Genomic DNA, 72,089 nt, shown 5'->3' on the forward strand with positions numbered 1-72,089 from the left:
AAAGCAAACTCCTTCGTACCTTGTTAACTGCATTGTGGCAAGACATGTTTTTATTATGGATTGAGTTAAAGGGACACCAGGCAACGCTTTCGTGTTAATTACTCATCTTCGTAAGTCGGTATATGGTTAAATGACTCATTACAGGGCGAATAAAGACTCTCTCACCCGCCCCTACTACCTGGAAGAAGGAAGAATATCCCGCTTGCAAGTTCAGTGTATCCTACCCGCCGACCGAAGCAGGATCAGTTTACATCCTGCATCCACAACACAGAGGCAGGCTAACGATTGTTGCAAACGTGTATAATGGCAGAACCGGCGAAGAAGCAGCGAAAACCTTTGACGGAAGATGCAAAGAAAAGGAAAAGAGCTTCAGACCGAGCGAGGGGGAGTTTCGTAGAGAAAAAGCATCAGGCTTGCCTGGTGTCCCTTTAACACACACACTCTACCTACTCAATTAGGATAGCCCAACACACACTCTACCTCCTTATAGGACAGCCCCACACTCTACCTCCTTATAGGACAGCCCAACACACACTCTACCTCCTTATAGGACAGCCCCACACTCTACCTCCTTATAGGATAGCCCAACACACACTCTACCTCCTTATAGGACAGCCCAACACACACGCTACGACAGCCCCACACTCTACCTCCTTATAGGACAGCCCAACACACACTCTACCTCCTTATAGGGGTCCATGACCATGGCACCCTTGACAGGGACAACAAGGAAGCGGTCATCCTCAGCTAACCATTTGTAATCGGATACTTATCTCACATAAATCATAATGATATTAGCGGCTAGGTGCTGTGATAAACGGTTTGCGGCTAAATTAACGTTGGACCAATGAAATGTCATCATATTTCCATTCTGCATAATGCGCTTCCTCCATCTCCACCCATTACTCTCGATGGTATAGGCTATCTCACCTCACTCAATACAGGGCAAACCATATATAAGAATAATCAGCAGACATTCCCGGACACGACGATGAAGCATTCTTTTGTATATGCCGTTTCCATGTTTTGAAATTGCAATTGCAAATTCTACCATCATGCTTCAGGTGACATGAATGTAACAATCATGAGACACAAAGTATTTTTCCTTGACATATAGGCTGACATAAGTATGATCACATCATACTTTCGCAGATATGGGTAGCCTATACTGTCTTGAAAACAATATAGCATAGCATAATAACCCTTACAATGACCAAAGAGCTTAGCAAAATTACACTGAAAATATCCTAGACCTCAAAGGACTAATTTATATGGTTAAAAAGGATCATAGCTTAGTCTAGGGTGCAATTGATGATTGTTTGATTATTGAATGATCACATAAGTTAACAGTAGTTTGTAATAAGCACTATCCTAGTTCAACTTAAAAAGAGCACTGATCAGGAAATCTGTAATCTGCTTTCATAATTACATGGTATTCTGCAACTTTCACATCCAGTCAGCGATGGCTCAAGAGAGGATTATTGTCTAGTCAGTGTTCTATTAGTCAGGTTTCACCTCACTTAACTGAGTTAATGCCTTACAAAAAATAACTATAGAAAGTATGGTAACACTTTACTTGATGGGTGAGTTCATAACACATTCATAGCAGCTGTCATAAACTGCACATAAAGCATTCATGACTGTTTCATGAGACATGACTCAACATTCATACCAAACCTTTTATGAATGTGGAAGACAAAACGATGACAACTTGTCAAAATAAAAGTCTAACAATCGTAAAGCAGCATTGCCGTTTTTCTCTCCAGCCTTTGTAAATATTTCATGAATATCTTATGAAGTCTACATCGAATGTCACTTTACCATACAAGTTGTGAAGTATTCATAATCACTGAATTTAACTAGCCTACATTCAGCTGACCCGTATTTGTGTAACCTGGAACGGTTGGACATTACCAGTAGAAAAAGATGAGAAATCATCTGCAAAGGTATCATAAAACAAATTCATTTTTATGAAACAAAAATTATTTGCTTGACCATGTTCTGTCTTTTTGGCACTGGAGTAGCCCATTGACTCAGATGTGACGTGATCAGGTAAGAGGTTTGGAACAAAAACGGCAATGCTGCTTTGCAATTGTTGGACTTTTATTTTGACACATTTTTGTCATTCTGTCTTCCACATTCATGAAAGGTTTGGTATGAATGTTGAGTCATGTCTCATGAAACAGTCATGAATGTTTTATGTGCAGTTTATGACAGCTGCTATGAATGTGTTATGAACTCACCCGTCAAGTAAAGTGTTACAGAAAGTATTTTGTATTATATATTATTATTACAAGCATGATCACATCATACTTTCCCAGATATAGGTAGCCTATACTGTCTTGAAAACTATATAGCCTAGTATAACAGATGGCCCTTACACTGAGCTTACAGTGTAACTAGATGTACCGCAGAGCGGTACAAAATATGACCGCCGCCCAGTCCGGCACATGCGTGCGTGCATGTGCTTGTGGATGTGCCTGTGTGTGTGCATGTGCATGCATGCGTACATCTACTGTGTGTGTATGTGGCATACGTATGATTACTGTGAATGTATGTGTGTGAATATCTGTTTATGCACATGTGTGCATATGGAATTGGTTAACATGACCCCTGGAGGCAAACATACGCAAAAAATTGGTCATCCTAGGCCCCTCAAGATATTCACAGAAAACTGTTGGTGTACGGTCACTAAATGTACACATAAATTATTTTATTGTATGGCCCTCCATGAACGAAAGTTCACGAAACTTGGCATGCATTCGGAGGGTGTCATAATGATCCTACACTTCCAATTTCGTGCAGTTTTGACCATGTTAGGTCACAGATACCTGCGATTACAACACCTAATTTTTACTTTTTTGTTTTTAACTAGGTGGCGCTATACATGAAATGAGTGGTTATGGAATGGGTTGACATGGCCCCTTGAGATCAACATACAAAAAAAAGGTGGTCCTCCTAAACCCTACGGTTCTCGAGATATTCGAGATATTCGAGAAAAACGATGGTTCCATGCTATCCATGTGGGGCTACATGCCCACCAAGTTTCGTGTACCCCGGTCTTTCAGTGTCCTGGGAATCCTTGACGGAAATTTGGCCGTGTGAAAATCTGACTAAACCTATATGACCGCCGCTTCGCTGCGCGGCGGTCATAATAAGTAAAATTACACTGAAAATAGCCTAGGCCTCAAGGGGTAGCTACAATTCATTGAAGACCTTTTAAGGTGTGATGAAATTTTACCTACAATCCTAGTGACGTCCCTGTTGAATATAACACAACTTGCATTGTTTTTTTTTTTAACACATCTCTGTGTCCAGATAGGGACAACACATTTGTTCGAAAGAGAGGTACACAGGGTGTCAAGCGGACATGTGAGGGGAGTTCATTTAAAAAGGTTGAGAAACATCAGTGGAGGATGTCCTTAGATACTGTAGGTATCCTTGATTGATGCAGTTCTTTAGGCAAACACACCATTGGTGACTGCATTAGATTGGGAGGTATAATGATAGTTGCTTTAGAGCCTCTGCTTATGTACATAAATTGGCACATAAACAAGTTAGTTATTTTTAACTCTCCTCGTGGACCTAACCAGTGCATGTGCTTTTTACACCACATCCTGTGTAACATTAAAAATGTGTCACAGCTGTGCTCATATTTTTCTGAGATAGAGTTCTGAGAGATGTTCACCACAGAATGACCTACTTTTAGAAGTATGGTGAAGCAGCCTTTAGCTAGGTGGTTCAGCTTATCAACCAACTTCCGGATGACATCAGAAATGCCTCTGTGCCTGTTCCAAATTGCTTGATGGTGTTTTATGCCTCCAACATTGTCTTCCAGGCAGCGCTGCCACCGCTGACTTAGAGGCACCTAATCCTAAACCTAACCCCAACCCTAACCCTTCTCTTTTAATTAAAACTATTTATTTGCCCTTCCCTTTTTTATATAAGTCATTTTACCCACACCTTTTCTTGGCCCCTTCTATTTTTGTCCACCTGCTCACCTATAACCACACACATTTACTTTAATCTCTTTTTCCCCCCATGGTTTAGCCTAGCCTTACACTCAGCCTTTTTCTTTATTTTTTCTTTTTCTTTTTACTCCATTACTCACTTTAACTTCCTCCCTTCCCCACTTCTTAACCCTACACACACATACACACGCACGCACACACACGTACGCACACACACACACACACACGCACACACAAACGCAATTTTTTTCCCTTCTCTCCTGATCCCTACCCCACATACATTTACACTTCTCATATTAATTATATCCTCCTTTTTTAATCTTTTTAAAAAAAAATGTCTTTGTTTTTTTACTGCATGTTTTGTCTCCATCCACCCATAACATATCATGTCTGCCACAGTTCCCCTTCCCAAACACTTAGCTAGACCCACTCATAGACATCCCCCCCTTAGACCCCAACCCCTTCCTAGACCTACCGCACTCCTACCCACCCCCCCTCACACTTACAGAAATGCAATTACCAACCCCACACAGAGAGGCTTTCCTTTACAGTACCCTACCCACTCCTACCTTCACATAACACGTCCTCTCCTACCTATGCCCCCACCCAACACCAGATACATTCACACACATAGACCCCCTAGGCCCACACACACATATGCATCCACCTTAACCTCCACTAGACCCCCCTCTTCACACACACGCACACACCCCACTCCACCACCAGACATGTACACAAACACTCTCAGACATGAACCAGATCCCCTCACACGCCAACAAGCCAAACAATACTTTAAATTAATCCAAGTCACACATCACAAACAGATCACACACACAGCTCTGGATACACACACTTTCCCCACAGGCATGTACAGACAGGTCACCAAACTCACAGAATTCATCAAACCAGCCGCCCCCACACCTCAGACACTAGAACTACTCAGAAACAACACAACACAGTGGATGGAACAGAACATGCAAATTTTACACAACCACTACACCTCACAAATATTAAATTTTACTACATCTTCAGCACCTTTTAACAACACAGCTTTTCAAATAGCGTGTGGCTGGGCCAGGAAGAAGTACCAGAAAAGATTCACCGACTCCACTCTTCCCACAGTTCACCTGGCCCTCAACCCCCCTACTCCCGCCCCTTTGCCTACACCCCCTCCTCCCCATACCCCCCCATCTACTTTAACATGCCTTTCAGATTTTCCACCACTTTCATCCACAACTTCACCATCACACACAACCACAGACACGTTAGCTCAAACACTTCCCAACCCTACTTCCACTTCCCCTCCCACTTCCACCCTTCCAACCATACACAATCACAACACACCACCAGGATCCACCAACTTACAGACTCACACACATACAACACTGACAGCTGACACACTCACTACACCACACTTTACACCTCCACGCACTCCTGCTAACACAACCACACACCTTTCCCCCTACATAATATCACAAGCACATACAGCAAAGCCACTACCCCAGCGTCCCACATTGAGAGTCACCACACAGTTTCACCACACAATACACAGCCAACCTGAAACAAACACTACCCCCACCACCACACACTCACCCAGGTCAACACGTACACAACCCCCCAACCACTTAGTAGTACACACCCTCGATAATATAGTTTCCTTGTCCCCACAGCACCTCCGCCTCCGTCCCCACAGCACCGGCGCCTCCGCAGCTGGAGAGGGCGATGACGAAAGGGCGGACTCATCAAGTCAAACGATTTGTCACAACCGCAGCTGAGCCCTCTCCATCAAAAGCTGTGGGACCGCCGGAGACACCCAACCCTCCTATCCCTTCCACACCCCACACCCCACCACACACCATCTCCAACCTCCTCTTACAACCCACACCACCCACTACACACCTCTTCCACCCCACTTACCACCGTGCCCTCAGAAACAAACTGGAAGAATGGTCAATTTCAATACACAAACCACTAGCTTTCATAGGAGATTCCAATCTCAATAGGATTCCCCCCTTCACCCATCCCGATATACAAATTGACAGTTACCCTGGAGCCACCACCTACCACTTTGCCAAACTCTTACAGAAAACCACCCCCCTTCCCCAAGTGAAGTCGGTGGTCTTGTCAGTGGGCCTCAACAACAAGGACCATGACCCCAAAAACACCAGCATCAGACAGTTCCTCATCCTCTACAAACATGCTTCTACAGTTTTCCCCAATGCAATCATACACATTCCCCTCATTAATTTTTCACCCCGCCTCACTACCCAACAGCAGGCCAATCTCACTCACATTAACAACTTTATAACTTCCCACTTCCCCCACATCCCCACTATCCCCCCAGACACCTTCCACACCACCCAAGATAACATACACTGGACACCCCATACAGCTCATACAATCTTTACACATTGGTGCCAATATTTACATTTTCAATAACTCCACCCATAACCCTGGCCCCCCCAACTCCCACCCCCCCTCCTGCACACTCACCCCCTCCACCCACTCCCACCCTCCCTCATGATTTAATCATGAACCTTTCCACCCTTTTCCAACCCACTTCCCCACAACGCTCTCTGTTGGAGAGGGGGCTTACATTCATTCCACACACCACTCGCATGGACCGGGAGGAACTCCAGAGGGACCTATACCTTTATCACCGCCGCCTTAAAATACTCCATCACTTTTCCTCAGACGACACCTACACTCCCACCCCCTTCACTCTCCCCTCCACTTGGGAACCCCACACTTCACAATTAGATAAGAAATTAGTTAAGCACATTCACAGGGACAGGCGGGCACTCAATTCCTTTCTCAGACACCTCCCTCCCCCCACCACCAGCAACCTCACACTAGCGGAAAAACAGGCCATTTCACAACTCACAAACAATAAAAATATAGTCATCAAACCGGCGGACAAGGGTTCCAAAATTGTTATCATGGACACCCATCACTACCTCACTGAAGCACACAGACAGCTCAACAACACCCAGTTTTATACACCCATAGCACAGTCCACCCAACCCGCAGCACAGTCTGAAATCCGCCGGTTAGTCACCTCACTTTATCAACAACACTTCATTAACCATAAACAAAGTATATTTTTACAAGGACCGGACCACCCCCGACCACGACAATTTTATCTCCTCCCCAAAATTCACAAACCCCCACACACTTGGACAGTTCCCTCTCAGGTTCCTCCTGGTCGTCCCATTGTGTCAGATTGCAACAGCACCACATACAACATTTCCATCTATATTGACTCCTATCTTAACCCCCTTTCCAACAGACACCCCTCCTACCTCAAGGATACATACCACTTCCTCACTAGGCTTCGACCCATGGCAGTCCCACACCACACTCACCTCTTCACTTTAGACGTAGATAGCCTTTACACCAATATCAACACCCCCGCCGGATTACAAGCAGTTCAAAACACTTTTCAAAAATACCCAGACCCTCACAGACCGGACACCATCCTCCTGCAACTTTTAGAAATCTGTCTTACTCATAATGATTTTAACTTTGACAAGAAACTTTACCTACAAGTACACGGGACTGCCATGGGTCAACGCTTTGCACCTTCCTACGCCAACATCTACATGAGTGAGTGGGAGCAGGCCGCCCTAGCCAAGTGCCCCCTTCAACCCACTTTTTATTTTCGGTATCTGGATGACATCATTGGAGCTTGGCCACACCCCCTACAGGATTTCAACACATTTTTAGACACCTTAAACTCACATCACCCATCCATCTCACTTAAGGCCACTATTGACCCTCACCAAATTAATTTTCTAGACACCACCATCTTTTTCACCCCTATTTCACCTACACATAAAACCTTTAGCTCCAAAGTTTATTTTAAACCCACGGACACTCACTCACTTTTGCACAAGCACAGCAATCACCCAAAACACACGTTTAGATCCATAGTTAAATCACAAATAATCCGCTTTCATCACATCTGCTCCTTTCCCACAGACTTTCACTATGCCATACAACAACTCTTTCAAGCCCTCCGTAAGAGGCACTATTCTAAACGTTTCCTCCGCCACATTAAGCACTTGACTTTGGCCGGCCTTGCTCCCACTCACTCATACACCCCAAACACTTGCCCATCACCCACTCCCACACCAGACCTTCCTCTTAACCCCAACCCGGACCCCAACCCAGACCCAGATCCTAATCCTAACCTTAACCCTGACTCTAACCCCTACCCCTTTCCTAACCTTAACCCCAACCCCAACCCTTTGCCTAACCCTAACCCCAACCCTTTTCCTAACCCTAACCCCAACCCTCTTCCTAACCCCAACCCTGACCCACCCCATCTCCTGTTGTAAGTGACGGGTGAAGGTGGTGCGTATGAGGAGGTCTTTGAGATTTTTATTGCGTCTATATGCGGAGATGAGTGTGTGGTGTTGGAAGGTGGGGTGTGTTGTTTGGAAATCAGTATAGTGTTGTTTCAGTGTGTGGTGAAGGTGTGGGGGGGGGGGGGGGGGGGTAATATGTGTGTGTGTGTGTGTGGGGAGGGAGGCTTGTTTGTAAGTTTTTTTCTACACTGCCTTGGACGCTGTAACAATGCAAATTTCTCCTTTGGGATTATTTTATCTTATCTTAAATACAGCACATGGAGCCATGTGTGTTTAGAAAACAGTGGAGAGTTGTGAAAACAGGGCTAAATATATGCCCCGCTGTGCAACCCCTACCCCTCTCTGTCAGGGCTAAATATGCCCCCTGTGCAACACCTACCCTTCTCTGTCAGGGCTAAATATATGTCCCCTCTGCCCCTCTCCTCTCCTTCAGAGTTATTTTCAGTCTCACCCCCCCACAGTAGCCAATAGGAGGTGAGTATCCATGGACCTCGGCAGATAGGTTTTCTGTGACGACTGGCTTCACATTGTTCAGTGGACTTCGGACCTTTTCTTCTCTCTGTTAATCACTTTTTGACCTGCTGTGGGAGACCAAGGAGCCAGGTAGACTGCTTGACTAATGGGGTTTACATTCATATTTGTGCTTACACTAAACCTGGAATGAGTTTGTAAGAGGTAGCTTTACAACAGAGGAGTCATTGACAGGATATCAATGAACAAAATTGTTTAATAAATGGGAGGATCTGAATAGACAAGTGCTATTTTTGAGATATGTGTGCATCCTAGAGGCAATTTTTAGTAAAAGTTGGGAACGGGACTTTTTAACATAATTAGGTGTGTATTATGAATGAGAGTAACTCATGTCAATTCCTGATGATTCATAAGATATGCTGATAATTCATGCAGTGTTTCCCATACATTGACTTATTTGTGGCGGCCCACCACAATTTCAACATTGACCACCACACAGTGATTTTCCAGGTTGCACTAAATTGTGCTTAAATCTGGTTAGCATCATAACCACGCTGTGCTAATTTGTTAATTCTGCAAACCAACCACCACAAATGGAATTCAGTTCTCTGGGAAACACTGTCATGTACCTTTACCGTAAAGTGTTATATTTGTTCATAACCGTTGTGTTAGTAAAATGATTGAATGTCCTGTGAATTAATAACTAGATGAATAACTATATAATAACTAGTGCTTCAAGAGGCTGGTCCTGGCCCACCTCAAGACCAATTACCACCCTCACTGGACCCCTACCAATTCTCCCACCATCAGAACAGGAGCACAAAGGATTCCGTCGCTACGGCACCCTGTCCCTCCTTGACAATAGCAACACCTATGTGAGAATGCTGTTCATTGACTTTAGTTCAGCATTTAACACCATTATCCCCTCCAAACTGACCACCAAATTCAGTGAACTGGGCATCCCTCTGAAACTGGATTCTGGACTTCCTAACCAACAGACCTCACCTCCTCAACCCTGAACACCAGCATGTGCTGAGCCCTCCTTTACTCCCTCTTCACCTACGACTGCATACCTTGTACATGGCTCTAACACCATTGTCAGGTTTGCAGATGGCACTATTGTGATTGGTCTCATCAGCAACAATGATGAGACAGCCTGCAGGGAGGAGGTCCAGCACTTAACATCGCGGTGCACCGACAACAACCTGGCTCTCAACACCAAGAGGACCAGGGGTGTAGTGGTAAAAAAAGAGGTGGGTAAACTATATTCTGTGATCAGGCAGACCATGACGCGGTCATCGGTAAGGCGGACCACGTTACACCGGTGTGTATCCTGACCACATACCATTTGATGGTACCAAGGATATCACTGGGTGCTCCCTCATAGGCCACACAATCACTATTTAATTCCTACATTAATATAGGTTCAATGTTAACTTCAAAAGGAGTAAATATGGTTAAAGTCTGTAAAGTTTATTCAATCACAAGAAAGAGAACAAAAATTTCAGGATGTAGTCAGTATGTCAGAATGACGCTTCAGAAATCGGTGTATATCCATTTAAAAAATCCATTCATTATCCAAATTCATTTACATGACATGCGGTGTGACTAATCTTTGATGCTTCTTGCTGACCTTTAACTCTAGGGAGAGACGGTGAATAACCTAATTTTATAAAACGGTAACTTGTTCCTTTAAGTAGACATACTTCACACTCCTCAACCACAAACACTTAACTCGTTTCGTTTCCAATTAGTTGTGATGACTTTGTACCCAAGATTGTATTTTATTGGTGAGCTAATTATGTTAAATTAAACCTTCAGGTTACATCGCAAACACGGTTTCCTATGGTTGGTTAAAATTATTATAGCCTAACATTAACTAGCTGACTAACAAAGGGAGCTTATCACTAGCTTTCAGTGGCTAATAGTCAACGCCGTGTCTCAGTGGCATAAATGCTTTTGACTTTTAAATACTTTTATGGGAACAGGGCTAGTTGGATTCAGCACTAATTATGATAAAAAGTCCTGTTCCCAACTTTTACTAAGAAATGTACGACGGAGTATTAGGGCCACACATGAAGAAAAAAAATATTTTTGCCATGACGAGATTAAACTCAACATTTCGAGAATAAAGGTAATGTTGACTTTAATCTCAACGTGTCGACTTTAAAGTCGCCATGTCGACATTAAACTCGACATTTCGAGAATAAATTTGAAATATCATGTCGACTTTAATCTCGACGTGTCGACATTAAACTCAACATTTTGAGAATAAAGTTAGAGAGAACGACCGCTCGGGACGATTGAAAGGGAGGACAAATTAAACATTTCAGTTTTCTTCAAGTGCAACAATGATTAGACATAGGCCTATATCATGTGGACAAAACATAGAACATATTAACCTCCATTGCTCAGCCAAATACTTTCCTGTTAGGTCCTTATCACGGAGTTACAGGCGATAAATGCGATGGTCAAAAGTAAACGTCATTAGCGGTTTATTTATTGTAGGCTATTATTAAAGAGTGTTTTTCATCTAAAGGTTCAACTTCATGCTTGCACTAGGCATACTAAGGGCTCTCCCCAATCCTAGACTTTCACATTGCTTGTTTGTTTGTAATGGATGCAAAACAGCCTATTGCTGGAGGGACGAATGAAGCTGTCCTCCCGACCAGGCAACATGTATTCTACATGCACGCACACATAGTGCATAAATAAAGTACATGCACACATATTCCCTCACGGGATCAAAAGAGTATATATACTTAGGCCTACACATATCTGTGTTAGCCTCCTATATTTAGGTGAGACATGGAAAAGCAGTTTTAGAAAAATTAGTTTTGCCATGTTTAACCTATGGAGAGTGACGGCATGTGGGTCATGAAGGGCAGTTATTTGGATGTGCGGTGGCATTACCCACGTAAAACAGAGTTAAATAACATTTTGTATAGAAACATTATATCATTGGATACATGTATTATTCTAGCTATATAAATGGCATAGTGCATGGTATTCCATAACAGCGAGATACAGCGCTTCATGATGACGGCAATGAGTAGGCTACCTAGTTAACAGACAAGACGCAATCTATCTTAATATCTGCAATCTATCTGAAATAACACCTATTTGAAGCCTATTATTCATGTCACATATTGTGTGTTAGTGTAGGCTATAGCTTAAACTGTAGGCTATGTTTAAACTGTATTTCGAGTTTAATGTCGGCATGTCGACTTTAAAGTCGACACGTCGAGATTAAAGTCGACATGACATTTCAACTTTATTCTCGAAATGTCGAGTTTAATGTCGACATGTCGACTTTAAAGTCAACATGTCGACTTTAAATGTCACCATGGCAAAAATATTTTTTTTTCTTCATGTGTGTCGTAGAAATGCCTCTAGAGCCATATACAAGGACTTTTTCTTGAAATAGCACTTGTCTATTGTTTTTAATGAAATGTAAATAGCTGAATACCTAACAAATGCAGTGGTAAAACAAATGGTTAAATCACTTCATCCAATAATATATGCCTGAAGTGTATTCCATTGTCACCTTGTTGAATATGTAGACGATACGGTGATATTACGTTCGTTTTTGTTGCATTGTTGTGTGTCCTCTCGCTGGCCTTCGTCTGTCAGCACGTGTATGCATACGCGTGTGATGGGCAGACATGCTGGACGTTCTGATTGTTGGTGGGGGTCCCCATGCCCTGACGCTGGCCACTCTCCTCACCCACCCGAACCACCCCATCCCACCACTGGATGGCGCCATCCTGGACGGCATCCAGCTGAGCACAGCGAAGCCACGGCCCAGTCGGACTAAGAGCAAGAAGAGATCAGCTGCAAGTGTGTCATGGATCTTATCAGATTTCATACAAATTTCAGAAGGCTTGTGACTTCATACTTTACTGATATGCGCTAAAAATACATATAATTAAAATGGCCACAATTAAGAAGATAATTAAGATGGCCCCAATAAGGGGTTTGCACGGCGTGTCATCAGATCGGGACGTCGCCATATTGGAGATACTCGCCTCATTAGAAAGCATTAGGCACTGAAGTAAAACCCTAACATCGTCAAGGAAAATGGTTCATTATTGCTGTGTTTTAGGTTGTACCAATAGGTCAGACCGAGAAAAACGTCTGGAGTAGGAAACGACTTCCAAAAGTTATTAAAAAACCTGGGACAAAGGAGCATAATGCCAGAAATTATCAGAGGAAGGGGGGCCTTTGTGGTTGGACTTGGTACTCCGTCTCCCTCACCCATCTCATATGAACCTGTGCTGCCAATAAACCGTAATTTCTCGAAATATCGCGCCTTTTCTTGTGGTCCAAGTCCTGCCCTATATGCCTTTGCATCTTGTTTTGATGAGCTTTTCTGTTGTTTAGACATGGATATAATCACTTAAGGTATCCAAAGTGCATAATACTCCATTGTACTTCATTCAGTTCTTTACGCTGAGTGTCTCTAACATGGCCATGCAGCTGGGTTACTGCCCAGAACGTGACGTCCGTGCAAACCCCTAATTGACCGATCGCAAGCCCCGCCCATCGAACGCAGATGAGCCAATGGCAGTTCAGTAGCTCGGCACAGGCAGACACACTCCGACAGCTACAACTTAGACCTACTCCATAGAAATGCATTGGGAGCAGCTGATTTTTGTCCGGTTTTATGGGATTTTATAGTGATGTGAGTTGAAAAGGACGGCCAATTGACATGTATGGGATTAAGGCAACATCAATACACAGGAGTATGGCTTTCAATCTTGATTATGCTTTCTGTAGTGATGTTAAATTAGATTAAATTCTATTCTCCCAGCCCTCCCCTATTTTAAGCAAAGGGTTAACTTAGCCTACTCCTTAGCAAACCATAACAAAACAGTGCTCCACAACCACATCTGTAGATTAAGCCACACAGCTAACTCAATGTAAGTAAGATAAACAAGGATGTTTATTGTTCTCAGCATTGCCGGCATTGTGTATAATATAATTGTCACTTGGAGGAGACTTGTAGATAGGTAACGTTAGCATAGTTAGCTAACCACGTAAGAAAAGCATGCTGTACACAGTAGTGTAACATTTATTCACCATAAATGAATAAAGTTGAAGTGGCTCTGCAATGTAGGCTATGTTTCCGTTTATTTGCAGTACCATGTTCCTTACACGACCCAGTGCCCTTGTAGTATGCATGCAAGTCTATCTCACACAGCTAATGTTAAAGGAAAATTCCGGTTTTTAGCACTTTAAGGCCCTTTTCTGGTTTGTTTTGGATGAACTATAGTGGTGGACACCGAAATTTTGACGATTGGTCCTGTCTCGACTTTTCTGACTCGTTTTGAATCGCCTTTGACTTCTCAGGGTGGCTGGCAATGGGCATACTGTAGTAGGCTACTCAAACATGTCCTAAAACAACCCTTAACGTTCGTTTTCAAAACTGGAACTCACTGAGTGGTTAGAAAGTTAGAAGTTTTTGGAATTTTTGGAATCTGATCCCTTATCATACCTGTTCATTCTTGCTCGTCGCTCGACTTATCGTGATTAAATTCAAGATGGCTGCAAATGCTAAACTTCGTGAAGATACGGTCTGTATAAATCGTCTTGTAAGTAAACTACCAGTGCTTTTTCAAAGTTCTCAATGTCTCGTTTTAAATGTCAGGGCCCTCGGAAGTCTACCAATGAAGTGTGGAGATACATTGAGCCTCGTAAATGGTGTAAAACAGTGATTTATTTGCATGGCTAGCCCGTTGCCGAAGCACCACCATTGAAAAAGCTGTTGGTAGCATCGGCTAACTAGCACCAGATTTTGGAGTGCAGGGGACAAGCCGAGATGGGCTATGAGACATACGTTTACACTCGGTATCATGTTTCAACACACTTTAGGTCAATATCACACCGGAATTCTCCTTTAAAACCGGAATTTTCCTTTAATATCAGTGAATCACACTCGCTTCCCGTCTAAGTCACGCAACAAAGCTAGATATGATTTTTTATACATGTGTTTCCATGTCATACTAGAGTCTTTCGACGGTTTCAGGTCTGTGGCTCACCAAAAGAGTCTCTTGGGATGTAAGTTTTACAGACAGACTTACAGCTAGAAACTACCTATCATTGAAGTTCTAGTTAACTCCGGTTTGAGGTTGTCGGACAAGCAACAGTAACTAAGGGGGGGGGGGGGGGACTTAGCGAAGGGTCAATTAAGACCATAATTAAGATTACCACGTGTGTAATACATGGTTTTCTGGTGGACTCTGTGCTGTGTGTAGAGCCAGAGGTGCATGAGCTGGCCAATGTGGAGCAGGTGCCCTGTCCGCCCCTGCAGCTTCGTGTGATGGACGCCTACGGCCAGTGGACCTGTCTCTGGGAGAGCCAGTTCAGAGCTCTGAACATTCCTCACCTGCGCTCTCACACACTAGTGCACACCGATCCACTCAACAAGGTAATCGCAATCACACACACAGCGTACCGATCCACTCAACAAGGTAATCGCAATCACACACACAGCACACCGGTCCACTCAACAAGGTAATCACAATCACACACTAGTGCACACCGATCCACTCAACAAGGTAATCACAATCACACACTAGTTCACACCGATCCACTCAACAAGGTAATCACAATCACACACTAGTTCACACCGATCCACTCAACAAGGTAATCGCAATCACACACACAGCACACCAATCCACTCAGGGCAGCTGTGGCCTACTGGTTAGGGCTTCGGGCTTGTAACCGAAGGGTTGCCGGTACGATCCCCGACCAGTAGGAAAAATGTGGGTGGGGGAAGTGGTTGAACACTGCTCTCCCATGCCCACATCCACGGCTAAAGTGGCCTTGAGCAAGGCACCTACAGGCGCGCGGGAACCTATTTTTGACCAGGGGTGCTGAATAACAAAAATAATGGATGTTTATTTACATGTTTAGGATTTTTACTGCTAAATGCGTCATTTTAGTGCAGTGTGCGGGTGATAGCGAGAAGTTTTAGAAAAGTCCTGGGCAGCCACAAATTCCAATGTTCCGCGACAGCACTCCGAGTCCACTGCGCCCACCCTAACCCCACAGAAGCGCACTTGACATCGTTAGCCTATTTCAGTATAGCTAAGGAAAATTACTTTTCGTCAAAACCACACCAGAGATGTTAGGCTTTAAATATAGGCTAATAATCAGGCTGCAATGATCTCGCAAATAATTTCTGAATAGCCTAAAGTGTGTCGTCTCCACAGCAAGTATGTGTCCTAATAATTTCTATCTTAGCGACTAGGATAGTGAATGATTTCACTAGCTATGCATTTATTATTTTTGCAAAACTGTAAAACACAATTAAAGTTTCTTTCAGCTTATCCATGGTTTTTTTTAACGTGTAAATCGCATAAAATATGTAGGCCTATATCAACCGTAGGCCCAGTGCTCGAATTACGTGGGAGCCAGAGGGAGCCAAGCTCCCGTAGAGTGAGGACTGGCTCCCATGAAAGCAACAAAGTCAAAAATCTGAGGGGCTCTCTCATATCTGAAGGTGTCTGGCATTGCAATTTAATCTTAAACAACCGCTCATTGTCCATCCCTGTGCGATCTACCATTAAAGACGTTAAATTAAAATATAGGCTACTACGGGACGTTGACCTACCCTACGCTCTTGAACGCAGCATGACACTTCACCACCACACCACTAGACTATATGAGCAAACCGTATACGATCGTTTTGACAGCACTCGCAAATCTGAAGAAGTCACCCTGCTTTGATGCGAGTGTTTTGTCTATTTACATAGGCGTTCATTGGGGTAGCCTATATGGTTTGATATGTGCTGAAAAGTCCTATTTGCTGTTGAACTTGCGCTTCACCTCTTCTATGTTGATTGACAGAGCCATAAATTATGGCCCATAATGCAGCCTACAATGATTGTGTTGTCTGATGATCTGTAGCTATCCTCTGCCATTCAGAGCTCCAGAAAGTTCCCAGATATTTTGAAACACCTGTTAGCAATCTCTGATGTCGGAATATTCAATGGCTACCCGACAACATCTCAGTGCAAACTCCAAAATTGTTCGTCTATTAATTTTCCACGGTTCAACAATAGCCTACTAGAACATAGTTTGGCTGCAATGGCTTATAATTTCTGCCAATTAGTGCTTTTTCCCTGTGTATAAGTTATACTACATGCATTATTGTGTTTGACACTGAGGATAGCCTATCTGAGACGGTGGTCTGGTTCAAATGAGTCACGTTGTGAAATTGAGAATGGCACAGACTAAATCGTTTAGTCTATTTCTTTGTATTGTGAAATTGAAATGAAATATGGACTATTACAATCAATAATATGTTGAAATTAATTAAAAGCAATCAATTTCTATGAAAAATCTATGTCTGTTGTGTGCGTGTGTCAAGGTAAAGTCTAGGCCTACCGTGCGCATATATTGTACGCCTAGGCTATTTCATCGCCTTGTTAGGCTATGCACGGGGTGTGCCAACTTTTTATGAGATAGAGAGACCCCCTTACACGCACACACACACTAACACACACATACATACAAACGCACACGGACACTGGCTTAGAAGACAAAAAGATAATTCGAGCCCTGCGTAGGCCTACACACTTGATCGCTATCACATAGATGAAACCACGCTACGGTTCTGACTCACGTTCACGTCGATCTCTATAACTGTTAATTTTTAGTAGCCTATATTCGAACCTATCCATAACCCTTTTTTGCTATTTTAATCATCACTTCACATACAAAAATATAAATAATGTCATACAGCGAATTAGTAATTATTTAAAAATATACATAATATTTTTAAAAAATCTATCTCCTGCCAGCAGGGGGTGCTGCAGCACCCTCAGCACCCCCCTTCCCGCGCCCTTGGGCACCTAACCCCTCACTGCTCCCCGCGTTAGTGTGTGCTTCACCTCACTGTATGTTCACTAATTCACGGATGGGATAAATGCTGAGACCAAATTCCTGCAAGTATACTTGGCCTAAAAACCTGATTTACATTTACTCAACAACTTGCAGTCACACACACAGCGATCTGAACACTGATCCACTCAACAAGGTAATCACAATCACACACACAGCACATCGATCCACTCAACAAGGTAATCGCAATCACACACACAGCACACTGATCACACACACTGATCCACTCAAGGTAATCACAATCCATCTCCACCAGCAACCAAAACATCAGGTGTTGCTTAACAGCCCATTTTGTTCCTGCTGCAAAAAAAAAAAAGAAAAAATAATACAAAAACAAAATATAGATACTACTCTACATATGAGATATGAGCCAAAGAAATGTATTATGAAAATATTATAATAAGTCCTTTTTTCTCTGAAAATACAACATATATCATTTTCTCAACTATTTTTTTTATATTACCTAAAACTCTAAAAGTTACAAAACACCATGGTTCAAAACACAAATGAATGAACTCTCTTAAACTCATGTCTTCAACCCTTCCAAGCCCAGAGTGCTTCCCTTGTTCCCCCAGAGGGCTTTGCAGGAGTTTGTGGTGGGAAGTGGTCGTGAGAATGAGTTGCATGGTCTCCCCGAACGTGTCTACATCCAGGATGAGAACGCCTTCTTCAACGACAACCGTCTGGGCAAGAGGGACAAGCAGCTGCTCAACAGCAGTGGTACAGGTCACCAGAGGGGCCTGTGCTTCAGCCTGCCCGGCACCCAGCTCAGTGTGGACTTCTTCAGGGAACAGGTTGGAGCGCCCCCGCATGGCCGTGTCTGAGCATTGCACACCTGACACCAGGTGAATTGTTGAATACTAAGTAACAATCCTCTTATTTGTCCATTTTTAACCACCTTAGGTTGCATGGCTGGTTTGGCCACTGCTGGTGTGATGACTGCATGGACACATGTGTGGACTGGTTAACGTCTTGTAACCATACTCACGTGATTCCATAGTGGATATGCAGTTATAGTTACAAAATAACCCACATGTGGTGTAGGATTTTAATTAAATAGATTATTGAAAATATCATTGCAGTAATACTTGATAGTATATTGTATTGTATACATTTGTATACATACTTGTATTTGTACACATTCAAGAAATTATAAATAGCAAGATACTGACAAAGATGAATATTTCTCTATTCAGTGATCTAAGTAATAGATACAAGTATGCCACTGATTTGCTTTGGTGCTGCTGTGCACAGGTTCGTAAATACAATTTGGACAGTGTGCTCATCAAAGGGACAGTGGACAGAATCGTCCCTGTGCTCTCCGGTAAGGAAGTGCTCTACTTCCGTGTGCTGACTCAAAGCGGTGACACTCTGGAGGCAAAAAGGGTGGTCGTGGCAACGGGCCCCACTCGATCCCAGATGGCTAACATTCCGGCCTGGGTGTCGGCCGTGGGCGAGAACTACCCCGAGGAGACCCTGCAGCACACGGTCCAGCTCATGCATCACCTCGCCCTCCTCCGCTGGCAGCAGCGGGCAGAGAGCCCTACGCAGGAACACAACTGTCCAGCACCCCCAGGTGGGTCAGAGACGACAGCTACAGGATCTGGAGATGAGGACCAATACTCTAGCCTGCCTTTCTAGTCTAGTTATAAAATAGTACAGTAGTCTAGCCCAGTGGTTCTTACACTTTTTGTCTGGCGCCCCCCAAAAAAACATTGGCCAAGTCCCGCAACCCCTCTAAACTAAATGTGTTTTCTCATAGCTAGGCTATGTCAACACCAAAGGTACTGTAAAGGGCAGCCTTTAACAATCTGATTAATTATTTTCCAATGGATAACTAGCAGTCATTTAATGTATAACTGGCGCTCCAGTGGCAAAAAAGGCTGCATTGTGTCCTGTCACTGGTAAGCTCACACACAGCATCTTCGAGCTAAAGAGGTGCAGGTAGAGATTTGCGTGAAGAGAGCATCCACTTTTGGAGGAACATTATGAAAACACTGTAAATTGTATGCCTACGTACATATAGGGCTACTGAATATCCCAGTTCTTAAACATGTTTGTCTAAAAATGTTTAGAAATCATTTTGCGACCCCTCCCATATTTTTGACGACCCCCCTGGGGGTCCCGATCCCTAGATTAAGAACCAGTGGTCTAGCCTGTCTGTCTAGTCTAGTTATATTCTATGTTCCAAGGTGAGAGCAGTGGTCTCACTTTGGAGATGATGCTGTTTGTGAATGGAGGACACTGCTACAGCAGAATTGAAACTTTCCTACATGTTCTTCTGTAGGTCCACCATCCGTGTGTCGTCCAGGACAGAAGCTGATGGTGATTGGTGGAGGCCTGACCAGCGCTCACATCGTTTCCATGGCGCTGCAGCAAGGAGCAAGTCATGTCACCTGGCTGATGCGCAAACACTTACAGGTAGGGAGACAAAATAGCAACTTAATTCCTCAAAACACAAAAAAGGAGTCCTTCCTTAGTCCAAGCCGATATCTGTAGAATTCAGCCAAATCCTCCTGACGTTCCTCTGTACCCGTCAGTGCATGTGGGATAAAAAAAAAAAGACTCCAGTGTTTGGGTTCAGTCCTGGCTTTGTGGGTCATACTGTATAGCACTCCACCCAAACAACATATTGATTCAGGAGCATATCAAGTATTTTACAATGAAGCTATCTTACATGTGAGTCAACTATTCATTGACAATAGGATTTGTTGAAAGGACCAAAGGTTCAACGTGGACCCAGCCCACATACAAAGCTAAATCCAGGAGAGAATATACTGTTTGCAGAACATTTAAAAGATGAAAAGAGTTTAAGCCTGATATATCTTCAGTTGAAACAGTTTGATGTGGGCGACGTGGAGAGCCTTATCGGGCGCTATTCCCATGTTGAGCACGGCATTAAGATGGACGGCCTGGCCTTCCTGCGCCAGTTCTATAACGAGCGGAGCCTCCATAAACGGCTCGCCATGATCCGTCAGGCCAGGAAGGGAGGGGCCGTCACCCCGGAGGCCTACGCTCAGCTGCAGCCCTACATCACCACTGGGCAGCTCACCATCAAAGCCTACTGCCAGGTACAGCTGACAGGCCTCTCTCCTTAAGTGCTATCTGAGTGTGTGTGTGTATGTGGTTGTGTGTGTGTGTGTGTGTGTGTGTGTGTGGTTGTGTGTGTATGTGGTTGTGTGTGTGGTTGTGTGTGTGTGTGTATGTGGTTGTGTTTATGTGTGTGTGGTTGTGTGTGTGTGTGTGTGTGTGTGGTTGTGTGTGTATGTGGTTGTGTGTGTGTGTGTTTGTGTGGTTGTGTGTGTGTGTGTATGTGGTTGTGTGTGTGTGTGTGTATGTGGTTGTGTTTATGTGTGTGTGGTTGTGTACACGTGTGTGTGTGTGTGTGGTTGTGTGAGTGGTTGTGTGTGTGTGTGTGGTTGTGTGTGTGTGTGTGTGTGTGTGTGTGGTTGTGTGTGTGTGTTTGTATGTGTGTGGTTGTGTACACGTGTGTGTGTGTGGTTATGTGTGTGGTTGTGTTTGTGTGTGTGGTTGTGTGAGGATACATGTCTGAGTAAACTACTCATGCGAGTACCAAAAATACTCTGCCAAACCATGAATATGCACTCACAGTGACGCTTCCCCCAAACACGTCCGTGTGTCCAGGTCTCTCAGGCTGAGTGGTGCTACCAGGGCCAGATGTGGAGGCTGGCCCTCAGTGGTGGGGACCACTGGACAGGGGACAAGATATGGTTGGCCACCGGCTGCAAACTAGACGTGAGCCAAGACCCACTGCTGTCTGATACAATGAAGGCGTTTCCCATACAGGTGAGCCATCACTGCCTGACAGGTAGACTGCAGTGCTAATATAGAAATACTGACTGGACACCAATCCTGTGATGTCTACAGGTCATTGATGGCTGGCCGTGTGTTTCGGAAAACCTGCAGTGGGATCCTGGATGTCCACTCTACCTCATGGGCCAATATGCTGCACTCCAGGTCTCAAGTTTATTATTTCTCCTGTCAGAATTATAGCCTACTGTATATGACTGTACATGACTTGCAAACATTATGGACAGGAGCCAATGTTTGGTTATTTTAAATAGGTTATTCGTGTAGCCTGATACTCATTTTAAAACGTTTGGCGCAGATCGGTCCTCATGCGGTAAATCTAGCAGGTGGACAAGCAGCAAGTCTCCGGATAGCTAAGGACATCATCAGCCAACACAGCGGAATGAAGCAATCAAATACAGCACCTCGAACAACCCAGAAGGCGCGGACAGACGACTACATTATGAACATGCATGGCTTAATGTGGCTCTGACGCAGCCATTCATGGTGAGAATGACTCAGCATTTTCGCTGGTATACAATGTTAGACAACACTTTGGCTAAATCATAAACTGTAACAATTTTCATGTAATAGGGCCTAGTCTTTTCAAAATAAAATCTATCATGAGGCAGATCATTTCCAAATAAATAATTGCCAAAGGAATACGTTGACTTTTTTCGTCCTGTGTTTCCTGGTTTGGTTCTTGACACTGGTAATGGCCTAACCCACATTTCAAATAAAAAAAAATGTTGCGGCTAACAATGGGAATCTTCTACTCTTCGTGACTTGATCTTGGTACATTTCATACCAAACTGGTATGGACACAGAAGACCAGCGTCAAATCCGCCCCATGTAATACCCCAGAGTGCAGCCGCGCAACACACAAAACATGTGACAACAGAGAGGTATGTCAGGTTAAGCGACCGTATGACGCAGCGTTTTTACAGCAACAGCTCGAGTTAGGCTATATCCGGTAACAGGTGTATTTCAGAATTTAGCTGTCACTTTTATCAATGCGAACAGGATAGAATAGGCTTGGAGTATCAAGGCTAATAAGCAAGATGAATGTAAGAAGAGTCGTTAAAACCGTCCTCAGTGTGGAGCAGGCTGAGGGTGTAGGCGCTCGTGTGCGCAGGAGTATCGGGAGAAAGGATGTAAGTTGCCCAGACAGCCAAATTCATTTGTGTTTTCTATTTTGGTTTTGATATAATTGAAGCAATAACATAATATATTCGCAAGTTAGTAACAGTCATGACAAACATGTTTTCTCTTCACAGCTTAAGAATTTAGACCCCTTTCTGATGTTAGATGAATTCCGTGTAAGCAAACCTGCCGGTTTTCCCGATCATCCACACAGAGGATTCGAAACCGTAAGACTTCGGTTTCTACTAGCATCTCACCAACTTGCCCCTGTCCTTTTTTCAGAAGTGCTAATGTCAAGCGCAAAGCATTACAGTTTCTGTTACTGCCAGCGGAGGGCACAAGTGATCAGCTCTGTAAAACAAAATGCGAGGATTGTCAACCTCATACAATAGCAGATCTTACATGACACGTCCAGTCTTACTGACTAGGCCTACTTCTTAATGAAATTCTCCTTCATCATAATAAATTGTGACTATAAATGCATAGAGGTGCCCTGACTACTGTCATGTAAGAGAGAGAGAGAGAGAGAGAGGGACAGAGAGAGCAAGAGAGAGAGTTTCTCATCAAGAACCAACTGCTTTCACTTAACAAATCTATGCAGTCATCAATTTCTGAATTGTTTAACCTTTAAAATATAAAAGGTTATGATATGACATGAAAGGTTAAGATATGACATTAAACACTGTGTTGTATCTTGAGGAATACTACTGAAATAGCATCTTCTCACATGGCATTGTCATTCACCTCTGACCTATATCAAATTGAATAACATAGCCTACGTTTGTATTTATGTCAGGAGATTCTAATGTTTTAACAATGGGAGAGCAGTGCCAAAAGGGTCATTCCACGTCAACCAGGGCCCACGCACTTAGGTCTTTTACCAGAGCCCGGCCAAAAACTCCAATAACATTTTTATCAAATTTGAGAGACGGCTATGACCATGCAGGATCATTCAGACCAAACGTGACGATTTTGCTACATACTATTCCTATTTATGTACCAGCATGCAAAATTTGAGCCTCCTACATGGTTTAGTTCTTGCGCTAAAGAGGCCAAACAAAATCAACACCCCCCCCCCCCCACACCCCCCCCCATAAAACTGGCTGTATCTAGGAAAGTATTGATTTTACATAAAAGTAATTTTACAGTGTGTCTCCTGGGTAACATAGGTACACCTGGTATTGTTTTCACAATTTTTTGAGACCTAAGTGTGTGGGCCCTGGTTGAATTGACGTGGAATGACCCAAAAGAAAAAAGAAAGAAAGAGTGTGTGTGAGAGAGAGAAAGAAGCCCGTGGCCCGTGCCAGACTTCCCAAAATGCAATGTCACAGGTGTGTTTGCTTGTGGTCACATGACGCTGAGATCACAGCTGCACTGGGAGATCACAGACTCCTCCCAGCTGGAGAGCGGCTGGCTGGCCAGAGACAGATGTTGACCTCTGACCTCCCTCACTGTCTTCTTCCTGTCAAGTGTCTCTTCTGCGTGGGAGAGAACATGTGACTTTTTGGTGCGGTCATCTGGCCTTGGTCCTCTAAAGCAAGGTCCACCATGAAAGTGCAAAGTTTCATGTGATAAACCTCAAAAGTAGAAGCTCCGTCATACAGAGGGGACTAACTACCACTCGTAGATTTAGCCTTTGCCTCTCCAGACCCCAGATGGCTGAGGTTCTGCTGTTTTTGCACTATGATAGCCCTTTGAGAGAGAGTTGGAGTTGAGGACATGTGTTTGGGTATTTAGTGAAACGCGTATGTTAGGTCCATTACATATTTAACTTACACATGTTGCTAAAGTACTTTATGTTCCATACGTGCCTTCTCCAGCTATGACATCATGTCCTGTTTGTCCCCCAGCTTTTAGATATACTCTGCCCTTTCACCCAGATAGCATACGTATATGGAGCTGACTTATGTCTGGACAGGGGGGGGGGGGGGGGGGGGGGCGCCTTTTTGTGAGCCTCTCTTCAAAATGTTTCTTGCTATTTCATGTTTCAGTTTTATTTGTATTTATTTGTTTTGTCCTTTTGTGTTGAGGACAGTACATTATTAATTAATTATAATATTATAATAATATAAGGGAATAAGGAAATTATTTCTTTCTTAGAAATCTTGTCATTCAGTCACATTTGTAATTTAATTTCTCAGGCTAAGGCTTGGACCACATGATTCATTGTCCTGATTTGTGTGCAGGTCACTTATCTCCTGAACGGCACTTCAGCGCATGAGGACTTCTGTGGCCACTATGGGAAACTGGAGGCAGGTGACCTCCAGGTATGTGTCATGTGTCAGGCGCTGGACTCCCACATCTTGGTGCAGGTGACCTCCAGGTATGTGTCATGTGTCAGGCGCTGGACTCCCACATCTTGGTGCAGGTGACCTCCAGGTATGTGTCATGTGTCAGGCGCTGGACTCCCACATCTTGGTGCAGGTGACCTCCAGGTATGTGTCATGTGTCAGGCGCTGGACTCCCACATCTTGGTGCAGGTGACCTCCAGGTATGTGTCATGTGTCAGGCGCTGGACTCCCATATGTTGGTGCAGGTGACCTCCAGGTATGTGTCATGTGTCAGGCGCTGGACTCCCACATCTTAGTGCAGGTGACCTCCAGGTATGTGTCATGTGTCAGGCGCTGGATTCCCACATCTTACTGCAGGTGACCTCCAGGTGTGTGTCATGTGTCAGGCGCTGGACTCCCACATCTTAGTGCAGGTGACCTCCAGGGGTGTGTCAGGGGTTCGACTCCCACATCTTAGTGCAGGTGACCTCCAGGTGTGTGTCATGTGTCAGGCGCTGGACTCCCACATCTTACTGCAGGTGACCTCTAGGTGTGTGTCATGTGTCCGGCGTTCGACTTCAACATCTTAGTGCAGGTGACCTCCAGGTGTGTCTTGTGTCAGGCACTGGACTCCCACATCTTAGTGCAGGTGACCTCCAGGTGTGACCTACTTCAACCTCTCAAGTGAAAAAAAGTGCATCCACTCGAGGCTCTCTCACACACACACACACATGCACCCACACACTCATACAAGCAGCTAGACTTAATGAGAGATCATGTCTGCTGGCTATTTCCTGTGTTTTCACTGTTGTAAAGCTGTTTTCCCTTGTCCCTGGTCAATGAGGGGAGGTTTTAATGGGCTCTAGACGTCTGTAGTCCTCTGCCCCGTTGCCACTGCACTACCCCGAGGCTGGCGGGTTCCCTCTCGCACACACACGCAAAAATCTGGCCCTGACTGGACAGGGCCGATGAAACAGGGTGTTAAAACCTGCTGACAAGGCCCTGGCTTCTTCTTCGGTTACCCTAGCGACTGCGCCTAGCGAAGGCGGGCTCCCTGTGATGCCTCTCAGCCTGTAGAGAAGAGGGTGGAAATTTCCATTAAGTACAAGGAGTGGGGGAGACACGAGACTCGCAGGGCTATTATGTTGTAGTGATTCATTGTGCCCTGTGAGTTGCACTCTCTCAGAAATGTGTAAATGAAGGAGTTACTTTGCTTTTGTTGTCCTTATGGTTAGGGGTCCAGCACAATTGCTCAAGTTACGGCATCTCTGTGTAGTTTTATGTGCAACGTAATTATTTTACAGAGGACTCCAATGCAACAGGGCTTACAGTCATTAGCCTTTGAAAGATGCCTGTGTCTGTTTGTGTTTTATGTGTACCTGGCTATGTTAGTGAGGTGGCTTGGTGGAACAAAATTTCACATCTTTCTATAAAGCTGATGATATATGAGGCAACTTTTTGAGCAATGTTGCTGGGCACTGTTCCTCATTATTGTAGTTCTGGCATGTTCCTGTTGAGACTGGGCAACAAATGTATTTGCTGGAGAACTTTAATCATCAGTAGGAAAATTGTCATGATCATGCAATCAGAATGAATGGAACTGGTTGCTCAGCAACATTGCTCAAAAAGTTAGAGAGAATTTTTGGTAACACTGTCTATGAACCCAGGGTCCATAAGGTATTATAAACACATTAATAAAGTAAAGTATTTGACCCTGAATTTTCATATCAGGGTCAACCTTGATGGCTACACCTCATTATTTGATACTGACTCAAATAGCAGGACAACGTGATGGTGACAATGGGGCTTGGGGGCTGGTTATCAATGGCTGGATTAAATGTTGGTGACGCGTCAACAGTGCTTTTGCTAACAGGACAACTAGCATAGCATGGCGAGGGGTAAAAGAGCCAGCAGTTTAGATCCACTACATAGCAGTTCTAGGGTTCTTACCGCTATGCATACGTGGTTTCTTAGTGTTAGTATCCAGAATGAAAAAAATCTGATTGGTGCACACTTACCAGTTGAGTGAGGACATATTGCCTTTGTCTTTAGACCTTTTGCTTTGGCATGGTGTTCTGCATGAGGTCTAATATTGCAGCTCCAAGTAAGCAGCCAAATCTTTGTTTTCTCCAAGTCAACATTGCTTTGCCATATTGCAAGGGGAACAGTCCCAAAAGAATGGGATCAGATCTTCTTCTCTCTCTGTTAAACAAACAGGCATCCATGACTCTGATTCCTTAGTCCATACTTAGACCTGTGTAAAAAGATGAATGGTTGGGTTTCTTTTATTTTGACCATTTCCTACATTGTGAAACAATGCTGAAGACATAAATTATATTCAGTAGCACTTTCATAAACCAGCCTTCATTGCTGTGTTCCCATTTGTCCCAAAAAATGTATTTCTGATATGGAATGATAAAAAGCATAAAGCGTAAAAACATATTACTTATATGTTATTACATATTACAAGTCTGTATCTGTAATGCACTATTAACACTTTTGGGGGAATGAAGTATTCATAATGCCTTGTCATGGTTGACATAAGCCTATATTACCAATCACACATAGTTGTGACTGCACTCAAGACTTAGGGCTGTTTCAGACTGGGTGCGTGGCGTGAACTGTTGATACTTGACTTGCCATTGCCAAAACAGAAGGCATGTAATTTATTGTATAGCCTAAAATAAACTATTATCATTAGGCTCATGATAGGCCTACAGCCATTTGTAATGTTCAATTTGCTACAGCCGAACAAGTGGGTTCTAGAGTTAAGGTTAGGCTGAATATCTTTTCATTAAAGCTATTTGTAACTAACAATGTAGAAATCAGCGAACTTTGGATTGTATTGCTCACCCTTTTCCATGATGTGCTAGGCTATTTTCTCTTTGTCGAACTTGTATTGCAAACATATACGAGAGACTGCACAACGCAGTTAACGGGCTGCTGTTCACTTGTCATTTTGGATGTGAGCTAAGATTGGACATAGCAACAGTTAGGTGGTATAGTGTGAACATGAAGAAAACTGAGGCCCCATCAGAGCTGAAGTGCACCAGAAAGAGATCTGAATCCTCTTCCAAATGAAGTTACTCAGGTTACACAGGTTACTCAGATTTTTTGTGTCCCTTTTGTTTTCTTCTCTTTCGTTTTGGTCTTCTTTCTGGTCCCCTGTTAGTGGACTGAGTTCGGTTCTTTTAAAAGGAACTATATGTGAAAATGCCCTTATAGCCTACAATGCTATATAAAGATTTTTTAACCTCATCATTGCTATTATCAAGAGATCAAAGAAGGTTAATAATATTCTGTGAAACTTCAAGTTGTAGATAGTATCACATAATACGTTATGTGTGAAGTCATGGATATGTATATATATATACTATGTCAGTAATCACAAGGCTTTATAAATGCTTTATAACCCTACAATAAAAATACAAAATATATTTGTGTTTATGTGAGTAAACAACTGAGCAAGTTTCATGGTGATATCTATTAGTTAACATTTGTGTCCTATTCACCTGTAGTGATCGCCTTTTGATCAAATGTGTTTTTGTGCTCTGGTGGGAAATTTCAAAATCTCTGTCGGGCTCCCAGGCTGAAATCATTCAGTAGGTCCTAAAGAAGTCTCATGTAAAGGTTGGTGCTTTCATCCACCCGGTAACGTTATTGTTGAATATGTGCACTAAGCCACCCTGCTATGTGTTTGTGTGTGCCCTTTGCAGTGGATGACCGCTGGGCGAGGGGTGGTCCATGCCGAGATGCCCATATCCGAAGAGCCCATCCACGGCCTTCAACTCTGGGTGAATCTAAAGAGGGACCACAAGATGGTGGAGCCGCAGTACCAGGAGTTGAAAGCATGTGACATTCTCAGGCCCAGCAGAGATGGCGTCACAGTGGCCGTCATCTCAGGGGAGGCTCTGGGAGCGAAGGTGCGTTTACAGTGTACTGGGAATAGGGAGTTTACAGCAAACTCAGTTCTAATATCAGTTACTCCTGTTGTATGCCCATGATTGTATTGTTACAAATAGTGAAATTGTAATGTCAATTTTGAAAAAAAAAAACATTTACAGGTAATTACTTCTACATACCACCATCCATGTATATCGATCAGGGTCCCTCACAGTACTGTTGTTTTTGAGAGGATTCAGAATTATTACACAGTTCATCAAGTCCCTACTTGCAGGTGCATCTACTTGCAGGTGTGTCCTGGCTTACAGTGTACTAGAGTAATGTTTGGTGCATTCCTGAATTTCCCCTTGGGGATCAATAAAGTATCTATCTATCTATCTATCTATCTATCTATCTATCTATCTATCTATCTATCTATCATTAGAACTAGTCTACAGTCTCTCTTTCAGACAGGCTTGCTGTAATATTCCAGGGAACCCAAAACCATCTGATTTACGCTTTGACATTTGAATCAACCACGTAAATGACGCCCACTACTACGTCCTCTCGCGCCTGTCTGGCTAGATAAACGCAGGAAATGAGGAGCAGACTTCTCCGGAGACGATGCCTTTCGTCTCCTGTTTAGTTAGGCGGCGAGCTGTTTTCCCTTTAATGTCAAAAGGGTTGGATTGGGTTACTTTAGGGCAGTCCGTGGCATCCTAATGAAGACCATAGGGTGTGATGTAGGCCAGGCAGGCAGTGCTTTCCTCACAACCAACGCTGGCTGTCGCTGTGCAGATCGGCATGCTGCAGCTGGACTGTCTCACAGCTCTTCCTGACCATGAGAGATGGGGGTTGGCGAGGCCTTGCGATGACTGAAGTGTTTGGCATCCGTCGCTGCGTATCTGGTGGGGAAGAGAGAGGCGTGTAGTGTAGAAGGGCGGCTATGCGAGTATGAACGCCAACTCGTCCTGCTGCATCGCCTCTTTTTCACCTCCGTCTCTCCTCCCTCTCTCTCTCTCTCTCTCTCTCTCTCTCTCTCTCTCTCTCTCTCTCGTTCTCCCCTGTGCTCTTTCCATTTTCAGTCCAAGGTCTACACGCGCACGCCCACCATCTATCTTGATTTCAAGCTAAAGCAAGGCGCGCAGCATGTGCAGCCAATACCCACAGGTAAGACCAATCACACTCCAGACACTCATTTAAATGACTCGCCAAAGAGCAAAGTCTTAAGTCTTAAGATCATTTCATACCTTAGCAAAATCCGAAGTACACACACAGATAAATCAGCTCAGTGCTGCCATATGCCACATCATAGCTATAGTTTAAGTCAAGTCAAGTCAAGTCAAGTCAAGTCAAGTTTATTTATATAGCGCATTTCATACACAGAGATCATTCAATGTGCTTTACATAAACAAAACCAAATAATAATAACAAATAAAAGCATAGAAGGGCAATATAGTCAAAGAATAGTTCAAAAGGTAAAGATCATAATAAAAAGACAAAATAAAAGACACAAGGTAGAATAATTTTCAAGACAAATTCAGAAATTATAACTCAATGAGCAGAAAGCAGCTGAGAACAGTTTGGTCTTAGATTTTAAACTGGCTACAGTTGGGGTCTTTTCAATGTCATCCGAAAGTTGGTTTAAAGTCAATTCTGTGACTTACTGGAAGCCAGTGCAGGGACTTAAGAATTGGAGTAATGTGGTCAGTTCTTTTAGTTTTTGTGAGAACCCTAGCTGCTGCATTTTGTATCACCTAAAGCTGTTTGATAGTCTTCTTAGGAAGGCCTGTGAAAAGTCTGTTGCAGTAATCAACCCTGCTGGAGATAAATGCATGAATGAGTTTTTCTAAATCATCTTTTGACATCAGCCCTCTAAGTTTTATATTTTTGAGGTGGTAAAAAGCTGATTTAGTTATCGCTTTCATGTGGCTTTTGAAATTTAGATCACTATCAATTAATACACCAAGATTTTTAACAGTATCCTTTGCTTTCAACTCTTTTTTTTATTAATCACCCACTATGTGGATATGCTCCTTGTTGACAGACTTTGCACTTTGTCATCAATTTAAATTAGGGCCCTCCATGTTGTTGTTAACTAGGCAACAAGGACTTGCTATACATTTGATATGTTCCCAAGTCCTCCGTTGCTATCCCAGTAATGATCACTTTTGTCAGGATATCTCAAATCAATGTGAATCCCCTTGAATTTCCCCTTGGGGATCAATAAAGTATCTATCTATCTATCTATCTATCTATCTATCTATCTATCTATCTAGTATAAAGTGAATGCACACACATCATCCAGATTGGGCTGCGCAATCAGGTGCTTCATAGCGGTCCGTCATGGTCCACAAAGACACCGGATGTATTGAAACTTTGGTCATTTTTTTGCACTTATAAAATACTGTCAAAATATCAAAGTCCCTGTTTGGTCATAAAGCTCTTGTAGTTGCACTCTTCTTCCTGCATTGGCCTAATATGGGACTGTGTCAGGGCAAGGAAGCTCATGAATCTTCATAACAGTGCACAGGAAGTCTGAAGTTTTTCACTGCACAAAGATTTCCAGCTGTAAATGTACATGGATAAATCATGCTCTCTCTCAGCTGTAAATGTACATGGATAAGCCATGCTCTCTCTGATAAGCCATGCTCTCTCTCAGCTGTAAATGTGCATGGATAAGCCATGCTCTCTCTCAACTGTAAATGTGCATGGATAAGCCATGCTCTCTCAGTTGTAAATGTGCATGGATAAGCCATGCTCTCTCTCAGTTGTAAATGTGCATGGATAAACCAGATGGATAAACCAGATCTCCATCCACTCCCCATCACACGCTCTCTTTTGTAATTTTATATGACATTTCCAACTCTTGTACAGCAATGAAAGTACAGTAGAAATAACGTGTGGCCTCCTGATGACGTAGCCAGTACCCATTCATCAGGTTATCCCAATCATCAACTGCATGAAATCATCACTGCATACCATACTTTAACTTTTGTACTGTTAATCTTCTTTTTGAAATATATTCAATATATACAAAATGATCAAAGAATCAAGGGTCAAAGAATATTACATAATGGCATCTGTAAACTATGTGATGCCCAAAGCTCTGCCCCAGAATGGTGATGAATGGGGTCATGCATTCACTGGCTGAGAGGGCCAGAGATTTGAGCATGGCTGTGGTTTAATGTCACATGGCAAGTCATAAATCCTCACAAAAAAGCCGGTGTGTGCTTGGACACACGCAATTGATTCATCCTGTTACATCACAGCATCGTAAAGGTCACTTCCCCAGAAGCAACAGAAGGCGTCCACTTTGCAAAGGGAATTACATTATAAATATCTGTATTGATAGTTTGGTTGGCCACAATCAGTGTGCATTGGTCACGGAAAATGTCAAGGGTTTCTTAAGGATGATGTACTGTAGTATAGTTCTCTGGGGTCTGGGATTAAGATATCAATGTGATTTTAAGGATGATGCACTGTAGTACAGTATAGTTCTGTGGGGTCTGGGATTAAGATATCAATGTGATTAAAATATGTTTTTCTCAATGTTTCTTTTAGGATGGACAGCCTTTATCTACACCCTCGCAGGGTCAGTGTGTGTTGGTGAGTGTTGCAGTTGGGGAGGTCATTTGCTGGTTTGCGTCTTTTTCTTTCACAACTACAAAGGCCTTGTTCTCTGTCAGCCAACATGGAATACTTTAGTTAACATTTCACAGTGGAATTAGCAGGTGTCTTTATTTGATTATTTTACTTGCTTCTTCTCCCTCTGTTGGAAATCTGACATTAAAGTTGAAGCCTCTTTGTGATCTCAGGCCAATGGCTACTCCCCAGCTTTGGAAAAGCCAAACCCTTGATGTTTTAATTTATGGTCACTATTTGATTATTTCCAGGTTTAAAATGGTTGGAAAAAACCCACTTTCAAAAAAAGGGACTAGCATTAGCCTCTAAAGAGCTGAGAATCTGTCCTCCATTTGAACTGCATCTAACACTTTACTGTTTTCTAATGGCCATAGCAGTGTTTCTGCATGTAGTGTTTGTTAATGTAAGCACACTCTATGGTGGGTATGAAAACACACTGGATGTTGGTGTTGACTGTGGTCAGCTGGGCTGGTTGTGCGCCATCCTGTTTAGTCTTGTTCCCCAGAAGTTGCGTTCTTCTCAGAGCTGAAAAAGTCCCTGATCCCAACATTGTAACATTCTGGTCTGGCCTAAATGAATCAAATATCTGAGGGAAACGAGCTGCGATGTCAGTCTGCACTGTCATGATCCCTTCTCTTCTCGCCTGGCATAACAACAAGCATTGTCTGTTTGTCTGGACATTCTGGGTCTGTCTCCATTTGAGAGTTTATGTCAACATGTTATTCTGACATATTCACCATTACCTTCCCTTCCCATCATCTTGCTGGTTGTGAATTGTTTTCCTATCAAGGAGCTCTAATAAAGCTCTAATGCTTTAGTAGACTTGTTTAGTAGACTGTTTTTTTCTATATGATTCTTCAGAATTTGGGCATGGGGGCCTAATTGTTTTCAGATGCCTCAAAAGGGAAAGCATTTCCATGGAAATGACGCCAGCTTTAAATTAAGAAGTCGCTGTATTAACATAATATGGCCTTGCATAAGCGCAACAGCAGCTGAACCCCATAAACAGAGCAGCCAGCACAACAAAGCTGGAGCGTTCAGGCGTTTGTGTTACACTGGGCACAGAAAGTCTGGAGACCGTTTGAGGAAGACGGCAAACATTATCTACCGCTTGTTTGTTGTGATTGTATTTTGAAGTGAACTGTGGTTTTCACATCATCGGTGGCCAGCAGTTAACAATAATCAGAATGGTATTCAAAGGGGAGCTCTTTTCCAAAATGATATATATATATGTATATATATATATATAAATGAATTTTCAGTGAAACTGTATTGTTATTCGATTTATCTTTACTCAATCAAAACAACAATTTTATTGATATTAGCTGAAATGCACAATTAAAGAAGATGACTTATTCATGTTTTTAAAATATAGCATTTTGGAAAAGAGCTCTTCACATACAATGGATAGAGACCTTAAGTACTGGCGTAAGGTGGACGGGCTATTTGACTTTGTATCAGCACTCATTTTACAATGTGATGTGCTTGTTTTCAGGTCCAACTGTAGACCAGCGGCGAATAGACCCCCATCACACAGCGGTACTTGAAGATGGAGATTTCATTCAAGTAGAGAATAAGGTGCTTAACAATCCAGTTTACTTTAACAGCAGGATATGGATTGTTCTAAAATGTATAAACAATTATACGTTAAACATAAAAAACAAAAATGTTTCAGCTGTAAAAGTACAGCTTGGTCTGCATATTTCCTCCCATTTCTGTTTTATAAGAGAAGAGAACAATACACATCAGACATGTCTCCCTTTCCCACAGGCAACAGAGGACTCCCATTTTATACTGATTGCTGGAGAACCCATCCATGAACCAGTGGTTCAACATGGTAGTGCCTTTAACTTAACACTCAGCCTAGTGTTGTTGTATTCATGGGAACTGTTTGGGCCTGTTCGGTTATTAAGTGACGATGCAATAAGTAAAGGATAATGGACGACACAGCGTTCAGTTCACAGAAAGAAATGCACGTTTCAGGTGGTAAAACGGCCCTGACGCGCCCGTGGAGGGGCTTTTACGCTTTTTCATAAGTGCATTTCTTTCTGTGAACCGAACGCCATGGGGTCCATTATTCCGCTTATACCACTGTTGCCATTTGCTGTAATAATTTAAATGTTTTAATAAGGGCTGTCAAAATAATACGTTAATTTCAATCAAGAACATGTTCTCTGCGATCAGTAAAGAATTTCTGTACCATTCTTTCACACAATCGCGTCACAGACGTACGTCACCTCCCATTTGGAGGTGCAAACAATTGGATTTTTGGTTATTTAACCATCAGTTAACTTCAAAACAGGCATTTTACTTTGGATAGACAATAGCAATACATCATAGGAGTGATTAACGTCAAAAAATCTAGACTGGAGTAACTCAACATTTGACACCTCCGATATGTGTAGTGTTCTAAAGACGTCAAATTGCTTTATCGTTATCGTTACCAAATTGATAGCCAAGGAGCCAGACGCTGGCTATAACAACTGTGCCTTCATTTTACAACTAAACACGAGAAAATACTTTTATAACCCTTGAGGCAGCTCCTTACTATGTGATCTTAAAGGCAATGCAGCGTGTTTGCACCTCCAAAAACATGGCGTACCTGGTTATCTCCCAAAAACGCCCTTAAAGGCCCAAAATACCCGTATGTTTGTGTGAAAGAATAGAAGTTCGTCAAGTCTATGTCACCTCAATGCAAAGCAACCCTGAGGTAGACTATGAGTAAGTGTCACCAGATTAGTAGTAGTCGTAAGGCTGCCTGTAACCAGACAGCAATATAGGTTTTAACCTGATTATTTAAGATTTAAGATTTAAGAGGCAGTGTAATCAATCAGTGTGGCAAAGGGGCTCAATCTTATCATTATAAATGTATTAAATATAATAGGCATAAGATCAAATCAATTGATACAATAAATTTACAGTTAAAATGTACACCGAATACAACACTGTATACAATAAATTAAAAGACAAGCCAATACAGCAGTCAGCAATACTGCCACCAGCCACCAGCAGCGCCAGGTACCCCACAGCAGTTCCACAATCCTAATCCTGCAAGCAGCAAGCAACAAGCGAGCAGGCCTAGCAGCTTCCGTGTTGGCCCAGCCTAGCCAAGCAGTCCCTCGCACGGCAATCCGCAAGTGGTCCAATAGCACAATACCGTCCCGTAATAGTCCTCCACCGGTCGTAATCGGCTCTCCTCCCCAATCACCGGCAGCGATGTAATCACTCCGCTAAAACAGAACAAGGCTTGGGCAGTGTGGAGTATACCAGGGTTCTAATGCACGTTACATTACCTTTGGTGAAAGGACACGATGGGGCTAAAATGTGTTATGTAGAGTTACCACAGTGCCACCAAAACATATTGATCTCAGTGGTGCATTTTGCCCATGTTCAGGGTGGAAAATAAAAAAGAAAGATTTGCATGTCAAGACAAGTCATCATGGATAATATAGAAACAAATATAAAAAAATGTATATATTCCCACAAGGTGTTAGGGTGCTCTGAAAATTAGAACCAAAATGATTTTTCAGACTTGTGGGTCTGCTGTTCAGACCCTGAAGGAATTTATTTTTTGTTCATTGCTTTTTGTGAGAGTGTTTCTACACTGTACTTATCTCAATAAGGAAAATAAACCAAGAGCCTATGTTGAGAACAAATATGTCTTCTGAAGGCCTAAACAGAGCCTAGCCAAAAACTCCAATAAAATGTTGATCAAATTTGAGGGACAGCTATGACCAAGCAGGATCATCCAGACCAAACGTGAGGATTTTGCTACATACTATTCCTATTTATGTACCAGCATGTAACATGTGAGCCTCCTATATGGTTTGGTTTAGTTCTTGCGCTATGGGCTTGTGAACTTTGACAAAAAAAAGAGGCAGAACAAAATCGACACCCCATTTTTGCAAACTTCCATATGAAGAACAGGACCTTTGATATATGGCCACATGATTGAGTGCAACTTAAACAATAATCGTTTTAATTTTAGAATCCTTATTAATGCCAAAATGTTACATTAATGAGTCCCTCTGTGTACTCGTAGCTTATGCCTAAGCTACTTCCTGGGGGAGTGGCTTGGTAGGGCAGCGAAGAGCAGTGAAGGGCAGGGAATTCTGGGAGTTGTTGGCTTTCATCCATATGAGCCAAAAGTACATTTTTGGCTTTTTCTCGGACAAGAAGGCACTGACTTCAATGATGACTCCATATTTCTACTACATAAATGACCCAATTTAAATACACATTCATCTTCCCAGCAGTGAAATGTTCCTTTAAAACACTGTAGCAGATTAAACCAGAGGTGCTGATGACACAGCAATGGGGAATAAGAAGTCATGTGATGTATTTGTCTCTACGCGAGTTTAAAACCGAGTTAAACTTTAAAAAGTGGCTAAGCTAGCGACAATTGCACCTTTATGTCTAGACCAGTATTTTGTGTGGCAGTGGGTGTTGATAGTGTTGATATGGACTGTTGATATGGACTGTTGTTATTTTTATCTGTAGGTCCGTTCGTCATGAACACTGAGGAGGAGATCACACAAGCTATCAGAGACTATCAAACGAAAACCAACGGATTTGAGAAGGCAAAGGCCTGGCAATCAAAAATTGCTCAGTAATTGCTTTATTCCCTGCAATGAGCACTCTAAAACGTCTGTGTAACCCTGCTGTGGGATTTTAAAGTGTGTGTATACTGCTGTCATCTCTCAAGCATTAAAATATTTATCAGAAGTGGTTTGTGCATTATCAGTATCAACATTTACAGTCAATCATTTCCAACACGTGTTCACAAGATGCTCCACTAAGTGATGACTAAACAGCACCCTGCCACCCTCCATCAGCTGCTCTCAGTCCATCAACTCATTAGCCTGGTATCAAACCGTTAGATTGTGGTGTGTGTGTGTGTGTGTGTGTAGTTTTAATCCACTCAGCGTTGCATCTCACATTACATGCTCATTTGGGGAGTGACGTCGGACAGCAGCGCAGTGGTGGCTAACCCTCCCATAAACTCCAGCCCAGACAATCAGCCGGGGTTTGGGTTGGGACGCGGGCCAAGGCCAAGCTCCCCCTCCCCCCTTCCGCCTCACTACGCTGCACCTCCCCTGCTCCTCACCTCAGTAGAGGAGAGAGAGAGAGAGGGGTCTGGATTGCATTTAAACCACATGTTCCTGTGGGTCGAGCGCGTACGAGCTGTGAACCGGGGGTTGGGAATCCGGTGACCACTCCGCAACCAGACGTCCTGGGACGTGCCGTGAGCGGCGCGCAGACGAGTCAGCCGGCTGGAGGGGAGGGGAACCGAGTCCTGCGGCAGCCGCTTGCACACACACACCACGAACACACACACACACACGCTGGACACGCACACAAACACACCCCGGATACACACACACACACAAACACACCCCGGATACACACACACACACACACACACACACCCCTGACAGATTCACACACCCACGCCACTGACTTGCGTGCATAAACTCAGACACAGAGACACGCACATACTCACACACACAAAAGCACACGGATCTGAGAACGCTTGAGCTGGGCTGAGATGATGAAGACAGACATTAGTCTCAGCAGAGGAGGCGGCCATAGAGACTAATGAGTCAGAGACAGCCAGTGAGAAAGAGAGATCTCTCTGCTGAAACCTGCCTCTTGTGTCTAGTTCAAAGACCCTTTCCAGGACCTTGGAAGCAGAGGGTGTGTTTTTATTTTTCCTTCCTTTTTTAAAGAGGGAATTCCATTTGGCTTCTACTGAGGTGTCTCTGTCAACTTACCAGGTTCTTCCCCCACGTTCTCATTCACTGGGCCGGGTCTTCACGTGGGTGTGTGTGTGTGTGTGTGTGTGTGTGGTCTCACAGGGTTGTCCAGAGACTGGCTTTGGGAGTTTTTTTTTTTTTCCTTTTCATCATTATTGCATGAGAAGCAGAAGATCCTCCTCTGTCGCCATCGCAGAGCGTTCTCTCTCTGGCAACTCCACTACAGGATGTGGACTCTCCTGCACACGTTGCTGCTGCTGTTGGGCTTCCTGAGGCTGACGCCGGCCGCTGAAGACCAGAGAGTGAGTAGCTGCACAGGGTGCATTTGGGTTTTAATCACTTATTCACTCATCAGTCAGTTTAGTCCATTTTCCTCCGAGGGATGACTGGACCTTAGTACAAAGTGACTTGTTAGGCTGTCTAATATATTGAGTTCAAATTGCATTTGAAATACTCTATAGATTATTTCCACGTCTGTACAAAGGGGATCTTTGTGACAGAGTTGTGTTTCTGAGCATATGATAAGCTGTTGGAGCATACTAAATGAGTTGTTTCTGAGCATATGATGAGCTGTTGGAGCATGCTAAATTAGTTGTTTCTGAGCATATGATGAGCTGTTGGAGCATGCTTAATGAGTTGTGTTTCTGAGCATATGATAAGCTGTTGAAGCATACTAAATGAGTTGTTTCTGAGCATATGATAAGCTGTTGAAGCATACCAAATGAGTTGTTTCTGAGCATATGATGAGCTGTTGGAGCATGCTAAATGAGTTGTGTTTCTGAGCATATGATGAGCTGTTGGCGTTAAATGTTATTAATGAATTAAGTTAGTGGGCCGACTGTACAAGGGAATGCAATCTTGGTTGCTCGGTTGAATGACTGGACTGATTCCTGTGTCATTTCAGCAGCATTTACTGGCCTTAGGCTTTGCTTCCCTCTCGCTTGCTGTTGCTTACATAAGGACACGTTCCATGTGAAACAGTTTGATGACTTGTTAGGTGTAAAGACTAAGCATGGCTGGGGGTGTGGGTGAGTGGGTGCGTATTGTGCCACCCCCATTCTCTTCTCATCTCCTCCTCCTGTCTAATCTCTCTCTCCCTCTCTCTACACACACACACACACACACACATACACACACACACACACACACAGATACATACACACACAGAGAGAGACACACACATACACAGACACACATGCACACCACACACACACATACACTCACATACAGATACATACACAGGCACACATACACAGACACTCACAGACACACATACACAGACACACACACACACGCATACACACACAAATACACAGACACAACTCTTTGCTCATGCTTTTCTTGTTCACCCTGCTGTCTTGCATGTTGTTGTTGCGCTTTGTCTTAAGTGGAAGCAGGCGACTCCACCCTCCATATTGAATGGATCAGACAGACTGTTCTATATAGACTGTTCTATATAGACTGTTTTATATATACAGTTATATATATATAGTTCTACAGTCTATGGGATAAGACATAGACTGTTCTATATAGACTGTTCTATATATCCAGTTCTATATAGACTGTTCTATATATACTGTTCTATATATCCAGTTCTATATAGACTGTTTTATATATACAGTTATATATATATAGTTCTACAGTCTATGGGATAAGACATAGACTGTTCTATATAGACTGTTCTATATAGACTGTTTTATATATACAGTTATATATATATAGTTCTACAGTCTATGGGATAAGACATAGACTGTTCTATATATCCAGTTCTATATAGACTGTTTTATATATACAGTTATATATATATAGTTCTACAGTCTATGGGATAAGACATAGACTGTTCTATATAGACTGTTCTATATATCCTGTTCTATATAGACTGTTTTATATATACAGTTATATATATATATAGTTCTACAGTCTATGGGATAAGACATAGACTGTTCTATATAGACTGTTCTATATATCCAGTTCTATATAGACTGTTTTATATATACAGTTATATATATATAGTTCTACAGTCTATGGGATAAGACATAGACTGTTCTATATAGACTGTTCTATATATACTGTTCTATATAGACTGTTCTATGGGATCAGAGGGCTCCTGTCACTAATTGAACTCAGGAGAAGCAAGCAAACAGACCCTGGTGCTGGCCAGTGTGTATTGTTGCATGACAGACCCTGGTGCTGACGAGTGTGTATTGCTGCACGACAGGCTTCCCTGCACTGGCCTCCACACTACAACTTTCCATCCTCTCTGCGGCTTCCCGACTCGTAAAGGGATCAGAGGAGAACCCCCCCCCTCCCTCTTTCTCACTTCCCTGCACTCTGTCAAGCCCTCTCCCTTTTTGTAGTAAACATTTAAAGTTTGTAATTGCTCAAAATGTTCTTTTGAAATCAGGAGACGTGAATATTACAGCATTTTAATGACCACATATGGTATGGATTATAGAGGCATACGCAATCGCTGCTTTTACAGGCATGCTCTTTTCTCACTGGAGATTGGTGCACTTGTACTCCATGCCTCAGGCCAGGGTGCTGTGGAAAAATCAAAGTCTCCTGTTGTTTCTTGTGCGCTGAGTGGGTTGCACAAGAACTCTGACTAATGATCACCTCAGCGCCAGTGACAAACTGGGCACCTAAGAAAATGAGAATGAGAAAACTTTCCTCATTGCTCAGCCATGAGTGTTTGTGTAAGAGAGGGTGCCACAAGCTGTTAAACAACCAATAACAAAAAAATCTTCGCCCTGCAGCTGTTACAGTTCATGGGGTGCTCGTTAAAAAGCCAGCTCTCACTGAAACAACGGCAATCGTCTGTGGGCACGCTTGTGGGCCTCCCTTCCAACATCCAGCCATCGACCTGATGCACTCCCCGCCATCGGCCTGATGCACTCCCCACCATCGGCCTGATGCACTCCCCGCCATCGGCCTGATGCACTCCCCGCCATCGGCCTGATGCACTCCCCGGCTCCGCGGAGCCTCTGAACAGGTGGTCCATGGGAAGATGGCTGTCTCTTGGGCTCCAGCTGTTCAACATGTGCCGCTGCCAAAGGATGTTCCCTGTCAATAGAGACACATTCTGTGCCAGTGTCATGTAATAGCTGTTGTACAAGCTTCTGTGAGGAATCACACAACACTTCACTTGAGTCTGTTTACCCCAAGAGGTCAGAGATGTGTTTGGTCATGCTTAGAATGATTTTATCTTACAGATTTTCACAATTGCTTAAACACTAAAATCAAAAGTATCCCGCAGTTAGCGAAACCTTACACTCAAGGGGCAAAACATCAGCCCAGTTTTGCACAACTATAAGCACATTATCAGAATCACACATCACACACACAAAACGGTACGGACATTGATTTCCAAAACTCGAAACACATTTCTCTACTTTAGACACAGAAAACTCAGATAATGTTTCCTCTTTACAATTTCAAGGCACTACCTTCCAAAATACACACACATTAACCAATTGTTTACGTAAACACAACTATCAGGTGTGAAGACACTTAGGTGCTTAAACTAAACAATCAGTCCTAAACACAGGTGAGCCAACAGATCATTGAAAGCAATGTAGCACAGAGAAGAATAGCAAGAGATTTTTTACAAGAAGTTTTTTTTATGAAAGTCAAAGGCTGAGAATTAGTGTATGGTTTTGCATGCACTGTGCAATCTGCTGCCAATGGTGAAATTTTGCGGGGGTCACTGCGCTGATGGTGATGGGTGAAACCATTGTGAGGGGACGGGGGATTCTAAATCGGCGATTTCTGTTTGAGAGGAGTTTGGTGCGGGTTTCACACCTTCTCACAGTCCAACATGTATGAACATAAAATATACTTAAAAAAATATTATCTGATTTATAAATGGGGTGGCAACAGGGGTGGCAAGACTGTGTCCCAGGGGTGGCAGTTGCCACCCTTTGCCACCCCGTAGATCCGCGCATGCTTTATTGATCCCCAGGGGAAATTCAAGAAATGTTGTGATGTGTCAGCATAGACAACTACTACAACCAGCAGCTTGTGCAGAGGACTACTGCCTCCTTGTGGCTGGAATAGGAACTATTGGACAGTGCTTCTCATTCTCATTCTCATTCTCATGTCTATTCATTCCTATAGTATCTCTCTTATAAGAGACTGCAGTGGGAGTGACCGCAGTGTGTCAACTTTTCTCACGTTGAGTCAAAAAGAAGGATTCGATCGGGAAAGGTTGTACCACAACTTGAAGTGTGGACAGTTTATAAAATCTCCTAAAGACGTGTTCTAAGCGCGTCAAATAACATTTTTGGGTTCCATGCAGAACCCCCCCTTATCTTCCCAGAACCGTTGGATCAAGGAGATGCGGTCTGCTTCAAGTCTTGATGAGGTTCTGAGGCTGACTAACTACGCGGACTGGAAGCTGTGGAGATGCCGTCTGAAGCTAAAGCTGAAGAACCTGGACTCGTCTCCGCTGATGGAGGACCGCGCCCCATCACACCGCTCCACCCGCTACGCCTCCCCCACCTACAGCCTGGAGATCCTCAATGGTACACACAAACACACTCACACACACCTGACATCTGCAGCCTGGAGATCCTCAATGGTGCACACAAACACACTCACACACACCTGACATCTACAGCCTGGAGATCCTCAATGGTACACACAAACACACTCACACACACCTGACATCTACAGCCTGGAGATCCTCAATGGTACACACACACACACTCACACACACCTGACATCTACAGCCTGGAGATCCTCAATGGTACACACACACACACTCACACACACCTGACATCTACAGCCTGGAGATCCTCAATGGTACACACAAACACACTCACACACACCTGACATCTACAGCCTGGAGATCCTCAATGGTACACACACACACATACACACACACCTGACATCTACAGCCTGGAGATCCTCAATGGTACACACAAACACACTCACACACACCTGACATCTACAGCCTGGAGATCCTCAATGGTACACACACACACATACACACACACACCTGACACCTACAGCCTGGAGATCCTCAATGGTACACACACACACTTACACACACCTGACACCTACAGCCTGGAGATCCTCAATGGTACACACACACTCTCACACACACACCTGACACCTACAGCCTGGAGATCCTCAATGGTACACACACACACACACACACACACACACACACACACACACACACACACACACTCACATAAAAGAATTTTCAGGTCATGTTCAGAAGAACACTCAGACATTCAGCAGGTTCGACTTTGCTGTGGGCTTTGGGTTTCTCTTCCCTCACTGTAATAATTGATTAACTATTGCAGTATGACTCAGACTGCTCGATGAGGAGTTATTTACCCAAAATGTTCTGCCATATTACATTTAGGCCTAAAGGCTTTCTAGCACCTCACCTTCACTCTCACCTTCAGATTGAGAGTACTGTAAATGGAAAAACTATGACTCAGTGTACGACACTGGACACAGCTCTGGCCCACTCCATTTTGATTGTTGACCGTTTCAAGAAAGTTCCACGATCAGCATCATAGTTGTTCCCACAAGGCTTCCGTTTTAACATTCCATATGTTATCTTAATGAAGCGGAAGTAGATTGGCAACAAAATAGAACGTTCAAGCATTGTTTTTGTTTATCTTGTTGAAAGGGTCTGAAAGAGAGATGCTGCAGACCACATGCGTATGGCTCCCTATCCACTTTATTCCTGAAATCTACTTTTGTTCCAGTTTCTACTTTTGTTCCAGTCTCAGTAGGCTAACTTGGATATTCTTCAACTTATATTACTTTCAAAATGTTGAGCATTTTTCACTGAATGGGGATATTTTATATGAAGTTCACTTTTACATGGCTTAGGATGCGTCAGGCACTCTTTTAGTCAGACTATCATATGAAACTACTTAAAATCAATACAACGCAGCTTCGGCCGGAAACAGACAAACGGATTTCGGAATCCTGGAGTGTCATGAAGACGCCCATTGCTCAATAATAAAGTGGATATGGCTTTGCTGCAGACCAAACAGCATCATTCTAATGTCACTTTGCACATGAATGCTGCTGTGCTCAAATTTAGTCAAATTGATTAGCCTACTCTTACACAGCAGGCACTAGTTACTGATCTTTGGAGAACTGTGGAGAAGTCCTCATGAAGCCTATACGGTGGAGTAGAGGAGTGTGGGGCGCTAGATGGACAGGTGTGTGGGGCACTAGGAGGACAGGTGTGTGGGGTGCTAGATGGACAGGTGTGTGGGGCACTAGGAGGACAGGTGTGTGGGGCGCTAGATGGACAGGTGTGTGGGGCACTAGGAGGACAGGTGTGTGGGGCGCTAGATGGACAGGTGTGTGGGGCGCTAGGTGCACAGGTGTGTGGAAATGATAACCACAATGAGTCATGAGAGCAAAGCATAATAAGATGAGAGCCTGCTTGACATTTCACCTGGAGACACCTACCTGTAATGAAATGTGACATTAACTTCCATGACTGGATGAAATTAAATCAGACTCAGTGAGGTTCACGTGAAGACCAAATGGCATCTCCCCTTGCTCTCCTCAGCCATCAAGGATGAGTGGGAGAAGACGCAGTGCATGCCCAGGGAGACCTGTGTAGACGTTGCCACGGAGATGGGCTCCCCGACAGACATTTTCTTCAAGCCGCCGTGCGTCTCCGTGTTCAGGTGTAACGGCTGCTGCAACAAAGAGGGCGTCGCCTGCCGGAACACCAGCACCACCTACGTCAACAAAACTGTGAGTCCCACAACACTCAGGGTGCTCTTTTGTCAGATGCAGAGGGGGATGCTACGGAGCGAGGTTACTGGTTACCCAGGTAAAATTGGTAGTAACCACTGATCTCAAAGCAGTGTCATTTCAGAAGCAAAACATGCAGTGACGTCAAAGATCTTTGGTGACTGGTTCTTTTTTTTCTCACAAAGTTACTGGGGTAACCTCTTTTTGTAGTATAGGCCTCAGAACTGGAATCAGAATCCTATATGTTGACAAGTATGTTGACACACACACACACACACACACACACAGAGAGATGTCTCTCTGATGCAATGTTCCAGGGGTGTTCAATTGATTGTGACCCAGGGACTACTCTGGACCCTTCTGAATGAGGAAGCAACCTGTGGACTACCATCCACCACTAAATTAAAAAAAATAGTGATTGCCACGCTGAAACCACAAACCTCTGCAATATAGTACAATATAGAGACAATGTGCATAGTATTTTACATTTACATATATTCATTTATCCAACGCAACTTAAATACAGTATATCAATTATATTATTCATTCATTAATTCATTCATTAATAATTACAGTGCATGAAAATGCACTGTTCTGTTATCCAAAGTCTTCTTCTCCTTCTTCTAACCAAAATTTCTGTGTCTAATTCAGCTTCAACCATTTAACGTAGAAACTTCGTTGAAACTTTGTAATGTAGGTCTTGAAAAGGACTTAAGCAATATATTTTTCATTATTTTAAACTTTATACTTTTTAAGATATTAACTATACATGATAACTATCACATTTTTTGCATTTTCATGCACTGGTAATGGAATTGCATTTCTAGTTATTAATATTATGTATATAAATAGTATTATGATACCATTAGTACTATACCAATATTACTCTATGATGTATTATTTACATACGGGACACCATGTACAAATGAAATGCACACTGTGTAGCCTGTGTGTAGCGTGGAAGTGCCAACAGTATATGGCACAGGGGGGTGGGATGTGGCCCACACGGTCCCACTGTCTGACCAGCTCGGTGTTCCCGCAGCTCTTCAGTGTGACCCCCTTCAAAACGTCCCCCGAGCCTGTGCTGGTGAAGGTGGCCAATCACACGGAGTGTAAGTGTCTGGAGCCCCCGATGATCCGCCGGCACACGGCCACCCGCACAAGGAACTGGTGAGTCCTCTCAGCGCCAATACAGCTACTCCACACTGCCCCCACGCCACAGTTCCAGTTATGGGGGTGCTTGGCCCCCTCTGATTAGGACCTGGACTGGACCCCCCCAAAAGAGATAAAAACAAGTCTAGGGGGATTGCAGTATTCAATATATTCTTATGTAATTGCAATTCTGTACCTCCCAAACTACGTTAAAATTACCATTATACTAGTGTGCAGCAAGTTAGGTCATTCAGTAGTGTGCAAAAGAGCCAGGAGTTGGTGATGGCCATTCCACTAGTGTACACGTCAGCAGGATTTCAAATTTGACGTGTAGGTTGAAGGCATGCTGTCTTGATATGAAATGACAAAGACAATGAAAAAGTCGGGTGTCCTGTGGTGTCAAGAGGATAAAGAATGAAGAATGAATACTGGTGTTGTGCCCTAGCACAAGCCACTAACAGCACAAGCCGCTACACATGGGCTTTTTTTAATTGTGCAGTTAGGACATGTCAGCAACCTTGAGTGTTGAGAAAGTATTATAGAAATGCAACTTATTATTATTAGTAAGCTCAAGGAGTGCCTTGGTTTGGAGGTTTTTCTCTCCCTTTGTCCTTTATGAAGGGCCACAAATTATGACTGAGATAGTAGATATTGCACTTGATACTATAGGAGTCTGTAGAAGAATGGGTAACCTGTAACTGGCCTAGTCTACACTACCTGTTCCTTCTATCCAAGATACTGTACTTAAGGTACTTATTCAAGTCAATTGATTTGTACAATTCTCCAGTCTGGTACTGTAAGTATTTGATGTGTTGCTGTGCAGGTGTTCTCTAGCAGGCCAGCCCGACGTCTCCCACAGGCTCTGTGACAACGGGCTGATTTGGGACTGCATGGAGGACCGCTGTGTCCCGTACCCCTCACAAAAACCAGGTGTGTGTCCCCCGTACCCCTCACAAAAACCAGGTGTGTGTCCTGTACCTCTCAGAAAATCAAGGTGTGTCCCACGTACCTCTCACAAAAACCAGGTGTGTGTCCCCCGTACCCCTCACAAAAACCAGGTGTCCCCCTCACAAAAACCAGGTGTGTGTCCTGTACCTCTCAGAAAATCCAGGTGTGTCCCCTGTACCTCTCACACAAACCAGCTCCCCCCCATACCCTTCACGCAAAATCCAGGTGCCTCCCCTGTACCGGCACAAAAACCAGGTGTGTGTCCCCCGTACCCCTTACAAAAACCAGTTGTGTGTCCCCCGTACCCCTCACAAAAACCAGGTGTGTGTCCCGTACCTCAGGTCTGCGTCCCTTGTTCTCTTCACAAACACTGCCTTGGCTTTACTGACCTGCTGAGTTGCGGTCACTAGGTCACACTTGGCAGCTTGTTATGAGCATGTCCTGTCAGATGCGTTTCATTACCGTTTCATTCTCCTCTCTTCCCTCCTGCTCTAGTAGCGTCCACCAACGTCCAGAGGGCTCACTGTGAAATCGATGTGAATCGCTGCGAGTGCATTCCGAGAGACCAGCGTCCAAGTCAACCTCCAAGGAATTGAAAACAAGTCGTCGGATCAACCAGGAGTAGCTCAAGTGAGATACCTCCAAACTTTGAATCCTTAGAAATGGCACCCCAGGAACTTCTAGGAGTCACACGAAAATACAAGCATATCAAAGAACATTTTCTAATTATTATGTTTGCCTATGGAAGGTGTATAATGGCCATCATTAAAGTAAATATGGATAAGATAGGCCAATAAGGATCCTGTCTCCTGCCCCAAAGCCTCCTGTAGTCATTGTAATTACATTGATATTCACTGATCACTGATTTCTGGTTGACTGATATTCACTGATCACTGGTTTCTTTTCCCTTTTCCTCCGACAGCTGCAAATGAAGAAATAGCCAATGGAGAAATGAGAACGCAGACAATCTGCTGGACTTGAAAGCAGAACACCACATTCTAATTTATTAATGAATGTCCCTATTTATATCACATGGCCTTGTACAGCCTTTGCATTTTAACCATCACCTGATTGATTCTATCATTAACAAAACTGCAAAAGGCTTTTTTAACATGTGCTTCTGAGTGGTTCCGATTCAGAGTAGTGTGTAAATATGACGCATGCCTTCCTTCTGTGCACTGAGCAAAACAAATCAAAAATGTACTTTAAAAGAATGATATTTTTGTAATTTCTTGCCAAGCTGTGTAAATAGATATTTCCTGTGCAATGTTCCCCATTTCCCGTGTTGTCATTTCCAGTGTTGAATTGTGCAGAAGCACTCAGTGTTTCATCAGCAGTTAAAATGCCATCTCAACTGAGCTCTAACAAAACATGGCCATTACTCTGAGTTTGGTGTTCGGCAGTGAATATGACGGCAGATGATTATCATTATGAAGGGACTGGTTCTCACAGTAAACAAACAGTACCTATAAAGTGGAAATGGTTGGCACAGCAACACATAGCTAATTGGGCTCAGTTGGGCTGAGTTTGCCACAGGTAGGCAGATAGAAGTGCAATTTTCAATGGACTAATTACATTCAGAACAGAAATGGCACTAGTGTCCTCCCTTCAAATAGGCACATCTGATTCATCAATGTTTAGTTTATTCAGAGGAAAATCACACAGTTCCCTCGAAGCAAATGTGAATGGGTCTCTAGCACATCACCGTCACAATTCCTTCAGTATGAAAGACCAAACAATGGGTTCACCTGACATTATTATTTCAGAACAAGATGTACATGAACACATCAAGCAGCTGGACAGAAGAGTGCTGCAACAGTAACCTTAACTGGACATAGAGATGACACCAGGTGCACAGCGTCACTCTCAGGCTGAGGTCACCGTTACAGCTGAAAAATTCCAAATCAGTCACTGTCAGCCAATGTCCATGATTCCATCAAAGCCAACACTCCTGATTCTCATCATTGCCAAGTCAATTGGAGGCGCCAGAGAGTGCACAGGCTCACTGCGGTGGGGGACTGGCTGTGTTGGCGCGCAGGATGCCCCTCAGAACCCTGTAGCTGGCCAGGGGCTGGTTCTCCTTGGGCGGGTAGCAGGGCCCGCGGTCCGTCACGTAGGCGTAGGGGAAGCGCAGGACCCACATGCTGTCCGGCGCCAGCACCACCTCCGGCTGCTCGGGGTGGAACACCGGACATGGGGGCAGCCCTGGCTGCACCTGAGCAGGAGGAGAGAAAACACAGAGTCCTGTATGCTGTAGTGCAATACAACCGTATGGTATAGGAAATATATACTGAATATATACTGATTAGTGCAATATAACCTTAAGGTATAGGAAATATATACTGAATATATACTGATTAGTGCAATAAAACCCAATGGTATAGGAAATATATACTGAATATATACTGATTAGTGCAATAAAACCGTATGGTATAGGAAATATATACTGAATATATACTGATTAGTGCAATAAAACTGTATGGTATAGTAAATAGTGCAATAAAACTGTATGGTATAGGAAATATATACTAATTAGTGCATAGGAAATATATACTGAATATATTGTGATTTACTGTATGTAGTCTCACACAACACTATCCAAAAAAACATCCCCTTGTATGCTATAAATAGTTATCACAATGACACTTCTATTCTTAGTCATCTTCAGGTCTTCAATCTGTCAATACCTGTCTACTTGTCTGTGCTGCTAAAATGCAGTGACTGTGTGGGGTGGCAGTGCAGTAGTAGAGTGTATGTGCTAAGACATGTCAAAATCATGTGAAGTAGACAGCAAAGCCAAGGCATGCATTTCCTACACAATTCCACTGAGAATAAACACAAACAAGAAGCTATGAGACATATAGAGACAGAGAGAGAGAGTGAGATAGAGACTGTGTGAGTGACATAATTATTATTATTATTATTTATATTTATATTATTATTATTATTATTATTATGAGACAGAGGGAGTGACAGAGACTGTGTGAGTGAGATTAATGGTTTCAATTGACGCAAATTTGACGCTGCTCTCATTGAGGTTGAATGGAGGCGAAATTTGCAGAAATTTGCAAATCCAGGTAGCCGACAGGCCAACCGCTAGCCTTTCCGGACATTGCACAATTTGTAAGTTTAGCTAGGCGGCTAGGCTACATGCTACAACACAGGTATGAAATATATTATGTCTTAGTGACCTTGTTGTTTCTTTGAACATGAATTGTTGTTTATAGGCAACATCAACTTAGTCAAGGCATAAAGATCCTTGTATGTCTTCATTAAGTACTTTTGAACTAGCACGTAGCCTCGTTTGGCACCGCTTGTAGCCACTGCTGTTTTGCTCTGTTTCGCCGTACATGCCCCCCAGGCTAAAATTCGTTGGGCGAAATTCACAAGGTGTTTCGCTGTGTGGAAACCTACCGTAAGAGAGAAGTAATGGCCGAGCGAGATTATAAGAGGTATGTATGAAAATGTTCAATACCTGAGGGCTGAGCGAGTGGGTGAGCGAGATTAAGAGTAGGTATGTATGAAAATGTTTAATACCTATGTGCTGAGCGAGATTAAGAGGTATGTATGAAAATGTTTAATACCTATGTGCTGAGCGAGATTAAGAGGTATGTATGAAAATGTTCAATACCTAAGTGCTGAGCAAGTGTGTGAGTGCTTGATCAAAGGGCTTTACCAGAAGGCTGAGGGCTTTACCTGCAGACTGAATAGCAGGCTTTACCTGCAGACTGAGCGTGAGCGTGAGTGCTTGATCAGGGGGATTTACCTGAGGGCTGAGCGTGAGCTCCAGAGGGGCGTCAGGCACCACGATGAAGAGGCGTGCCAGCTGGGCGAAGTGGGGCTTGACGCCGCGGCCTTGCGAGGGCGAGGGGACGTACAGGGGCATGTCCGAGTTGAGCGCCCTGGTGGCCGGCTCTTTGGCACCGCCCGGACCCAGCACCTTCACCACCTTGTCAGGTGCCGAGCTGAGGAACCGCCGGCCCCTGCTGTCTTCGTACTCAAAGCCCACGAAGGCCCGAGCTACGTCGTCCCGGCGACGGCCGCGCCACAGGTACCCCGCCCCACCACGCTTCCCAGACAGCGCCTTGTTGGGGGCGGGCCAGGACGAGGAGCTGCCGTCCAGCGGCTCCACCGCGCCCACGTCCTCCTCCGTGCGGCAGCGGATGACCACATCCCAAGGCAGCAAGAAGTTGGAACCGGGCAGGAAGCCAGGCTGCTCCAGGCCTGTGTGTGGGTTGTAGGACTTGGCCGGGCCCAGCTTGACCAGCGACCAGCTGGAGAACTTGGGCAGCAGCCCCTTGGAGCAGCCGGAGTGCAGCATGCCGGGCAGGTACTCCACGGTGGAGTGCTGGCGGTCCACCACGCTGGGCCTCTTCTCCGGGCCCTCCGTGCCGTCCCCGTACGGCCCCAGGCTGTCCGTGGACTGGCCCAGGCTCAGGGCCAAGCTCAGGCCCGTGCTGTCGCCCGGCGTGTGGCTCACAGCGCCCTCTTTCTCCTTCAGGTGCTCGCCCTCCTCCTCCTCACCAGCAGGGGGCGCCGGTTCAGGGGTCCGGCTGGTGTCGTCGCTGGCCGGGGCCGGGTCAGGGGTGCTGGCCTGGAACACTGGGAACTGGATCCGCTCCAGCTTCCCACAGCACTTCTCCTCCAGCATCTGCACAGCAGAACAAGAAACAAGCACTTTAAACAACAGCAATTACATTACAACCAATGTCAAATGGAAATAAGTCAGTCTCACCGGGTAAAACTCTGGGTGAAACTGACAGAGATAAATTGTAAGTACTATATATATATATATATATACACACACACACACACACACACATACACACACACATTTACTAATTATCCCTTTCAGTATCACCCAGAAACCAAAACTCTGGTGAAACTGAAAGGGATAAATGGAAATGGTCGTATTTTAATCAGTGAAAGTCCATTTTCACTGACCTGGTAGAAGTCATAGTTGGCTGCCTGAATATCAAAGGGGTCTTCCCGAGGGCTCTGCTTCCTGCCACAGTTACAGGCGCTGCTAGAGCGCCCCCTGCTGTTGTGCTGCATGATTGGAGGGTTGTGGTCCAACTCTGGCTTTTCTCCTACAAAGAACCAGTCACACTCTCCAAATGTTAGTCAATCCACTGCAGGACTTTAGTACTTCATTACACAGTACAACAGCACCCTTGTATTTAGGTGTTTCTATGATTCTACTCGATGTCTTTCATAGCTAGAGATACTAAAAAGAACACACAATTATTTACAATAAGAGTGAACAATGTCTAGCAACAATTACTGCGGACACTACTTGATACTTTGTAAACATAAGTGGCTAAATTCAGTTATTTCAGCTCTGCCAACAGAGGTGTGTGTGCCGAGAGTTCACCTGGCTTGGGCAGGAGATGGAACTTGTGCACACAGTGCTGGTCAGTGAGGCTCCGCTCCTCACACAGCTGGTGCCCATTGCTCCAGAACTTATAGCAGTCCTCATGCAGCTGCATGGCGTAGCGCTGGAAGGCGATGCCACGAGCATGCTGACTGTAGACGCGCAGTGCTTGGGCCAGCTGGTTTTTGTGGACCGTGGTCGTGTAGTTGTGAGGAAGGTTGGACTGGTAAGCGCTATGGGCCAGAGGGAGAGCCTTCTGGCAACGGTTCTCAGAGAACTTGGCCTCGGCGTCCAGGAAGCCCTCCAACACTTTCAGCTGTGCCTGGACTTTGATGGCGATCTCAGCCATTTCCTCTTCTGTGTTGGTCATCATCACTTGGTGAAGACGGTAGGCCACCTGCGCCCATCTGGAGTAAGTGGGCAACTCAAAATGTGAGGGCTGGGGATTGCGACCCACACTGTCATCGAAGCCTTTCTTGGTCAGCACTAACTCCACATGCTGCCACAAAAACTCCTTCAAAGTGCAGTCCACGAGCTGACCCCCGGAGGAGAGGTTCGTGTTCTCCACATTGAAAGAGGGCTGTCTAGACGAGTGGCGCATTTGGTTGTAGCGCCTTGGACCTGGTGCTGGAGTGCCTGTGTCATTTTCCCGCAGGGCGCAGTTGGAGCGCAACTGAGTCAGCAGCGCACCGACTGGATCTTCGTCGGGTCCAGGAACGACGTACACAAATGCCTGGTTAGCAGGTACTGTAAAGAGACAGTTGCTGCTTTGATTGGTGAGCACTCGACTTTTACGAAAAATTCTATAAATTTGATCCTCAAGAGCGTGTTGCAGGCGTCTTCGCGGAGAATGCTTTTTGGGCCTGTCCGAGTTTCCTCCACAACCATCGGCGCCGTTCCCACTTCCAGGACCACTGACTCTGAGTGTACCGTTCATTTGGAACACGAACAACAAACGAGGCGGACACGGGCGACAGTTCATCTTCCATTCTTTTGATACGGGCGAATCTTTCAAAGTAGCCCTTAGTAGTGGTAGTACCTTTTGACGAAGTGCGTCCAAAGCGCGGAACAGTTTGTCATAAGTCACATCAAATGAGCAGGTCGGGTGTATTAACAAAAGAACATGGCACAATGAGAAAAGGTAGAGCAACTGCATACAGTGTTGCTTCTCAGCTCCCTTCCAGAACTCGTGAGCCTCTGCGTGTCCGACACCCGCGCACAAAGTCTCACATGCTTTGAGAAGCTGTCGATTATCAAACACTGAAGTCAGCACGAGATATAATACGCGGCTTTCTTGATTATAATACGCCTGAATCACGGCTCCACTTTCCTGGTTATCCGTGTCACCTAGCCCAAACAGAGAGAAAATGTGCTTGTCAGCCAGTGTGTTGAGGAGTGATTCTTTGGGGGATCCGGGTTGCATTGCGCTTTTACCAAATATTCCCAAAACACAAACACCCTCATCTTTGTATAGAGGGTCCTCTATGATCTCCGACTGTAAAAAAGCCCCTATACTAACTGGCAGAGCCATGATAGCCAAAGCTTCTAAACAAAGATTGTTAAGGCGGAGCAAGATATTTCATCAGGAGCCACTTCCGGGAACCCGGATCGCACGAGGGGGGGGTCAAAATCCCCCTTTATGCAGAGCAGAGACAGCGACTGCTCCATTGAAGTCTATGGGCATAGCTCAGAATTTTACCACATATGCTAAGGTCTTGGTTCTATAGAGTTAGGAATGTGAATTTCGGGCACGTTTCCATGATCCTCAAACCCTTCTGAACATTTCAGGTACATTTTTAGCATTTTTGAGCATTCCAGTCTGGAGAAAATCGACTTTATATCAGGTGTGCGCCGGTTATTTATGCCGCTGCTGTTGGCCGGTTGCAACGTATGCTCATCAATACGTCATCGACACGCCTCTTTATGCAGACAGGATTCGATCCCCATTTCGCGCCCATAGACATGAACTACGACGAAGTATCTTGCTCCGCCTTAACAATCTTTGTTCTAAACATTACAGACGGGGAGTGGACTAGCCTACTTCCGTGAGTGTCGTCAAAATTCGTCCGTGCTGAAACAACAGCACTAGAGTGGCTGTCCTTGTAGAGAAAATACATATCAAGAACTTGAATCCGTGATTTGTGGTTTGTATAATATACCGTTATATTTTATTGTATAATCCAGTTGTAGGCTATCCAATTTAAATATGCTATATCATATTAATTAAATTCGGAAGAAAAGAGATGAAAGTCCACCTATACACTGAAAACTGATTGGTTGATTTAGCGAAACAGGCCAATCAGGATGCTCTCTGTCTTGGATGCGCTCAGGCACACACGCACCACCCCTCTCCGTCGTGTGCGCGCTATATGCACACGCGATTTGAAGTCTCGAGCATGCACGCTCTTTGTCGCTCGCTCTAGATTCCGGGAGATTTTATCTCATTTGTGGGCATCAGGGAGCCGTTATCAATATGCGTACTAACATCATTTAGCTTATTTAGGCTTAAATAGGCTGCCGTCTCCCAACTAATATGCGTGAGACTCCGGGAACTTCCAGGACACTTGGGACCACTGGAGATAACGTAGAAGCAACAAAAACGTTATTTAAAACAACGAATGAAGTGGACTCTTGTTGTCCACGAAGACAGACTACTTCGTCTAAGATAGGCTACTGGCTAGTCTAATAAAAACAAAAATGGAAATAACAGGTCTGAATTGACACTATTAAGCTGCCTATATCACAATTATATTTCCTTTGCAAAAATGCTTTATTGACGCAATTAAGCTTCAAAAGTTGATTTGAGCTTAAGGCATACCTGTCAACACTCCCGTTTTTCCCGGGTTTCTCCCGTATTTCAAGGTCTCCCAGCACCCTCCAGTTTTGTTATTTCTCCTGGAAAACTCCCGTAATTTGCATGGCCATAAAATCATTGATTCATTCAGGTTGCCAGATTGTGTATGAAATAGCCTACACCCTACACATACACGATCACTTAGTTTCAATTTCAACCGTTTTGGCTATGGCAACCCAAAACCCAAATAAGGAAGCGGGTGCCGACTGCGCAGCCTGAGTCTCGTCGTAAGCAAGCGGGCTAGTTGAATGGCCTACTCCAGAACTAGTTGTTGTGAAATTGTTGGGAATTTAATTGATTAACTCATCACATAAACTGTTATTGATCGTGTTGATACACTGAACTTGTGCCCTCGGAACCAAATCTGACAAGCAGCTTTGGAGTTTTGGGAGTAGGCTGCAGGCAGGCAGCTGGTGGATACATAACTGCCATGCGTAAGGTAATGGTAAGGTAAAAGCAACGACCGAAATGCAGTGTTGAAACACGTGTATGAAACGTATTGCATATGCAAACACAGATCCGGTATAAACACTGGCCCCCACCCCCCGAAAAAAAATCTCCCGTTTTTGGAAAGCTAAATGTTGACAGGTATGGCTTAAGGCAGTGTTACTCATTGCGCGGCTCGTCAAGCTATTATTGGTGGCTCGCATGCAGCTTTGGCGAGATTTCGCCAAATTTGGTTTTACTCATTTTGAGTAGGCCTAAACTGTTCGCCAAAAGCCATAATCTCTGGCCCCAGCTTGATAAAAACAAAAGTAGGCTCTGATTTAGCCTAGTCTACTACTGTATGACTTCAACGAGGTGATCTTTAGTTTCGTTCTGCTTACAGTATCTCACTGCCACTTGCAACGCCTTTGAATGAGGCCTACACAAAACAGATATTATAGGAGGCCTACTATTATTATTAGTCCAGTGATACATATGGGCCTCACCTAGGCTACTCGAAATTAGGCTGTTGTGATGGACGGATTATGAGCCACTGGGCCCCTGGGCACAGACATGAAAAGGGCCCCCCTGCCCAAATCAGAAAGTTAGTACATTTACATTTATCCATTTAGCGTACACTTTTCATCCAAAGTGACTTACATATGTCAATTACAAGAAGCTACATTGTCCCCAGAGCAACTTTGGGTTAAGTGCCTTGCTCAACAGTGGAAACCGGGAATTGTACCCACAACTTCAGGCTACTGTGTGTTAGCCCAGCTAACCAACCTAACTCAGCAATGCTAGAAATTTTTTGAACTATCACCCAACAGAAACAGAAGCCTGTGTTGTCCTCATATTTAGGGGCAGCCGTGGCCTACTAGTTAGCACTTCGGACTTGTAGCTGGAGGGTTGCTGGTTTAAATCCCGACCAGTAGGCACGGCTGAAGTGCCCTTGAGCAAGGCACCTAACCCCTCACTGCTCCCCGCTGTTGTTGCAGGCAGCTCACTGCGTCGGGATTAGTGTGTGTTTCACCTCACTGTGTGTTCACTGTGTGCTGAGTGTGTTTCACTAATTCACGGATTGGGATAAATGCATGGGCCTCTCTTCTCTGCAAGCTTCAGCATCTGAGTTGCTGTTATGCCTAAATATCTCTGTTTGACCCAGAAGCTGTATTCGGTAGGCTATATTCACATGCAACTGTATTCTTTTCCCAGAGCTTTTGCTTTCTCTGTCTTATGCAGTGTTAGGGCCTCCTCTACGAGGAGATTTCTAGTCCACGGAGCAGCAAAGTTACAGGCTATATATGCCCACAAGGATGCACCAGAATAAAGGAAATCAGCCTACTCAGTATAAAATAAATCCTGGGGGAGAACCCCTTGACCCCCACTACTTTGTCCCACCCAGGTTTGAAATGCCTCCAACACCCTTGTAGCCTACCTGCTGTTGGTCTAAAAGCCTATTTATGCCTTAAACTCATCTCCTGTCATTTAGTCTAGTCATCAACAGAAAATGAACGCATTGAAGAAAAGAAGAATGGATTTGGGCGCGTTTTGCTAACGTGTAGGCCCTACGCTTGTATTCCAGTCAACGATAGGCCTGTATCAAAATACTAATTTATAATGAAGGCCCAATGGAAAATGTAATTGAGTAAAAAGTAGAATTCTAGTTCAAATATTTACTCGAGTAAGAGTAAAATTACAGACTTAAAAAAGGAACGTGGAAAGTAGGCCTACTCGTTTGCTCAGCGCAGCGGCAGGCCAGTTCTTGCGAGTGCATGCATTTCATAGCACATGCCGCGTGTAATGTGATAGGCCTTTTACGATAAGGGGGGACTAAACTGCGAGCAATGTATTGTTCAATGCTATCTTTGTCACTTAGGCCGGTTTCACACCAGATGCGTGGCGTGAGCGTGTCAGCTGTGTGGCGTGTCCGTTTTTATGTTGGATTTTATGTACGGCTCGTGTCCATTATCGCGTCAAAACCCACCGCACATAGCCCATTGATTTCCTATGAAAGCGGCAAGGCACGGTTTACGCTTCCGCAATGCACCTTGGGAAGGTGGTGCAGCCATTCGAACAGAGGCGGCGCGTCAAGAAGTTGGGCTCTGATGAACTTTATGCAAATGAGAGCGGTTAACGCAAGGCGGTTAGCCAATGAAAGTACATCTTCAGTAAACAAGTTCTCTTCTTTGCTCTAAGTCTTCCGATCCGGAACAATAGCCTGCCAGAAATGTTTGTTCCACCTGATAATCGTATATATTCATGAAAATATATTAAGCTATATAGTGGCGAAGCCATTAAGTTTAGAACAAGTTTGCCACTGCACCCTATCAAAAAGACCTTGTTGGCGACTTAAACCCAGACAGAAGGTCCTTTGGAGGTCAGTGTTTCAATAAAAGATGTTAACAGTAGGGGAGAGTGGGGTGAGTTGTGCCAGTTTTTACTTAAAGTGACTTTAAAGGGAGGCCATGATAGTAATGCTTCCAACTACAATATGAACATATATTTCAGGATGTGGTGCATCTCTGGGAACAATGGGTACAGCTAAGAGGATCATTGGAGCACCACTCCCCTCCCTGCAGGACATTTACACCACCCGCCTCACCCGCAAAGCACTAATGATTGTCAAGGATACAACCCACCCTGCACACGAACTGTTCAGCCTCCTGCCCTCTGGAAAGCGGTACAGGAGCCTCCGCTCCCGCACCACCAGACTGGCAAGTAGCTTCATCCACCAAGCAATCAGGATGCTGAACACTCTACCCACTCTCCCATCACTGACAGCCCCCCCCACCCACCAGCCAACCAGGAACCTAGGAAACTAGGATCCTGTCTACCAAACCCCCCCCCCCCCCCCAACACCGCCATGTGGAACTGCACTGTGACTGCGCAGCCAAACGTGTTGCTGCTTCACATCAAGCCTGATATACTTGAATTACTACATACTGCATATCAATGTAAATATACAGGTCACACAAGCACAAGTTTAAACTTCATGTAACTGTTAAGACTATAGAAATATACAACACAACTACCTCTATTTTTTTTTATATATATATATATGTCCTATATTTCTATTTTGATACATACATGTTCTATATTTCAGTCTTGCACTTTAATTTAATGTTTATTGTCTATGGCTATGTCCATAGTATGTCTATGTCTGTATTTAAAGCATGTCTATGTCTGCATGGGAAAGTAAGAAACGAAATTTCAATTCTTTGTATGACCAGTGCATGTAAAGAAATTGACAATAAAAGCCGACTTGACTTGACTTGACAATCACTTTCAATCTGAAATATAGTATTTAAGAGATATAGCTTTCTGAAAAAAAGTGGTCTTGTGGCACAACTTGCCCCCGGTGCGGGGTAAGTTGTGCCTTTGAAGAGAATGCATTGGGGTAAATTGTGCCATCGATTATTGAAGTAAAACAGTATATTTTGATCTCAGACACTGTAATGCTTTATAAAAGCTAGACAAATTCAATACAAAATTACTCATTTAAGGTTTATTTAAAGTTATTTTACAACATCAAAGGCCAATTTTCTACAAGCCTATTGCGCCACACGAGCACATCAAAGGTCATTTTCCATTGTCACACCAGTTTCATCCATGTTGTAGATCTTGTGTGGAGGGAAGTCATACCTCAAATGAGATTAAAGTTTTGTTGATCAGAGAAGTTTACAGCAGATTTAGGTGGTTGGATGTGGTTGTGTAGATGTCAACTCTGCCACTGCTACTACCTAGAGATGATGTTCCCCCTCTCCTTCCCAGGCTTTCTGGTCAGTGTGTGTGTGTGTGAAGTTCACAGCATTTCATGGGACTTAGCCCGTGAAACATTACTCCTAGTGCCTTTATATATTCTGCCAGCTCCTTCTCCGTACAGTATGCCCTGCCTGTCTTCCTCTTATAACTCTGTGGCATGATGGTATATTTCTATTTTTGGTCTAAAATTAAGAATGTCACATAGTTTTAGTGATTAATGTAAGAATAAAATGCACAATTACAATAAAATAATATATTTAAAACATTATTTATAAGTGGGGGTGAGTTGTGCCACTGGCACAACTTAACCCAGGCCCTTTGGCACAAATCACCCCAACCCCACCATTTTGGAAAAAATGCATCATCCATCAGATTTGAGCTAACATCATGCTAGCTGTATAGACTCATAATGTAGCTTACCAAAGCACTAAAACATGTGTGAAATGTTTCAAACTTGTCTATAACTGTTTTTAATAGTCTATAACTTGTCTATAATTGTTGACACAACAATAAAAAAAACATGATCATAAAAATTTTACTTTGAAAGGAAAAAAACAGTTCTTTTAACTTAAATGTGCTTACTTCTCATGCAATGAGGCTCTCTTCTCTGCAGGATGATTGCAATGGCTGAGTCTTCAAAAATGTGTGGTCACATAACCAATTTCTTCTATGGTTTCCTAGAAATAGCGGGTGCCACAACTTCCCCACTGGCACCAATCACCCCACTACTCTCCCCTATTACATCTTAAGTGCTCGATGGTGTTTTATGCCCCCAACGTCGTCTTCCAGGCAGCGCTGCCACCGCTGACTTAAAGGCAGTTTTGGAAGCGTTCTGGTAAGCAAATATATAGAAAACACCACGCAGCCGCCACGCAACCGACATGCAACAGAGATGCAACGTTCACGCCACAGACCAGGTGTGAAACGGGCCTTAACCGCTCTTGCGCGTGCCGCTGTCAAAGATCATGTGGTGAACTTTGACCATGGCACGCTGTAAATCATAGGTCTTTTGCGCTGAGCCCGGCAGTAACCTCAACAAAAATCTTTGCGACATTACATGTACCTCAACCAAGAGCAACCTAGCGGTGAGAGCAGTGCATGCCGCATACAATATGAACCCCCCAAGTGTCAGACCAAAAAGTGTCATGTCTCAGAAAATCTCGGTCAGCTGAAACTGCTTCAAAACAAACAGCCTCAGATGAAACCTCCTCGGCGTCAGACCAAAAAGCATCATGTCTCAGAATAATCTCCCTCAGCTGAAACTGCTTTAAACCAAACGACCTCAGCAAAACCTCTGTCAGCCTCTGTAAAAAAGTTGTCAGAGATAACGTTGCCCAGATGAGTGAGGTGTTGACTAGCTTTCTGAATTAGCTAAAGTAGATAGCAGCTTTTATAGACCCTTCAATAGGGGCTATGCAGTTGTTTCTGTTACTGGCACAGCAAGCAAACAGGCTACTTGTGAATAAGAAATAGTTGTTTTCTGCAAGCTAGTTCACTCGTGTAAAGCAGTATTAGTAAAGTAAAGCAGTTTCAGCTGACAGAGATTTTTCTGAGACATGATGACAATTTTTGGTCTGACACTTGACTTTGCAATTTCATTGACTTTTAGGCTACTCCGATGCCATTTCTCCTGAGACTGACGACTTTTGGTCTGAGGCCATTTTTTCTGAGACCTAATGCTGTTTTGTCTGAAGATGACAGAGGTTTTTTTGAGACTGAGTGACTTTTAGGCTAGGCCTACTCCGATGCCGATTCGCCTGTGACCTGATGCCTTTTCTTTTTGAGTCTGAGATCTGAGGATGTCCTAAAATGAACACTGTACAGGAGGATACAGTACGTTTTAGTCTTAGGTGTAATTACATTTCCTTTGTGGTGAAAAAATAAATAAACCATGAAACAAAACTGTGACCGCTATGGCATAGAAAAATACAGTTGTCGGCGAGGTCATACAGAAAAGATAAACTGCACATAAGATCAACGGATGATGGATGGTGCAGGTGCTGTGCAACCTTAAGGAAAGTATAAGGCAGAAAAAGTTTCAAAGCTCAGTAGCCTGCAAATAACCCTCACTACATGATATTTTGTGTGTGTGTGTGTGTGTGTGTGTGTGTTTGTGTGTGCGCACGCGTGTGCCTGTTTGTGTGTGTGTGGAGGATCCTTTGAGGCCCAGATTACTTTATAAACTCATGCTGTTGCCTAAATCCGGGAGACTATGGGGCTCACTGGTGTCTTATCAGGGACTCCACAGACAAGCTGCTGTTTACCAAGAGCTCACACACACTGTAGTGGAACCAGAGTTCTCTTTCTCTCCTCCGGTTGAGCTCCAAGCCCTTGGTCTTTTCTTTGTTCTGTTGCATCAGCTTGGGAAATAATATGAAGTTGTTTGCACAGAATATACCTGAACACAATACATTCCGCAAAGTAATATACACCACATGTTATGACAAACAAGTGGCTCCCATTGCTACAAATAAACACATAATGCGCCGCAGCTAGAAATATTTCCCTGCTGCAAACCTAGCAAGACTACAAATATGTCAGTCAAACCTAGCAAGACTACAAATATGTCATATGTCAAAGCTGTTTGCTGCATTCAAATGGTTCATCGACATTCAGCTCTGTATTACTATGTTCATATTTACCACCCCTAGACTCAGTTGTGCCCCCCTCAAGATGCCCCCCCCCACACACACACACACACAGATACAGAACTGAAAATGCAATGTCTAACACCAGGAGTGTGTTTGCTAAGGATGCCAAGTAAGCAGATACACTGAGTTTATGATTAGCTGATGCCACATTAGGAAGCATCTATGTGGGTGGTGTATCATAGCCTATAACTGCTTTTAAGGGGAGGTGAAGAGAAGACTAAACTAATCTATAACATAAAGCATGACATGTGCTTTCAAAAGTGTTTGTGTATGTGTGTCGTGTGTGTGTATGTTTAGAGACAGTACACGTGGAACTGTTCCATGAATCATGTTTAACCATTAACTTGGGCATTAGGGATGGAAGTGTGTGTGAATGTGTCTATGTGTGTGTGAGTGTGTAAGAAGGACAAAGCAGGAGAGTGTCGAGTGTCAGTTACTAAGCTCACAGTTGTCTTTGAACAAACATGTACCCTTGAGTAAATATTTAAAAACACGTAAAAATGTATATAGATTGTTGGACTAGCCTGTAGGCATTATGTCTGACACATGATCTCCCAGGCAGGACACCATGGCTCGCTCTGTATCCTGTATGGCTGAGGAAACACACTGCGTTCTCTCTCTCTCTCTCTCTCTCTCACACACACACACACACTCACTCACTCACTGGCTGGTCCTGTATCCTGTATGGCTGAGGAAACACACTGAGTATGCAACACAGACATACGTGTGATTCACAAGATTTACCTATGATCATATGCCCAGATAAAAACCAGCCCACTTCCTCTACAATGGTTTAATGTTGTTTGCACATAGCCGTAATTTTATTTGTATATCATATTATAAATACAAATCAAAGGGAATGAGATTGATTATATGACAAAACCTTGGAGTTGGAAAATAGAGAAGCATTGATTTGTGTCTATGAATTGTTTATTTTTAATCAGTTCATGGAGTGAACAACCACAGAATAGAATTAAAGGTCAAGGTCAAATTAACGGGCAAGGTAATGGTTGAATCAGACTCGATGCTTGTTCTACGTATGCTGTAATGTGCACATTTCTGGATATCAACCCTGTTTTATGGGATTGGACAACACACATGAAAATAATAAAAGCAATAATGGCCAGTATAAATTGATAAATTGAATATTGTGTGTGCGTGTGTGTTTGTGTGTCTGACTGAGCATTATAACGTGTGCGAATGTGTGTGTGCGTCATGGCAAAAGCCGAGTGCTTGTTTGATGGAGGCGACATCCTCACATCTATCTCCTGTTCTAGGAAAATCTCAATGTGACACAATTCATGGCATACAAACCACTGGGAGACCAGAGTGTACCTACAGTACCATCCCTACAAGACTGCTCCGTTTAGATGTAGTTCTCCTAATGTACTATAACTCTTATGCCCTCATTACTAATGTGGTTTTATGTTATGCTTTCTTCAAGCATGATTAAAAGATTCCGCAATTGTTAACATGCATGTGTGTTAAAATGAAATGTGAAAGCACCAAGTAGCTAATGTATGTGCCAAGGCATTTATTGTCTGTAAACCTGTGACTGGGAACGTTTCAGTTCAGGTTCCGTTAGCTCTATAGTGTCGGTATTTTGGTTATTTTTTTGCTTCACCCTGGTTTGGAGAGAGAAAATGGGGATATTTCCTGTCAACAAGTGGAGACTATGTGCTAGTCTTAAGCCTCCACAGCCCTCTGATGATGGGGTCTTGAGAGCCGTTGGTGCCCTCTCTCTCTCTCTCTCTGGAAGTCGCGGTGAGCCAGCCGCAGGTCTTGGCAGCTGTCATGTTTGACACTTTCGCAGTTGTACCTCATGCGCCAGTTTCCTCGCCACCATTGTTGCACGTTGAGCCAGTGACATTGATGGTAATAGGCTGTGAGCATGATGGGTGGGGTGTGTGAACGCACACACATACAAACACTGACACGTACACACACATACAAACACTGACACGCACACACACACACACACAAACAAACACTGACACGTACACACACATACAAACACTGACACGCACACACACACACACACACACACTGACACACACACACACACACACAATCACTGACACATACACACACGCACATACACACACATATATATACACACACACATTCACTAAAGCACTCTCACACGTTCCGCTTGATTACAGCCAATGGGCTTAGCTTAGAAGGAAGTGACACAAACAGACTCTCCTTCTCTCCGAATGTCTGGTCTCCTCTCTCATGCCGTCTGTTCCTTCACTCTCTCACACACTCTGGGTCTGTCTGCGCTCTCACACACTCTCTCTGGTCCCTGTGTCCCTGTCTGACACTCTTTCCTCTGTCTACGCCTTTTCCTCCTTCTCACCTCAGGCTTTTGTCTTTTCCCCACACACACACACACATATACACAAACGCACACACACACACACAGACATAGACACACACACACACACACACACACACCACACACACACACACACATATACACAAATGCACACACACACACACACAGACATAGACACACACACACACACACACACACACACACACCACACACACACACACACACACATATACACAAATGCACACACACACACACACATATACACAAACGCACACACACACACACACACACACACACACACACATATACACAAACACACACACACACACACACATATACACAAACGCACACACACATATACACAAACGCACACACACACACACACACACCACACACACACACACACACACATACACAAACGCACACACACACACACACACACACACACACACACACACAGACATAGACACACACACACACACACACACACACACACACATATACACAAACGCACACACACACACACATATACACAAACGCACACACACACACACACACACACACACAAACACAGACACACACACACACACACACACACACACCACACACACATACACAAACGCAGACACACACACAGACACACACACACACACACACACACACACACATACACAAACACAGACACACACACACACACACACCACACACACACACACACACACACACACACACACACACACACACACACAACTCTTTCTGTCTCATTCTATTTCACTCACGCTGTTTTTCTCTCATTCCTATTCTGTGGCAGTCCATGTCTTTGTGTGTGTGTCCTCATAACTAGGAGGTGAATAAAGACCTTGCCACAACACACTCTCACACACACACACACACACACACACTCTCACACTCTGCATTTACAGTTTTTTTCAGTCGCTAACAAGCGTTTGTCTAACCAGTTGTCACATTTTCAAAACTCTAAACACAATTAGCATAGCATCAGTCTTTTGTGGCCATACCATTCACACATTTCATGTCGTTTTCACACAATATGTAGTCAGTGAACACATTTCCACAATGCTTACATTTTCTTTATAGACAAGCTATACCTCCCAACAAAACTATGGATTGTTTTTGTAGTATTTACGAATGTTAACACACAACATCCCACAATAGCAAACACAATATTCCAAACCTTAAATACACTATAAAAACCTCTGCTTCTGCTACCAAATGGTTTTATCCTAGGTGCATCGCCTTGGATAATATTAGATGCGATGTTGATGTGGCCTAACATGAAGATTGCAGAGATTAGATACAGTAATTTTGTGTTTTTTTTTAGTTCCCCCCCTTTTTATCTGGGCTTTTTGCTGTTGTTTTTTGTTCAGAATACTCTTGTGTGTTTCATGGATATTTTGTTCACTGTAAGCAATACTGTAAAACCTTTACTGTTCTATCATACTGTAAACAGTATTTCTACTGTGCCTCCTGTAGTAAACAGTACAGGGGAAAAAACTGATTTGCTTTTTACTGGAATGCTTTTGAATGTGAACATTACATGTGGACACACAGTTCCCAACCAAGAAATGTAGTGTAAAAACTGTGGATAGAGCATGTTTTGCATGTAAATACCTGTAAAACTGAAACATAAAAGTCTAGTTTTGTAATGTCAACAATAGCCAGTATTTTTAAACCTGGTGTACTTTGCATGACTGCATGTACCTTGAAGTGTTATTCTTTGACAGAATAATGCCATTTTGTGCTCATTTTGTGTCAATGTCTCCTTGAATGATGATGAATAATGTATCATAAATAAATAAATGTTCTTCCTTAAAATACAGGGGTCATAAGTATTCCCACCCCTATGTTAAATTCCCATAGAGACAGGCAGATTTTTATTTTTAGTGTTATTTCAGTTAGCCTATTAGCTGGTTTGATTTGCATTGAGCTCAATGAGCACATACCAGCTAATAGGCTAACTGAAATAACACCCATGCCAATCTCTAGGTATGGTGAAGGGTATGTGATGATGTGGGGCTATTTTAATTCCAAAGGCCAAGGTAACTTTATCAGGATGCACAGTATTCTGGATCCATGAAATAACTGGCCTTTAAAAATAAAAATCTGCCTGTCTCTATGGGAATTTAACATAGGGGTGGGAATACTTATGACCCCTGTATTTTAAGGAAAAACATTTATTTATTTATGATACATTATTCATTCACTAAGAAAATTGGTGTCCTTAAAGGTTAGATATTTCCTCATTTTCACTTAAGGCATTAAGATCAATTTCCAAAAGATGATTTTATATTCCTCTTTTCAGTCAACTTTAGCATGGGTGCCAATACTTTTGGCCATCACTGTATATTTAACAAAATGTGTTTTTGAGAAGAAAATTATCCATTTGGCCAATTGTGTTTTGTAGGTGTGAGTCTGTGTTAAGAGTTTAGAAAAAGTATCTGAAGTATGGGTATGCGCTTGTTAGTGATTGAAAAAAACTGTAGAATTTAGTTAGGTGTTTGAAAAAAGGGTGGCAAGGTCACGAGGCTGACTACCAGTAGTTGTATTACAGTAGTTGTACTCATGGGCGTAGGTTTAGGGTGGGACGCTAGGGACTAGTCCTAATCAATATTTTGAGATGACAAAAATATCCCCACCAATATTTTAGCGACTAGAACTCCTTTGTGCTATTCCGACGGCCAGGACGACAGTAAAAGAAACACTGTCATTTGATTGGCTGAAACCGAAGGGGGTTTATCTGACACGCAGCGTCAAAGCATGGCATAGGCCTACTTCACTTTGTGGTGACACTGGCAGAAAAGTGAGCGAGTGTGTTGGTATAAGTTATCAGGGATGTTTACCAATACATAACCCTAAAAGGCCAGTGTGAAAGATTTGTAATATTCCCTTTGCCCTTCAGCATGCACATTTTGCCCCTTTTGGTGCTTTGTAGATCAGCTATGCCACCAAAGAAGAAAAGGAACATTCAAAGCTTTTTCATTATGCAGAGTCTAATAGGCAAAGTAACTAGCCATACAAACTGGCAGTGACCAGGCTTTCAAATGCAGATTTTACTGTGGAAAATATCATTAACTGTTAGGATATTACCCAGGATATTGTCACAGCTAAACCTAGCTTCTGTAATCGTTCAACCAAGGTTAAGAGTCATGTTAAATAAGGATGTGCCATGCATTTGCATAAAGCACAGAATAAAAGTCACCATGTCACTGACTGTTAATTGGGCTACCAATCTTGCAGTCGCAATAAACAATGGATCCGAGACATTATCCTGTTCCTGTATTCTGTTTATGTAGGCTGATGTATTTGTGAATGTAGCCTGCACAATGCAAAGAAATAAAACATAAACTATGGTACATTTCCATACTCATAAAGGAACATCGCGAGACACTTATCTCATCTATGATCTCATCCCAGAAAGATTTTCTTTGACTTTGACTTGTTTATTTGAACATTAATTTTATCCAATGACATAGCAAACATGATGAATTGAATCTACATATCCTTGCACTATGCGAAACTATTTTCCACTAGCCTAAAACCGTGAGACTGAATTGTGTTACGTTCCTCTTAAAGTGACAGGCACTCAATTAGACTTACAGACCACAAATGTGATGATATTAAAGAAAAGTTATTATTTAAATATCAATATGATGTATTCCAATACTAAAAATATTTAGCTATTAGTAATAACAATAAAAAGTTCATATGAATTCCAAAATATGAAAACCTATGACAACCATCACTTTCTGTGTGTGTGTGGAGGGTCAATCAAATTCTATGATTGCCACTGATGTAAATGATCACACAATATTCAATATTACTGATGGCGTCAAGGTGGTGGGGGCCCCCAAACCAAATATTTTTTATTTTTTTAAAAATCGGCCAAAAGTATCGAAATCGAGATTTTTCACTTGCTATTGGTATTGAAACAATAATCGTGACAACAGGAGTTGGGGATGTGTCCCCACCAAAGCTGAGACTAAACCTACGCCCTTTGGTTGTACTATTAGTATTTGTGAGTCTCAGGACTAGCTGGATGATGAGGCTTGTTTTTACACTCATCTCTTTGCTTTTTAGGGCTTTGTAACAATAAGAGTTGGGGTTGTTCATCTTGAGATGTTTGAAGAATTTGATGGCTCTTTTTTGTATTTTAATTACAGTTTTTGTTCTGATTGCTTGAACACATTTTTTGTAACTATTGGCTATTTTTGCAAACTGTACTCACTGTACAGTTTACACACTGATGGTATGAATAAAAACACATCTGGCTTTGTAGGTAGGCTATGTCAGTTTAAGGTCATACTTTTGTCATAGTTGTGTAAACATCCAAACTTCAAGTATTGGTGTTTATTTACACACATAAAAACAAACACAAGTGTGTTTTTCCAAGTCAAAACACAAAATAGCAATTTCACTGAGAAAAAAAAATCAGTCTACATGGTGTAGTCTCTCTCAAAATTTCATCTACATCACATGCAATGTCCTCTAGTCCAAGGAACCTGGGAAAATATATTCTGGAATGCCGTATCCAGGCACGACATGATGCCTGGTCAATATCTCCACATGTAGACTGATTTTATTTGCCTGAAAAAGGGCTATTTCTTACTCTTCTTACCCTTGCTCTTCCCCCTCCTCATCCTCCTCTTGCTCCTCCTTGTCCTCTTCCTCTATCTTCACCTCCGTGTCCTTGTCATCCTCTCCCTCTCACTTCTTCACCTTGTCCTCATTCTCCTCCTCTTCCTCCTACTTCTTCATCTCCACGTCCTATTCTTCGGCCTCCTCTAATTCTTACTCTTCTCACTCTTCCTGCTCCCTCCATTGTACCCATTGTACATTACCTGTGGCTTATAGTGCTTAGGCTGATTGCAAAGTGAACTAATTATCTAAAACAGTTTTCACATGAGAAAGTGTGCCAGAGAGTTGGCAAAATACTGTAAATAATAGCCATACATGTGTATAGATTTGCTAGGAGTGTGTTGATCATTTGGAAAATTAATGTAAAGCAGTGGATTGTGCCTACAGTTGTGCAAAGTGTGTGTTACAAAATTGCAAACTGAGTGCAAAGCAGTGTTTGTGCTTTTAGTTTTGCGAACTCGGTGTGTGGTTTTGCTATAAGTATTAATAGTTTGAGAAATTGTGCTATAAGAATCACGGTTGTGTTTAAGCATTCAGAAAAAACTGTAGTACGAAAACACCATTTTTACGAAGGTATGAAGAGTTAAGCAAGGTGTGTTAGCTTTTGCAAGAGAACTACAATGTTTTGCTGATTGGGTGAAAGGTTTTCCTATTTGTGTGTAGAGTTTTGCAAAAAAAAGCCATAGTTACAAAAAATGTGCTTAAGCAATCAGAAAAAACTGTAATAAAACGGGTAAGGAGAGTTGTGTATGATTGCGACACAATTCATAATCGATCAAATCAACCAGATAGCCTACTGACCTGCAATATTCTGTGTTCATTTCTTAGCATTTGTGATTATATAATAAAATGGCACTCACGTCAACTTGAAACAGAGGGACAGAAGCACAAATTTCACGAGACAAATTAGAACAAACTGAAAGAGTTTCAAACAGAACACTGTCACTGGTCATGTGAACGGATGAATTAGAGTGTTGCAAGTGCTTGGTCTGTCTTTAGTAGAACTGAATTTTGAAAGGCAGTTGAGCACATGTCATGTGGGTGGTGTTGGCTATATATCTCTTCACTGTGCTTATAGTTTGTAGTGGACATCACTGTCGACAGGGGGTAGTCCTCATGTGGACTGAGCAAGCTAATGAACTTGTACAGTTCCTCAGATGAAAACCTTTCTTCTTTCAAACAGAATTCTAAAGCTAATTAGTGGAGACGATATAGAAAATTGCAATCTGTCTATGTAGTCCAATAACAAAACTCTTATACCTAAATGTCAGTTTACAAAGTAATTTACTTTTGCGTAGCTTTTCAAATATATTTCAATGCAATGACTGACAACCACATGATCGTTGCTCAGTCAAGTGAGACCATGTTGCCTTCCCCTGAGGTGCAGGCTCTTAATGAAGTCTGCAGACATCAAACCGACGCTCTAATCATATTCACAAGAGTCGGGTTTATCCACCAGTCCAGCCTCCACACACACATATACACATAAACAAACACACACACACACAGAGTTCATTAACGCAGGCATCAACATTCCATATCCGTATGCACTAACATACACACACACACAGACGCACACACACACACACAACTGTGCATCAACATTCTGCCCAGATGTTGAGAAATGAAACTCAATTTAGCATGCTGCTGTGTTGCACAAAGAAAAAACAAAACAGTACAACAGACGTTCATGAGCCAGAGACACTGGGGAAGCTCACAGCTTGTCACCTGAGGCTTGCTGCGTATATCATATTCACACACACACACACTCTCATCTGATACATGCCACGTGCATCATATTGATTCAACCCATTCTGTCTACTGGTAATCCCATGTGGGTTACCTTCAACTTAGTGGTATACCCAAGCAAAACATCAAAGGTTTCAGGGATTAATCTTTAAAATAGCACGCCTGTTTTAACAGTGGCCCCACTGGCCCATAGTTCTGATTTTTACTCTTTTCTTTCTGAAGAATTGATAACAAATGCAAATATTATTGTCCATGTGCCCTTAATCATTTCTGTATATGATCAACCAAAATAAAGATACTGGGTAACACTCCATAATAAGGTGCCATAATAAATAGCAAACTTTAGCAAATAGCTTTATATTTATTTATCTAGCTTTTCTGATTAGCTTTGTGGATAATTTATGGAATTTATTGTCACGGTTCAGACAGACGACCAGAGGACCACAATTGCGTCACACCAGAAAGTTTATTAAACTTAAGGGAAAAGTGAAGTAGGGAGTGAGTGAAGGCTCCAGGGGTTACCGGGAATAACAGGGATTACAGGGGTTCCGTCCAATGTGCTGTGTCTGTGTCCCCCCCAGTGGCAGCGATGCATCCTATGATGCCGGTGGTGGGTGGTCCGGAAGTCCTGGGGGGGGGGGGGAACACAGACACAACAGGGCAGATGAAACGAGGCAGAAGTACCGTTTAAGGGAAATCCGAATTCGTAGTAGCAAGGCAGAAGGCTGGTCAGAGTTACCGGGAACGAAGAGTAGTCAGGGGTCGTTACGGCAGAAAGCAGGTCTGGTTTTCTGGGGCAGAAGAGTAGCCAAGATTCAGGCAGGTCCGGGGTTACAAAACAAGAGTCAGCCAAAAGCGCGAGCAAACAGGTTCCAGGTGTGCGCTTTGCAGACGATCTGACAAAGGAGAGCTGAAAGACAGGGCTTTAAATACTGGGAGAAGTTAGTGGGTAATGCAGCGCAGCTGGCAGAGTAATTAGAGCAGAGCAGAGCAGGGACAGGTGGAGCTAGTTAGGCTGAGTAGAGAGAGTGGTGAGCAGAGTGGAAGATAATGGAAACCAATTAAGGTGGTAACCCGGTGGAGTGAGAGGGCTCATGACATTTATGGTTTATGGCTTTATGGTCTTGTGGGGTGTATAAGGCACCCTATACCTATAAGATTTGGGTGCAATTCTAGCAACTTAGAGAACGTTTATTAATGTTTTCAT

The 72,089-nt window shown here is 43.4% G+C and overlaps 4 protein-coding genes across 6 annotated transcripts; 3 read left to right on the forward strand and 1 right to left on the reverse strand.

Annotated features, from left to right (window-relative positions):
* The first annotated feature begins 8,830 nt into the window (after positions 1-8,830).
* Positions 8,831-22,195, forward strand: zgc:113276 (uncharacterized protein LOC553748 homolog). Of its 2 annotated transcripts, XM_042080176.1 has the most exons (10): positions 8,831-8,944; positions 12,446-12,652; positions 15,070-15,242; positions 18,298-18,516; positions 18,977-19,298; positions 20,010-20,143; positions 20,554-20,793; positions 21,368-21,529; positions 21,611-21,700; positions 21,852-22,195. In XM_042080176.1, exons 2-10 carry the CDS (start codon positions 12,478-12,480, stop codon positions 22,023-22,025), a joined length of 1,689 nt encoding a protein of 562 aa, XP_041936110.1. In that variant the 5' UTR covers positions 8,831-8,944; positions 12,446-12,477; the 3' UTR covers positions 22,026-22,195. The 2 variants fall into 2 exon arrangements, with proteins under 2 accessions (XP_041936110.1, XP_041936111.1); XM_042080177.1 differs by lacking the exon at positions 12,446-12,652.
* Positions 22,196-22,355: 160 nt separating this feature from the next.
* Positions 22,356-37,197, forward strand: pir (pirin). The gene is made up of 9 exons (XM_042080199.1): positions 22,356-22,686; positions 22,810-22,902; positions 24,862-24,942; positions 28,662-28,868; positions 29,913-29,997; positions 32,392-32,436; positions 33,968-34,050; positions 34,243-34,309; positions 36,973-37,197. Exons 1-9 carry the CDS (start codon positions 22,594-22,596, stop codon positions 37,083-37,085), a joined length of 867 nt encoding a protein of 288 aa, XP_041936133.1. The 5' UTR covers positions 22,356-22,593; the 3' UTR covers positions 37,086-37,197.
* A 427-nt stretch (positions 37,198-37,624) lies between these two features.
* Positions 37,625-48,331, forward strand: vegfd (vascular endothelial growth factor D). 2 transcript variants are annotated; one of them, XM_042080200.1, is made up of 8 exons: positions 37,625-38,169; positions 38,331-38,530; positions 42,526-42,751; positions 44,779-44,969; positions 46,012-46,139; positions 46,945-47,051; positions 47,565-47,699; positions 47,992-48,331. In XM_042080200.1, the coding sequence occupies exons 2-7, from the start codon at positions 38,456-38,458 to the stop codon at positions 47,663-47,665; spliced, it is 828 nt and encodes a 275-aa protein (XP_041936134.1). In that variant the 5' UTR covers positions 37,625-38,169; positions 38,331-38,455; the 3' UTR covers positions 47,666-47,699; positions 47,992-48,331. The 2 variants fall into 2 exon arrangements, with proteins under 2 accessions (XP_041936134.1, XP_041936135.1); XM_042080201.1 differs by having other exon boundaries at positions 37,625-38,530; positions 47,568-47,699.
* Positions 48,332-48,695: 364 nt separating this feature from the next.
* smg8 (SMG8 nonsense mediated mRNA decay factor) lies at positions 48,696-54,538 on the reverse strand. The gene is made up of 5 exons (XM_042080165.1): positions 54,458-54,538; positions 52,444-53,995; positions 52,014-52,159; positions 50,836-51,720; positions 48,696-49,284 (listed from the first exon to the last, which is right to left on the reverse strand). The coding sequence occupies exons 2-5, from the start codon at positions 53,972-53,974 to the stop codon at positions 49,072-49,074; spliced, it is 2,775 nt and encodes a 924-aa protein (XP_041936099.1). The 5' UTR covers positions 53,975-53,995; positions 54,458-54,538; the 3' UTR covers positions 48,696-49,071.
* Positions 54,539-72,089: the final 17,551 nt, after the last annotated feature.

Source organism: Alosa sapidissima, chromosome 23 (assembly GCF_018492685.1).
Source record: "Alosa sapidissima isolate fAloSap1 chromosome 23, fAloSap1.pri, whole genome shotgun sequence".
Taxonomy (NCBI): Eukaryota; Metazoa; Chordata; class Actinopteri; order Clupeiformes; family Clupeidae; genus Alosa; species Alosa sapidissima.

What these genes read in the sequence shown, in the direction of transcription:
- smg8 (XM_042080165.1), bottom strand. Translation starts at nt 53,974, where the DNA reads ATGGCTCTGCCAGTTAGTATAGGGGCTTTTTTACAGTCGGAGATCATA. An exon ending in CCATCTCCTGCCCAAGCCAG is followed by an intron (nt 52,160 to 52,443) that starts GTGAACTCTCGG and finishes GGTTCTTTGTAG; the next exon opens with GAGAAAAGCCAGAGTTGGAC. An exon ending in AGCTCACGCTCAGCCCTCAG is followed by an intron (nt 49,285 to 50,835) that starts GTAAATCCCCCT and finishes CCTCCTGCTCAG; the next exon opens with GTGCAGCCAGGGCTGCCCCC.
- vegfd (XM_042080200.1), top strand. Translation starts at nt 38,456, where the DNA reads ATGTGGACTCTCCTGCACACGTTGCTGCTGCTGTTGGGCTTCCTGAGG. An exon ending in CGGCCGCTGAAGACCAGAGA is followed by an intron (nt 38,531 to 42,525) that starts GTGAGTAGCTGC and finishes GGTTCCATGCAG; the next exon opens with AACCCCCCCTTATCTTCCCA. An exon ending in CCACCTACGTCAACAAAACT is followed by an intron (nt 44,970 to 46,011) that starts GTGAGTCCCACA and finishes GTGTTCCCGCAG; the next exon opens with CTCTTCAGTGTGACCCCCTT.
- zgc:113276 (XM_042080176.1), top strand. Translation starts at nt 12,478, where the DNA reads ATGCTGGACGTTCTGATTGTTGGTGGGGGTCCCCATGCCCTGACGCTG. An exon ending in CAAGAAGAGATCAGCTGCAA is followed by an intron (nt 12,653 to 15,069) that starts GTGTGTCATGGA and finishes TGCTGTGTGTAG; the next exon opens with AGCCAGAGGTGCATGAGCTG. An exon ending in CAACTGTCCAGCACCCCCAG is followed by an intron (nt 19,299 to 20,009) that starts GTGGGTCAGAGA and finishes GTTCTTCTGTAG; the next exon opens with GTCCACCATCCGTGTGTCGT.
- pir (XM_042080199.1), top strand. Translation starts at nt 22,594, where the DNA reads ATGAATGTAAGAAGAGTCGTTAAAACCGTCCTCAGTGTGGAGCAGGCT. An exon ending in TGGAGGCAGGTGACCTCCAG is followed by an intron (nt 24,943 to 28,661) that starts GTATGTGTCATG and finishes TGCCCTTTGCAG; the next exon opens with TGGATGACCGCTGGGCGAGG. An exon ending in CGCAGGGTCAGTGTGTGTTG is followed by an intron (nt 32,437 to 33,967) that starts GTGAGTGTTGCA and finishes GCTTGTTTTCAG; the next exon opens with GTCCAACTGTAGACCAGCGG.